This window comes from Pimephales promelas, chromosome 15 (assembly GCF_988280905.1).
Source record: "Pimephales promelas chromosome 15, fPimPro1.hap1.1, whole genome shotgun sequence".
NCBI lineage: Eukaryota > Metazoa > Chordata > Actinopteri > Cypriniformes > Leuciscidae > Pimephales > Pimephales promelas.
This window is the reverse complement of record NC_142783.1, coordinates 19,616,791-19,677,190: the sequence shown is the minus strand read 5'-3', so window position 1 is coordinate 19,677,190 and position 60,400 is coordinate 19,616,791. Positions and strand designations below refer to the sequence as shown.

At 38.3% G+C, this 60,400-nt stretch overlaps 1 protein-coding gene and 1 long non-coding RNA gene across 2 annotated transcripts; one reads left to right on the top strand and one right to left on the bottom strand.

Annotated features, from left to right (window-relative positions):
- The first annotated feature begins 4,413 nt into the window (after positions 1-4,413).
- On the top strand, positions 4,414-29,989 carry abhd12 (abhydrolase domain containing 12, lysophospholipase). Its single transcript, XM_039670078.2, has 14 exons — positions 4,414-4,542; positions 5,516-5,666; positions 17,655-17,776; positions 22,052-22,157; positions 23,156-23,275; positions 23,763-23,793; positions 24,202-24,247; positions 24,350-24,479; positions 24,662-24,699; positions 26,242-26,321; positions 26,437-26,519; positions 26,898-26,976; positions 27,638-27,765; positions 28,974-29,989. The coding sequence occupies exons 1-14, from the start codon at positions 4,419-4,421 to the stop codon at positions 29,005-29,007; spliced, it is 1,272 nt and encodes a 423-aa protein (XP_039526012.2). The 5' UTR covers positions 4,414-4,418; the 3' UTR covers positions 29,008-29,989.
- Positions 27,818-28,152, bottom strand: LOC148973557 (uncharacterized). The gene is made up of 2 exons (XR_016146676.1): positions 28,023-28,152; positions 27,818-27,925 (listed from the first exon to the last, which is right to left on the bottom strand). It is a non-coding gene; the product is annotated as an uncharacterized LOC148973557 (long non-coding RNA).
- Positions 29,990-60,400: the final 30,411 nt, after the last annotated feature.

Here is a 60,400-nt window from a genome sequence, read left to right as displayed (position 1 = left end):
ACGTGACACTGAAGACTAATAATGACTGCTATAATATTTCATAATATTACTGTTTACTATGGTGCTGTACTATATCTTTGATTAAATAAACCCAGTCTCAGTGAGCATAACACTTTCAAAAACATAAAGAAAAACATAACTCTAAAATTTTGAACGGTTGTGTATAGGCCTACTTTAAATATACTGTGGCCCCAATACATATTTGGACTTTTAAGTCACTTATTAATATAAACAATTTTAAGTCTATTTTAAGAATATTAAGTCACATTTGAAATGAGTTTCAATGCAGAAACAAAATATCAAAACAAGTGGCATATGTGAACAAATTATTTTCTCAAAACTTCAGTGACTTCTGTACAGTAACTTTAAATCCATTATCTTGAGGTCATTTCATATACTGTATCACATACATTTTCTTAGAGTCCAATTTTTTAACACTTTAGTTTTAAATCAATAATGCAATTGGCCTTAATAAATAATATTCAGACATTTAGAATGTTTGACTTGAATCTTTTTTCTGAATTGTTCTGCTTGAAAAGCCTGGTTAGCATCCTTAAAAAAATAAAAGCTCAATTTGATATTGCAGATATAAATACAGTGCACTCATTCTTCAAGTGTGGCTAAAGCGTAGCCTTCTGCCATACTCTTGACCACAGAACATTACGTTTTACTAAGAGTACTGAAACCGTTGCAAAGCCTGGACAAATCGTCCAGAAGCTTGTTTTCAAACTTCCCATCCTTCTATTCAAACATAGATGCTGTCATCCAGATATTCTTTCTGATAAGCCACTGTAATTACTGGAATCAGAGCTCAATGTTACCATTAGCTTTGTGCGCAATGAAGAATGAAAAAAAAAATGAAGAGAACGAGTGACAGTGTGAGAGAGAGACAGAGATGAGTGCAAGTTTGAGGGCATTGAACCCCTCCTCTTCACTTGCCACAGTTTAATTCAGATTCTAATACCATAATGCAGTTTTACTGGGAGCTGAAGCCTGCAGATTGTGCTGATGGGTATTGTGAGTTTTGATGGCTTAAATGAGTAAAAAGTCAGTGTGAATGCAAATGTACTTTGTTAGTGTCACCATGAAAATGGCAGCATGCCTTTTTAATGCCTTATTTTTACAGCTTTGATTATAGGTTGGGTATTCAAACAAGTGAATGAGAAAACAATGAACAGGCAATCAGGACTTCATAAAGCAGAGAGCAGCATGGGACAGATTAATGAGAGTGCGTCACACACATACCCACTCAAGCAGCCTTTAGAAATGACACTCATGCGTGTGACATTAAAAGAGGGCTTGCACTTTGAGCGGAGATGTGAAAAGGATCAGAGGACCGTTAACATGTAATTTAGAGCCCAATCTGACTGCTGTTTGCACAAAAGCAACAGAAATTCTGTCATCGTCAATATGGAGAGTCTTTTCGCGAGTCACGTCAACCCTATCACGCAGACAGAGGAACAGAGGCTTCAATGGACATGGATGGCTCATACACCCACATGTCACATACAGCAGCGTTCAGATGAACAACAGTTACTGCTTTTAATTTGGGTGTTAAAAACAGTCTAAATGAGAAGAATGGCTTCAGGAGAGAAAAGCATAAGAGCTAATAGATGGGAGACATTCTTTCCTTACGTCGACTGAGCATTATATCCCTATAACTCATAAATCAATCAGCATATATTCATTCACAACTGTGTGTTCCATCAGTCAGGGTTTGTGAAATCACAAATAAAATAGTATTTGTTTGTTTGGCTTGGAAGCAATAAGTAGAAGACGTTTAGGGTCTATGTTTGCCATATGATATTGTACATTTGGTAGATTCAGACAGTTTTCATTAGCATTTTTAAAATGTGGGATATTAAACCAAATCAAACCAGGCAGGTGGGACACTGGTAAGTAACAAGTCATAGCTTCTTACTGCAAACTAATCAACAATGACATGCCACTAACAGCTGACGAGATGCAAAGAGCCCTTAGTAATCGAATCGAGTGGAGAAAACTTGTGACCGACTGCAAACCCGTTTTGTTCGCAGCCGATTGATGATGATTACATCTGTAAGGAGCATGCATTGCAATTCTGCAGCTCCTGCAAATGAGCTGAAGAATGACCCCATTTTGTTTTGAAGTTTTGATATGTTTTATGTTTATAGAATACTTTTTTTAGAGAGAGAAAAAGTAACAATTCATGTTCATGGCATATTCAAGACTGTGATAATCCAAAGCCAAGGGTTTCACTTTGCATTTAGTTTACTGAAAATAATTATACAAATTGATGGTATCGCCACCAAAACTGGTAATTAAACGATTAAAATCCTGAAATTGAATACATTTTTGGTAGTTATCATGAGGACTGATGCTGGTGAAAAGATTTAACTTGGTAAAAGTGGAAAATAATAATAATAATATATAATATTTAGGCAATGTTTAATATGTGGCCATTTTTTTTTTGGTCTTTAATGTGCTAAGTGTGATTTTTTTTTTTAAAATCTGACATAACACAAAATCTTTAAATGCACCAGAAATAATGTTGCTGCTAATCTTTGACATATTCAAGACTGTGATAATCCAAATCTAAAGTTTTCTCTTTGCATTTAGTTTACTGAAAATAATTGAATTTTTGTGTTTTTTCCTCTTATACAAATCGATGGTTTCGCCACCAAAACTGGTAATTAAAGGGTTAAAATCCCGAAATTGAATACATTTTTGGTAATTATGATGAGGACTGATGCTGGTTAAAAGATTTAACTTGGTAAAGGTGGAAAATAATAATAATATATAATATTTTTAGGCCATGGGCGTCGGAAGCAAAAAAAACGTGTTTTTTTTACTGGAGTAGTTCCTCCAGCCAAATACCTTATCTAATCTCTATGCAAAAATTAGTGATGTGAATGAGTGAGAGTCCAAATAAAAACAAGCACAAATCCGTCTATGCGTCAAGCTCTGATTTCTTGCCAAGCTCTGATTTCTGCATCTCTCAGAAATCAGAGCTTGGCAAGTAATATCAACTACTCACGACCTTTCCTTAATACTTTTCTCAATGTTCCAGTTGTGTCCTCTAAATCTCGCTAAGGCCATCTAGCGGCAATAATCATTAAATGCCATGTGAAAAAAAATGTGAAAAATGCCATGCATGTGAAAAATGTTTATTTACTATTAAAATGATTGATTAAATTCAGCAATTTAAATAAACTGTATTAATATTGTAATTTGGGGGGGGGGGGGGATTAATAGGGGGGAGGAGACTAGTCTGAGAAGAGAGCAAGATATTTGCTTTAGTAATCTTATTTAAATTGACACAAACTGTATATAAAAAAAATAATTGTGTGTGTATGAAGGTGTAGAGAAGCCATTTGGCAGGTTTTATAAAGTTTTTATTTTACATGTTCACAAAATTATTTCTTTTTCTTTTTGTTGCCTTAGGAAAACGTTGTGCAATAAGGGGTACTTTTCAAGGATGTATTGGACAATAGCTCAAAATGGCAAATAATGTGTTATAAGAAGGGAAGATGCTGGGATGGGTGCACAGAAACACCCAAATTCACCAAAGGGGCTCCAATGTGCAGCATCTACCTGGATGATGCGATGGCAGCCATATTTTGTACCAGAACACCCACTACCAGTGGTGGAAAGAGTACTGAAAAAACATACTCAAGTAAAAGTACCATTACATTCCAAAAAATGTAGTTTGAGTAGAGTAAAAAGTACTTGTTCAAAAAAAACTACTTGACTAAGAGTAAAAAAGTAGCTTATTTAAAAGTACTCATGAGTAGTGAGTAGTGAGTACTGAGGCGCGGATTCTACCCCTTATAATAAACACTGTGCACTACAATTTATCAATTAAAAAATGCACATATGCTGTAATTCACATTATATTTTGTTCTTTGTAAGAAAGATTAAAGAATATCTATCATCCATCTTTTTAAAATGCATCAAATCAGTACACTCATCACCATTTAAATCATATTATTTGGGGTAAAAACAAAGCATTTAAAATTAGGTGAAAAGCCACTGGGCCTGAGCATGCTGTTGTTGCACATAAAATATCAATATTCATAACTGTGCAAAGAATTCAAAAACCTTTAGAAACTCATATGATAGTTTAGCATCACACACCAAGAGATGGGTTAAATGGAGAGATTAAAAAATACCCAATTTCTCTCCAAAACGGTACCAAATGTAAGTGTTTTGATAAATGAAAATCACTAATAATAACTAATGCACTGAAAAAGGCTAAGATAGCTAACACTAATTACACACTTTAATTCATGCTATTAAAAATGTTACAAATCGTAAATGCTTCCTGCACAACCGGGGTCCCCATAGCCCTCTCTCAAAATAAATATCCTTTAAATTTCTACGCACAGAACTTTGATTTTGCCATTGCTTTAATGGTGTGGATTGTGGAAAGTGATTGCATGTTTCTTCCGCTGAATTGTTTGTTGTGGTCACGTGAGAGGAAACTCGTTTTAAACTTATCAGTGGTGGTGCTGCGGCTCTGGTGCACGCGTCGTGTCAAAACACATCAGCTGGAATGGCCAGGTTAGGTTTTATGATTTATATAATAACAGAGATCCTGACTCTGCACATGTATGGACTTGGGTGTTTACTGTTTTTACATGCCTGTCGGTTTGTGCTTCGACATTGATACGTTACGGCTGTTTCGGAAATAATTATTCTCTAATATATGCATTACAGTGTGCATTTCTTTGTTTTAACATGGACCCGCCGCGTGTGACAGTTTTTTTCGACAGGTAAATTAATTAAAAGATGTAGCTCATGTAGTTACTAAATTACACGGAAATCTAAGACTTGTTTGTTAAGTGCCAAGATCTCTTATTGTTTAATTACACGTTGTAGACTGGCATGCTTAAAGTAACACAGTAAAGCAGGATGAACGGGTTTGGTCTGCACGGAAGTCTCTTTTGGACAGATGGGATGTTGCCAGATCTTTTAAAATAAAACACCTATTTGCTTTGTAAATATATAACACTTTTACATTAAGAAAGCGTGCAGCGACCTCTAGAGCTAGAATGCAAGCATTTAATTTTCGAGCATACGATGTGTCAGTGACAAAATATACACAACAGAACCGACATGGCAACCCTACAGTTCACGATTTAACTGAACAAGAGGGGGCGCTACAGCTCTTTGATTTGTGGTCAGCGGAACAGAGCGGTGTGTGATTGGCTGTTGACGCGACGGAGTGGGCCGAACGGCGGTGTGTGATTGGCCGCGTGGAGGGACGGAGGGGGAAAGGCTGAACTGATCAGCTGGTCTCTGCAGATATCTGACTCCTACAAAACAATGTAGGGAGAAAAAGTGCTGAATGACACAATTGCCGGGAGGAGAAACACCGGATCACACAAACCGTTGCGGAACGACCGGATCTAACACGGTTGCAAGATTTGCCCCGGCCTTGCCGCCTGATTCAGAGAGGATACGCGCAGGACTGCAGTATAATATTTCCAGTCTCATCTGTGTTATTGTTTACCTTTGCTGTTTCACATTTCAGTGATGCGAAAGCGAAAAGACAACGAAGATCATGACAACTCGTTCTCGGGTACACTACTGGATGGCTCCGATCTAAAGCAGTGCCACAAAAAGACAGACGCTGCTTCTGATCCAGGAGGATCTGGGACAGCGATGGGAAGACGCTGCAGGAGGTGAGACTGATGGTACACATGTTATGTGGCACTGATGATCTGTGGCTGACTCTAAACCAAGTTTCTGGAAACCTTGCTCAGGACTTATGTTTGCTGAACATCAACTTATACAGTACCAGGGAACCCTAGTATTTAAAAAATGTAGCTGTATAACTTTTGATAAGAACATTAACAATGATGCATTTAGCTAGAGATCAGTGCATAAATAATGGCATGGAACTTTTTAATGTACAAATTACCTGATACACATCATATCTTCTCCGATGACTCTTGTTTGGCTCGCAGTGGTTTTTAACTTGAGTGTTTTCAGCATTATCATGTGTATTTTTAGCATAGAGTCCCGTTTGATGTTTGTTAATATGATATTACATGCATTATTGGCATTCCTCTGATGTCCTTGTGGTTTTAAACTCTTATGAGGCACGGAGCCACATATTATTCTCTATGATTGAATCACAGTCCCATGTGACTCTCTTGGGACTCTAAAGCAGAGGTCTTCAATCCTGCTCCTGGATGACCACTGTCCTGCAGAGTTTACTTCCAGCCTGCTTCAGCACAATACGAACGGTGTGTTCAGCTGATTCGGGTGTGTTTGATTAGAGTTGGAAGTAAAACTCTCCAGGAAAGTGGTCTTGAAGACCTCTGCTCTAAAGGGTATCTAGGCTGCTCCATTGCAAAACTAGTTCAGCGACTTCTGGGTGGAGTTTGAAGTGATTGTAAGTTAGGGATGTTTATGCAAAGCTTAAAATCCATGTGTAGTCAATGCAGCTTTTTCTTTCAGCTTTGAGGCCATTTTAATGTTCTCCTAAATGTTGACTAAATACACGTGTTGCACAAAATATACAGATATGCGGATTTAACATTTATAAGAAAGCCAAAATTTTCGATGACTCGCCCTGCTCTTCACTGATTTTTGTCCAATCATATTGGGTTATTTATTTATTTAATAAGGCACAAGACCATCATTAATTGTCCAAACATCCCGTCTCAGTAAGAAATGTCACAAGAATGCAACTTTCATGAGGTCTGATCTGTTCGTATCATGTTGCAAATCCTAAAATGTTCTTTTACACTTCCATTGTTTAGAAATGTGTTGTTCAAAATTTTAAATATTGTGCTTTTGAGGAATTCATTTCTTTTTTGTGACACTGATCACAATCTTTACCTTTTTTTTTAACGCACTGACCTTGTACATGGTAGCAAAGAATTGTCAAAGAGATCCCCTGCATGCAAAAAGAGTGTCAGTTTTCTAATGCATGGTTAAGTGGTAGCAAGGTGATATCATCTGTAGACTGTAGTCATGTTTAGCTGTTGTCCTGCCACATCTCTGCTCAGATTATAAGGGATATTAATTATTTAAAAAAAAATTAAATCCTTAGCAGCATACTTGTCTGGTTTATACTACTCTGGGCAATGTTGAACATTGTATTTTGAGCACTTCTTGTGTTGTTATTGCCTCTTGACGATGACTTGTTTGGTTTAGTCCTCAGATGTAAGTCGCTTTGGATAAAAGCATGTGTTAAATGACTAAATGTAAATGTAAAATATTAGGCCTTAAATACAAAGGTTCTAGAAATTTCTAAGAAATAACTAAGGTGTGTTTAGTGATCTTATTCTCTCAGCCAGTACTTGCTTTGCAGATCAAAGTGGGAGGAAGGTTGGGCATTACTGGACTTTCCGGTCCAGCAATATGGTGTTAAAAAATTGTACACTCAGCAAAGAAACAATAAGTACTGCCAGAACATATTGCTGATTGGGAACCTTGGAGGAGTTCCTACAGATCAATGCTTCTCAGCTGGTGGGTCGCAACCCCAAAATGCTTTTAAAATTAGAGGATTGTATTAGTTTCATGGATACCACATCATGTGGAAAATGCACAATGCCTTTAAGTGAATTGCCTGGGACCTTTGACCCTGGAGGACAGTTAGAGGCCTATGCCTCATGTTTGCTTAATGTTGCACTACCATTCAAAAGTTTGAGGTCAGTAAGTTTTTTTTTTTTTTTCCTTAAAGAAATAAATACTTTCATTCAAGTGAAGACATTTATAATGTTAGAAAACATTTCATATCTTCTTTTTACTTTCACAGTTCAAAGTATATCAAAGTTTCAACAAATATATTAGGCAACATAACCGGTTTAGCATTGATATTAATAAATAAATATGACTTGAGTTCCTGCACAGCATATTAGAATGATTTCTGAAGGATCATGTCCCACTAAAGACTGGAGTAATGATGCTAAAAATCAGCTTTGACATCACAAGAGTTAATTCGATTTTAAAATATGTATGGAAAACATTTGTTTTATAGTTCTTTAATATTGCTGTTTTTATTTTTGTTCATATAAATGCAGATTTTGTGAGCATAAGAGATTTCTTTCAAAAACATTTAAAACATCTTACCGACCGCAAACTTTGTGGGATTTAGCTTTACAGGGAAACGCTTACAGCTCTTAACTACAATAATGTTACAAATGATTGCAGTTAGCTTCAACTGAAATATTGTAACTAACCTGTAAAATGTCCTGTTATAGAAAACGTTATTTGTCAAATTAGCACGAAACTCTAGCAGGAAATGGTATGGTATATAGTTCTACCATCACATCTCATTTGAACTGAAATGACACTCTACTATTGCACTGTATCCGATGCCGCAGTAATCGGACTCTCCTCCGGTGCTGTATGGGTCTGGGGTATTGGATGCTGGAGCCGGTCATGTGTCCGACACAGGAGCTGCCGCTGATTAGTCTGGTTGCAGTGACCTTTGTGTGGCTAGCCGGTTTCAAGGTTAACAGGGTCAGATCAGCTTTAATTCACAGGATCTGTGAAATTAAGTAAATTAGCTGGAATCCCATGTAACATTTTAGACATGGAAGTTAAAGACCTCATTACCGGTACATTGCTTGACAGTGTTGACTTGGCCCAAGATGACTTAAAGTCGCCATGACACGGAAATTTTCTTTTGACTCTTAATTTTCGATAATATAACTCGATAAAATAACAGACTTCTCTTTGTGATGCATGCCGGACTTTAATCATTTTGTCCACTTCCCCTTTCTTATAGTAGACTGCTCGGATTCAGATCTGCCTCCATCCAACAACGGATCAACAACGGATGCATAGAATCATTTAATTCAGATGTACATCACAAAATGGACGAAAAGATCTGTTGCTATTTTCGTTACAGCTAAAAGACATAAAGAAATCTCTTGATTTCACAGGGTCTTTGCATTCCCTTTTTCTTAAAGACATTCATCATAAAGACAGAAGGGGTGGCTAGCCTTCAGCCTAAATAATGCCTGTAAACCATGTCAGTTATTCACTCTGCACATTTCAACCTGAAATTCTGCTCTTTTCTTGCATCCTGGGATCAAGAGCTCTAGATCAAACGTAGACCCAAGAGGCGTCCTAATCGTGACAATTTGGTGTCTTATTTTAGATCTTCTTGTGAAAGTATGTCAGGTTTGATTGGAAAAAGAAGTCTTGACAAGGTTTGTTCTTTTGAAATCTTTCTTTAGATTTCAGGAAGACTAATAACAGATCTTGACAATGACTTATTGGAGAAACTAACTCTTCTCTCCAGGGTTTCTTAAGAAAGTTGTCAGCATTTTTTTTAAAGACTCCTCCATTTTGTTCCATCCGCTTTTTCTAGCTGTTGAGCGCAAAAAAAACATCAAGTGACTTGAAACCAGTCTTTACAGGCTTCCTTTAGGTTGACTAGTCATTCAGACAACCCACTGATTTGTTGATTATGAATATATGTAGTTTTGCACTTCCCCAAACTGGGTTAGTGAAATGGCGGTGGTGTTTCTTCATTAGGGTGGTTTGAAGAAGACTAATCTTGTTTTAGACAGAGTGGTAACTAACTCTGGCATCACTGTCAAAACTGTTCTTCCAACCTCTGCTGAGCGGTCAGAGACACTCATTAGGGCGAGTGAAAGGGAGGAAGGATGGAGGGAGGGAGGGGGAAGGGTGTGTGAAACTGTAGACTCTGCACTCTTAAAGGACAAGTTCGGTATTTTACACTTAAAGCCCTGTTTTAAGATCGCCCTGTTTGGGGTGTTCACTGATATGCTCACACAAAAATCACAGAAACCGTAAATTCTCGGGCCAGCAGCATGTGTCCAAATTTCAATCTTAACCGTTCTAACTGTATGATTTTAAAACAGGCCTTTTAGTGTAAAATACTGAAATTGTCCTTTAAGAGTGCAGTGTCTACAGTTTCACACACCCTTCACATGCCCGTCCAGACGAAACTCATCTCAGGCCGTTTGCCTTATTGTGGAATAGTAATTCTGTTTAACTTGTCTTGCAATTCCATATCAGCTGTTGTTTAAAAACCACAGGGAATCAAAACTTGTCCTTTTTTTACTTCCTTAATAAATGTCATTGGTCTTGTTTGTGACCTTGTTTGTTAGTTGTGAACAAGAAAGGCTCTATACACACTCAGCCATGATTGATTCATTCCAATAAACAAAGTGTTTAATAAGAGGGTAATTAAAACCCTACAGCTTTTTTCCACCTAAGTATGTATTATAAATACCATTTCATTCTGTCTAATGGGAGAAGCTAACAGTTAACTTTCTGTATAATGTTACTAGAGGATGCAGTTTTTGCTGTGTTAAAAGCAGGAAGGCATTAAGTGTCCTATTCTTAGGAGTGCTCACAGAGAGTCCTGTCCCTCAGACCTGTCATAATCTATTACACGTAGTTGTAGCTGCATGTTGGTGAAAGGGCTCCACTTTTCTCTACTTCTACTGCTTCTTCTGCATTCATTCTTCACAGTTTGCCCTTCAATTGCAAGCTTGTCTTTGTCTTATGTGTAGTCCTTTTTTATTATTATTTCTGTCAGAATTCAATCAGATTCAATCAGAAGTTTTAGAAATTGTGATAGTAAAGACTTGGAATGGCGTACATTTGCAAATATATTAAATTATAAAGCAGTAATTTAATTTATAGCACCATTTCTCAATTTTACTATTTTTACTGTATTTTTTAATAAAAAAAAATACAGTCTCTAATGTTGCGTTTAAACTGCAAAGCAAAATGCACAGATCAGATCTTTTCCCCCATTTGTTTATAATCACTTAAAACAACTTGCATCCAGTATCTGTGATTGCTTTCAACGACAAGGTTGGGTTTTGAATGTCCGTGCCGTTTAAAATTAATACGATTATTTATATAATTTACGTCAGGTGGTTAGTTTTAGTTTAATGCACAGCTAGTAGTGTTTTATCCTTTATATACCATGATCACTTGCCAGTATGGACAAGTTAAAGCTGTCAATTATGCTTGCAGATCAAAGTGTTATAAAAATAAAATAACAACAGATACAAATAATGGTAATGTTTATTAGTTATTGTATCTATGATTTTGAAGTGAAATATTGTAGTGCAGAAAGGTTGCATTTATTTGAACAATTTCAATGTATTAGTGAGAAAAAGGTTGTGTGTGATTGTCTACAACATTATCACCTTGTTGCTGCAATTTTTTTTGTAGTTTCAGTAGCAAAGCTTTTTTTTTTAATGTTTTTGTAGGGCAGTGGCTAAAATGTAGTTTGTATGTTTCTGTGTGTGCACACTCTCTTACCTACATAAGAAGCTGCGAGTTTGCTGGAGCATGTATGAGCATGTCCGCTTCATAATACGATATTAAAGGTAATTTCGGCAATTTGGGTTGTGGCTCAGACGTGTAAAGAAAATTAGATTTTGTGCGGCTTGTTGTGGTGGCAAGCAAGACGAGGCAGTGGGCCGTGAGAACGAGGATAGGCCAGTGGCGTGACCTGTAATGAGCACGCCACACCGGTCTCGTTTCTCAAAGAGGAGCTTCGGAAACACAAAAGGAGGAGTGATGACAGTGAAGGATGAGAGAGGACCAGACCTGGAATATTTGACGTAATGTTTTGTTTGTGTGTGTGAGTAGTCGTCCATGAGGGGCTGCCGCTTTTACTTTTGTTTTGTGTTTGTTCATTTTATATGATTAAAGTTGTGAAATTATTCAGTCCTTCCCTGAATAACAAACCATGTTACAGTGCAACAATGTACACTCTACAGTATGTCAGACATGAATAAGAACTTTTATTTGTTGTGCCAGTGCAAAAGCAGCCCAAGAGACAGTGTGCTGCACTGCTAAGGCAAATGGAATCAATCAGCTGTGCACTATAAAGATGATGTGATTGAGTTAGGGTAAGTAGGTTGAGTTAGGGACCTAGAGTTTCATGACAGAACTTTGTATATGTGTTCTTAAGTCTCTCCAGACATTGTGTCAGTCAGGACTCTGACTACTAAGCGATCATGGTCACTGATAGAGCAGGTATTTGGCATTTGGTGGTCTACAACCAGATCAGGATATTTAGGACATTGATTTGGGTAGCTGCAGCGGAGAGCTCTGAAAGCATATCCTCTGACACTTAATAGCTGTTGTCTGGTGCCCGAAGACACGAGACAAGCCTTTGGCGTCCGACAAAAAGAGAAGGAAGAAACAAAAAAGTTTTCCTGAGAAGTTTTGAATCTGGCTTCTTAGAATTGAGTGGAAGTGATCTAACTGTGGATATCATGAAGTAAGGGCTCACAGTTTGAGTTTGGCAGAGGGGATACACTGGTTTTGTTTGAATTTAGAAAGATGCCTTTGAATCTAAAGCCCTTGAGATCTTTTAAGAACACATCAAATCTGCAGAACTGAATTTTTTTTTCTGTGGAACACAAAAAAAGCTGTTTTGAACAAAAAGTTATTGCGATCCAGTGTTTGGATGGTAAAATTCTTCAAAATATCTTCTTTTATGTGCTTCTCTTATGTTTATGGTGTTGTGTTGTAGTATGGGTATGAAATGTTGCTCATAATTTTCTTGCATACTTCAGTGTTCTTGTGTAATTCAGTCCTGAAGTTAATCCTAAAGTAGGCTTATCGTTTAGTACAGCAGGATCGTATTGCCTGTCTGCTCGGGTAATGCACAGAATCGTGCATCTGTTCTGTCAAATGTCGACCTGAAAATGACCTAATCATTTATTCATGTAGAATCAGATGTGCATTGAGGGTTTCACTTTTCCTGCATGGTTAATGCCAAGTATATACATTTACACTAAAATGGCTAAATGGTAGTCAAACAAATGCATAGTTTTTGAGCATTACTCATGTCACTTTAGGAGTTTAGACTGATCAATGAAATGTGGATGTATTCTCTTATAAATATTAATAGCTAATGAGTTGTTAAGGGGTTATTGAATAACTGTGATATAGAGATTGATGTCTTCAAAAATAGGGTTTGAAGGCAGCCAACTGCTGCCACTCTGCAGACTTTGAATAAACTCATTTGTGTGTTTTTTTATATTTAAAATCTCCTTTCCATTTTAAGACATGCGCTTGACTTGGGGATTTCAGATTGTAAAGTGTTACTGTGTTTGAGAGTGTTTGGGTGTGTGGGAGTAGTGTGTTGGTGGTGATCATTTTTAGAGACTTGCATCCTGTCCAATGCAGAGACTGAATCACACATACACACAAATAGAACTAAATTACCAAGTTGGTGCTCTAAGCAGGTCAGAAATGAATCATTGTGTGATGCTCAAAGGTGTCATGTTAAACCAAGTAGACTTTCGCATCTCTTCAAGTACGCTACTGTTCAAAATTTTGCATTTGCTAAGATGTTTTTTGAAAGACGTCTCGTATATTCACCAAGCTTGCTACTATTTGATTACAAGTACAGTAAAACAACAATATTATAAAATATTGTTAGAATCTGAAATAACTGTTTCTATGTATTCCTGTGATGCAAAGCTGAATTGTCAGCATCATTACTTCAGTCTTTAGTGCCACATGATCCTTCAGAAGTCATTTTAAAATGCTGATTTGCTGCTCAATAAAATTGTATTATCATTATAAATGTTAAAAGCAGTTGTGCTGCTTTATATTTTTGTACCCTACAATATATTACATGAGATTGTGGTTTTACAGATACACTTTCTGTATAATGCACAAGGCAGACAAGTGTATTGTATGTGTGCAGACTGTTTGAGAATGTGAACCATTCTTTATTAATCTGTCAGTATCCAAAAGAATGATATGCATTACATATACATTTTTTGAGACTTAATTCAAATGAAGAAAATCTTTCTGTTATCCGTTATAGCATGTTTTCTCAGCTGAAATTTTGGTGCATCTCTCATTCCTTTCCATATTTTTGCTCAATGCACAAGTCAGAAACTCTTTGTCCCAGTGCAGACTGGACTCCCGATGCCCAGACAGCCGTAATAATGTCCATATGGCATTGGATCAGCATGGCTTAACATATTAGTGTTACCCTGAAGGTTTAAAGCTCTGGTTAGGATGCTCTGTGCGAACATGAACCTGCAAAAACGGCATGTACAAACCCTGAATTGCACGTCTTATCTTATAACCTAACCAGTAAACACATCTTGAACATCTATCAAGCCACTTAGACAAACAAATGACTATAGTTCTTCTAACTAGATAATAATGTGTATATAATGAGCAACACCCTGAAAGGTTACAAGCACACATAAACGGCACAATGGCAATATCTATGTAAGAACTGTACAGTAATGAGTCTCAGTGCGGCCTGTGTGTGCTGTATTTAGCTCTGCTGTTACACAATAGTCTTGCTCTCTCTCTTTATCACAATCACCTTGCACTCTCACACACAAGTGAAACTCTCAAACGGACCACATTGGCACAAACACACACGCTCAGATCAGACCTTCTGGTGACCAAACGTCTTATCTCTGCAGGGAATTTGAGATTAGCCTCTTGCTGCATTAATCACCTGGAAAAAGTATTCAAGTATATAATGCAGTCAGAGCTGTGGCTTATTGGTTGTTGGCATTCTGACACATTAAGATGAGAGAAGAGGATAGAGAACTCACTCGCATAATTTCCGGTCTTCTCTCTACTACCCCTTTCCATAAATGTTGCACTAAACAATTGATTCTATTATTCAGTTTGTTCCAGTTTAACATTGTAAGTAGAAATATAAACCTGTTTTTAGTTTCTTCATAATAGTCATCTACAGTACTATTTAATCAAAGTTAGCAGGTCTGAAGAAAGCAGAGGAAAGGTTGTAGGGATGTTGGGGTGAAACTGATCTAGGATCAGCCGGATCAAACCGGATGCTCGGCTCTGGCTTGCTTCCTGGATTATTGCTTTGACTCTTCTTTCCCCCTGTCTGGGATGCTCTCTCACCTATCTTTATGTCCTGTCATTAGATTCCACATGACTGCATCCTTATGGGTATCATTTACTGCAAAGAAATTAGTAGTATACACTACTTTTTAAAAAAAAAAATAGGGTTAGAATGATTTGTTATTGTTTTAAAAGAAACCTCTTATGCTCAGCAAGGCTGCATTTATTTGATTAACATGCAGTATTTTACAACATTATGTTTTTTTTATTTTATCATTACAGTTTTAATGTAGGCAAAGCTAATATTCAACCACTATTACCTTAGTGTTCAGTGTCACATGATGCTTCAGAAATCATTCTTACATGCTGATTTGCTGCTTAAGAAACATTTATTATTATCAATGTTATTAACGGTTGTGCTGCTTAATATTTTTTCGTGGAATTTGTGTGTGTGTGTGTACAAGTTTATATTATATTGTGGGGACCAGGTTAATAATAGGTTAATAAATGTACTAAATTATATATATATTTGCTTTGTGTGATTGATAGGTTTAGGGATAGGGTTAGTGTAAGGGGACAGAAGAATATACAGTTTGTACAGTATAAAAACCATTACATCTATGGAGAGTCCCCACAAAGATAGTAAACAGTGTGTGTGTGTTAGTATTTGAGAGTTTAAGTAATCTGATGGTCATTAGTTAGCTAGGAAAATGTTTTTCTCAGTTTAAGATGCAAAGGAGGAAATGAAACTAGTTGAAATGAAACAGCAGCTTTTCACCACAAACCTTAGTACTAGGTCACACTTTAATCTGTATATATCAGCCAGACACAAACACACATACACGCACATATCTTACAGTAGCGCTCAGAGCAGTATGTCAGACAGGGTGAGTTTGTCCCTTTAAGTGATCTATCTCATGCTTTCTCTAATTTGACACTTTATACTCCCCGGCACAATTTAGAGGTCACCACTGGCTGCAAAGATGCACACTGTTTGACCTCTGAGTGTGAGAGAGACCGTGAGAGGCAGGCCTTGTTATGAGGACCATTAATTCTTCATTTCCAAATCAGCACTTTTGATCACATCTTGTACTTACACATGGTAAACCTTCCATGTGATATTTATTACAAAAACATTACTCCTGGGACAACGCGTAGACTAAATCGATGTCGTTGACGCAAAAAATGTTGATGCAAAATATGCGCGTCGTTTAAAAAAAAATGTGTCTGCTTTGTCGGCCGCACGTATGCTGCTGCTGCTGCCGCCACCGCCGCCGGATAGGCCGCGTCTACAGATCCTTCAAGCTGATCTCCTCCGCCATGGACCTGAGAAGCATGATGGACCTTTCCCTTCGTGCTACTTAGTCCGCAGCTCAGGCCTTGGGAAGGTGCGCGGCTGCGCTAACCGTCACAGAGAGGCTCCTCTGGCTGACGCTTGCTGATATGAGGGAGTCTGAGATACTATAATACACCATCACAGGCTATTCTTGAGATCCGCCTTTGACGGTCAGGTATATCAATACACCATCCTTCTCTTGGGCCTGTCTTTAGCACCCCGTACATTCACGAAGTGCATGGACGCGGCTCTAGCCCTCTTGAGAAATCAGGGCTTGCGATTCATGAACTATTTGAATGATAGGCAATTCAATCCCCGGTTCCACCTGGCCAAGTGTCGAGGTGTCCATGAGCAAGACGCCTAACCCCAGTTGCTCCCGACGAGCTGGATGGCGCCTTGCATGGTGTTTCTCAAAACCAAGAATGCAAAGAACGGACTTGTGTTCTTGGGAAGAAAGCTCTTGCTAGTTGTTCTTGGAAGAATGAACTCATTGGAGGTGACGAGCACACTGAACGCTGCTGACAGTTTGAGACGATGTGTTCTTGCTGGTATTGCGCAATAGTACCCCCGCACAGACGCCGTCTGCAGTGCCCAAAAATAACGAGAATTATTGACGGTAACAGCCAAGCTTTATCGCCCAAGCCTACCTTCAGCTTAAAGGATTACTCTACATACACTACAATGTAATGTATATTCAAAACAGTAAAGCAACACCTGTCTCATTTTAATTCTGCTTCTGTTGTTTGTTTGTGTACATCACTAGCCAACGGCGGGAAAAAAACGCCGGTAATATTCAGGTAACTTAAAATTGACCTTCCCACTCCTTTCTCGAATGCCGAAATGAATGATGGGATATTTTTGCCGTCAAGTTCACACAAGTAAAATGGGCGTGTCAAGAACACATCTGGGATTTTTAACCGTTCTTGCCAAAATGCAAACTTGTGTATTGGGACAGTACTTGGGCTAATGATGTTTCACAAGTCCACAAGTACAGACAAGAAGGCATATAGATAAACGGCAACAGTGTATGAATGTGTGTATGAATGGGTGAATGTGAGGCATAATGCAAAGCGCTTTAGTGGCCATTGGGTCTGTGAAAGCGTTATATAAATGCAGTCCATTTACCATTTACATGTATAAATTGCTATTATTCAATTAATGGGGAGATAATCAAAATCAAATGGAAATTGAATCAGAACTGAAAAATGAATCGTTAGATTAATCGATGCATTGAAAAAATAATTGCTAGATTAATTGTTTAAAAAATAATTGTTTATTCCCAGCCTAAAAAACATATTAACATGCTTTAATATTTCCATAATATATTATAACTGGCCTGAAGTGTTGTAGCCCATCAGATGTGAGGGAATGTTGTTCTTAACCAATTATGGAGGACAAAATAGAACTTGCTGTGTGTATACTTTTATTTTGAGATCTCTTTTGTTAATCTGTAGTACATTAATGCATTATGTGTGTTAAAGGAATATGTTTTTTATATAATCAGTTCTCTCTCTGTCCGCAGGGGTGGTCTGATGTGGAGGCTGAGGAGGATACTGATCTGGGTGCTGGGAATTTACATCGCTATCCCTGTTATCATCAAACTCTGTCCAGCAATACAAGCAAAATTAGTATTTTTAAACTTTGGTGAGTTTTTTTTTTATCCAATCTTTTCAGCTTGGCCAAACTATATGTACATTTTGGTATGAAGGCCAGAAGTTTGCCAATACTTAGGACATTCTTTGTTTACTTTGGCATTTAGACAAGGTTTTCTTTTGTGTGTGTGTGTGTGTGTGTGTGGATATACAGTGGTCAGTCTTTGTAAACTTTGATATTCATGTCAGTATTTTTAAACTAAACTAATTCTTGTGAGTATTTTATATGTTTTGCAATGCCCAGACCAATCTTTTTGCATTTTGTTAATTAAGCAAAGCTGCCATGTAGGCTGTCATTATTTGGGTTGCTGCATCAGTTTCTGTTGATGTATAATTTAATACAGTAACTTGATGGGTCAGTTTCCATTATTATCTGCTGCTGCAAGGACAAGCTTAGGGCAATTCACCTCAAGGGAATTTAGTATCCAAGGAGATTGTTACACTGCATTTTCCCCTGTGAAATATTCAGCATGTTCAGAACAACTCTGAAAACACATTCAGTCACACACACTCAAAGTCATTCAATAAAAACAGTGTAGTGCATCTTCATAAAATTAAATAATTTTCCTGTTTCGGAGGTGAGAAATAATAACACACTGTGGCATTTTCAAATTTATGTAAACTTTTTGGATACAAATGTGAATTTTTTTTAGTCTTGTCTTAATTTTTACTTTATGTACCTTAATTTATGACTAGTAATGTGCACTAGCAAAGTAAATATTTTTCTGCAGACTTCTTTTTTTTAAGGTTTCTTTAACTCTTTCCCTGCCATTGATTGTCATTTATGACTCAACACTTCCCCACCATTGACCAAAAATTCCATCAATCCATGTTTTTACTGTTATATGTTAGGGGGTGCTGTAAGCCTGACTAATGAGCGTTACGGTCTTTCCATGTGGCAAAGTAATTTGATTAAATAATATACATTTTTTCATGTACTAACTCGTTATTTCACCTGACTCCATAAATGAAAAGGTTTTAATGATATCTGTGCATCATTAAATGTAAGCGAATGTTAGAATAAAATCAAATGTTTACAATTTATTATGTCAGGTAAATATGTCATGCCAATTTCATAATCAGTTCAAAGATAATCAATACAATAACATCATATGAGTAAAATATGTACCGATATGTTAAACCCAACATTTAGAAAAATACATAATACTGAAGCCTTGAGGTTCTTCAACATTTGGGCTAATCTGAGTTACAAATTGCACCAAGCCTTTTGCTGCATTTCAAACACAGGCGAAAAAGAAGCAGAAACTTGCCATTGGAGCATAGAGTGGTGCAGGTGCAGTGGATAAGAGTCAAGACACAAGCCTTTGGTGTGAGAGACCCGGGTTCGAATCCACTGTGAGACACCAATGTGTCCCTGAGCAAAACACTTAAACCCTAGTTGCTCCAGAGGTGTGCGACCTCTGACATGTATAGCAACTGTAAGTTGCTTTGGATAAAAGCGTCAGCTAAATGAATAAATGTAATGTTAATGCAGGTATGACATCACTTTTTAGGCCAACGGACAGTTTGCATCTCACTGGTTTCCTTGACAAAAACCTAATAGGATTTTTCCATAGGCTTTTGGTTTATCAGTAAAAACAAGATCTGTGATCTACAAAAGTTAATGATACTTGCACGTTTTGTCCATCAAGATAATTATCACAGATTAACACAACTTTTATTCATTTTGAAGCCTAAATGCAGTCGCCATAAGTAAAAAGCTAAAGCTAGGCTATAAACGTACTACACCATGGTCCCTCGACTTCAACATAACCACCACTAAGCTTCTGACAACTCTTTCAGTTTTTATCTAAAACATTCCCCAGAAAGTTTGAGTTAGAAGTTTATAAGAGCACAATTATTACCATAATAAAGTGGACTAGGTTGACCTATTTGGCGTAAAAACGTTTAATCTCCCCTGTAGTCCCATTTATCCACTTGTTAGCAACCGCCTTTTTCAAGACGCGTAACAGCTTAAAAAATCACGAGTGGGGTAATATTGATGTATTTTATGTCGCAGAATAAAACGTGAAAGTGTCTTGAGCTTTTGTTCACAACAGATCTTATTTCAGCCATTTAACCAAAATCCCATTAAAATAAAAACTGACTTCAGGACGATGGAACCTGAAGTGCTAAAATGCTAACTTGTTTCTGTGTTTTTGGCCTACAAAGTGACGTCATACCTACACCACTCTATAGACCATTTCACAAGATGTAAACAACACTGGTCCAGAAGCACTTCCTGTTTCAGTTTTTTAACACTACATAAAAGCTGGGATAAAATACAACCAACAGAACATTTAAAACTGAATCAAAAAGTTAAACAAACATCTTTAAGATGTTTTCTTTACCTGTGAAATAAAGAAAACAGTTACAAACTGAAACAGGAAGTGCTTCTGGACCAGTGTTGTTTACATCTTGTGAAATGGTCTATTCCTTATGCACATGTTGTAGTCTTTGGAAAAAATATATTTTCTCAGCTATTTGTTCAAAATGTTGCTTTTTTATGAAACTTACCCAAAATCAAGTATTCCAAAACAAAAAATTAAAGAAGCTAGAATAAGATGGGCTTTTTATCAAAAATTATTAAAAAATACTGGTGGCGGTTGGTAACTATTTTAAAAAATGTTGGCTGGGAAAGAGTTAATGAATACAAAGTTTAAAAGAACAGCATTCATTTGAAATAGAGACATTTTGTACTTTTTACTGTTACTTGATCAATATAATGCATCCTTGCTGAATAAAACTTAATTTCTTTCAAAAAGCCTACTGACCCCAAACTATTGACTGGTAGTGTACCTGTGTTCAGTAACGCTGATCCACAGACTGGACTTTGTCCTCTTGGACTGAAGCCTCAGCACTCGTTTTGCAACAATGTCTTTTGGCATATAAAAGTGTTGTCCATTACAGAACAGACTCTGCTGGACGTCATGACATTAAGACATTTCAAACATTAAAGTTGGATGCACAGTTGCAGTTTGGGTTTATAGTCAGCCTTTTGTTGTTATGACCAAACAAAGCCATCATTCATCCATCAGTCCAGTTTAAATGCCCATTCTGTTCACCGCTGAGATCCTGTCTCACTTCAACAGCCTCTCACATGTCTCTCGGTCTTATCAGATTATTCCTATGTTGTCACGTCATAGTTTCATTTCCCTGAGATTAGTCATGATTCTGTGGTGTTTCGAGCTGATGTTAGCATTAGCATTGTCAGCTGTCACACCACTTCTGTCAGCTGATGTGTTTCCCCACACTATGTTCTGCTTCTGTTTGCAGTCTGAACTAATTATGGACAGACTCTGTGTAAAAGTGAAACTGTAAGCATCCCTGTGTCTGCTTTACTCAGAGAGAAATCTGTGACTAAAGTTGGTAAATTTAGTCTAGTCATCAGTCTCCTGAGAAGGCTTGTGGCACACTTTCAGTTCTTAAATGTTATTTGCTGGTACACGGACAGTCATTATATAGATTCACATGACTCTTTTCCTGTCTTTTCCTGTGACCAGACTTGCAGAATTGCAAAAATCTTCGTATGAAATGATTTACCAGCATAATTACTAAACTTTTTTTTTGCTTCTGTACCTTTACGTTTTTTATTTGATCAAATGTACAGGAAAAACAGTTAATATTTTTATGGAAATCTTTTTTTTTTTTTTTTTTTTTTTTTTTTGCGGGATTCTTTGATAAAAAATAAAGACAAAAAAATAATATTTGAAATCTTTTGTTACATTTTTAATGCGTTACTGTCACTTTTGATCAATTTAATGCATCCTTGCTAAATATGAGTATTCATTTATTTGAAAAAAAAAAATTATACTAATCCCAAACATTTAAATGGTAGTGTACATTATGTTTGTTATGACTGGATAATATACATGTACTGGTATAGATAAAGCTGATGTCTAGATAAGTTGATAAATCTATCAAACAAAATTTGCTTCTATGTAACACAATACAAAATTAAAATGCATTAATATTAACTGAGTCATGCAGAAGTTTCTTGGTATCATTGATGTATAAATCCCAGTGGTCATATGTTAAAGGTAACATGTAATAAAAATGTACACTATTTTAACTTATTTCGATTTCAACTGATGACTCCATTCTGGTATCTGATGCCGACTCTCCAAGATCCCAATTCCCGTTGGATAAAATCAAAATAAAAAATTCTGACCTACTTTCTTTTTCCATGGAATATCCTGCTAAACTGAGAAATGCATCAGAATCAGCTTCACATTGACTGATTTCTCTCTGTTTCACTCTCTTTCAGTGCGAGTACCGTATTTTATAGATCTGAAGAGACCACAGGATCAGGGCTTGAATCACACTCACAACTTCTACCTGCAGCCGGAGGAAGGAATCAACATTGGAGTGTGGTGAGAGAACAGACACAGCTAAAATACAGACACAGCCTGGCTTACCTCCACTCACTATCTCTCTGTCTCTCTGTCCTCACATTCTCTACCCTACAGTTTCTGTCCCTCTCTCTCTCTGCCTATGGCTATGGCTGTCTTTCTGAAGGGCGCACTTATTGAAAAAGTGCCTGTGGCCCAAAGTATGCAAATCCGTAGTGACAGAGGACTGCACGGGCCCGTGGCTGCTGGCCATTGGGTGTGACTGTGAATGTGTGTGTTTGACTTTCACTGAGTAACAGTGGAAAGGGCCATATAGTTTTCTCTCCATAAATAAGCTCATTTGTGTACTGGTCACATTCAATATTGAGTAGGAGAGTCTTTTATAATAAATTCTTGGTGAAGTCCTGAAAGAGTACACTACTATGTTTGAAGTCAGTAAGATTTTATTTTTATTTTTGAAAGAAACTAATATGTGAAATTAATAATCCAACAAGGATGCATTAAATTGATCATAAAAGTGACAGTAAAGACAATGTTTTATATGTATATTTTAAGAAGAATATATATATATATATATATATATATATATATTTCAAATAAATGCTGTTCTTTTGAATTTTCTATTCATTAAAGAATCCTGAAAAAAACTGTTTTCAACATTGACAACTATAATATTAGTTTATTGAGCAAATCAGCATATTAGAATGATTTCTGAAGGATCATGTGACACTGAAGACTGGAGTAATGATGCTGAAAATTAATAATAAATGGAATAAATTACATAGTAATATTATGAAATAATATTTCAGTATAAATTAAATATACTAAAGTTTTTACTGTATTTTTATCAAATAAATGCAGCCTTTGTGAGCATAAGAAACTTCTTTCAAATACAGTAAAAATTTGTCCGACCCCAAACTTTTGAATAGTAGCACATGCCTACTTAGTGAATCAAACCTTTTCACTATATCAAGTGCAGGAAGCAGCGTTGTAACAGATGTATGCTCTCTCTCTGTCAGGCACACAGTACCTACAGTGATGTGGAGGGAGGCTCAGGCAAAAGATCCTGAATGGTACGACAAAAGCTTCCAGTCCAGTCACCCTGTCATCCTGTATCTCCATGGTAATGCTGGAACAAGGTACACAAACACTCAGGGACACGGGATCAATTCCACTTTCTAAAGCCCTCTCAATCTCAAAAATGATTCATTGTCCGACGTTCATTAAAAGCAAATTCACACTGAACCAACAGTTTGTCAGGTTTTGTCAGCATCTGTTGCCGTTGTTTTCTCACATTGAACATGTTTGTTGGGTCTCCCTTTCTTAGAGAGTTTGTTGTGTTCAGAACATGATGTGATATGATTGTAAATGGTAACAGAGAAAATGGGCATCATACTAAGTCGGCAAATGTCTGATGGCTGATGGTTTAAAATCTGTTAAAATTTGAAAAGTCATGTAGGGTATTCCAGGCTTTATAAGTATTCTGTCAAATGCAGTTCAATAGATTCAGTTGTTTGGTCAATTTACTTAAGTGTGTGTGTGTGTGTGTGTGTGTGTGTGTGTGTGTGTGTGTGTGTGTGTGTGTGTGTGTGTGTGTGTGTGTGTGTGTGTGTGTGTGTGTTTCAGAGGAGGAGATCACAGAGTTCAGCTCTACAAGGTAAAAAAAAAAGCAATTTCCTTAATGTATTATTTAATAAAATAAAATTTAAATTAAATGAATTATTTTGTTCAGCAAAGATGCATTAAATGAAAGACTACTACTTCAAGTAAATGCTGTTCTTTTGAACTTTCTAGTCATCCATGAATCCTGAAAAAAAGTTATTTTCAACATCAACAAAATGTTTCTTGAGTATCAAATCAACATTTCACAATATTGCTGCTTTACTGTATTTTCGATCAAATAAATGCAGTATTGGAGAGACACTTTGACAAAAAAGTCTGGAAATTTGTGTCTGGAAAAGTATGATTTTTTTTTTTTTTTTTAATGGATAATGAGCCCTTTTTTGGTCTATTTCAATAATGATTTCAATAATAATTCAGACATTTTGTTTTCCTGTCTCTGTAGGTCCTTAGTTCATTAGGCTACCATGTAGTCACATTCGATTATAGAGGTATGTTTGGTGTTATTTTTAAAGCATTATCCTATTATTGGAGTCAGAATCCCTTACCCAGTGCCGAGTTGAAGCACTATGTGGTTTTGTTTGTTTGTGCAGGTTGGGGTGACTCTGAGGGCAGCCCTTCAGAGAAAGGGATGACGTCAGATGCCCTCTTCCTCTACCAGTGGATAAAGCAGCGGATTGGCCAGAAGCCCCTGCACATCTGGGGTCATTCACTCGGCACAGGGTGAGATGAACTCGCCAGAGCCATCTCAAAGAGCTCTGAGGATAGCGTTCCTTTGTCTAGAAGTGGAACATCTTGTTCTTGGAATAATATTTTGGCATTCATTTGACATAAAGGAATTGATTGTGTTGCTCCCTGTGGCATTTTTGAACTGCTGCTGATGCTGTACTTTCCTGTTTTTCCAGAGTGGCCACTAACCTAGTGAGACGGCTGTGTGACAGGGGTACGTGATCATTAGTTTGTGTATACTTTTGGGCTGGGATGTTGAAACTGAGAACAAACCATAGCCGGCAGTGTAAAACTACAATTATTTGAGACCAAGTAGAAACTTCCGACAGCTGGCTGCAGCCGTTTGAAACTTTATCCTTCAATGGCTAGCACCCATTTACTTCTAAGAAATCACATTGAATAAAGGGATGGATGCTATGTTCACCTCATTACTTTTCATGATTCAAGACATTCTTGTAAACTTTTGAAAATCCAAAAGTGTTATTTCCAGAGCCGTAAAATTTGTGGAAATTAATACAATCTTACAAGATCATGGACATTTCTATAGTCAATATACACTGCTATTCAAAAGTTTTGGGCCAATCAATAATTCTATTCAGCAAGAAGGTATTAAATTAGGGCTGGCAAACGATTAATCACGATTAATCGCATCCAAAATAAAAGTTTGTGTTTACATAATATATGTGGGTGCACTGTGTATAATTATTTTATATATATAAATACATACACATGCTTGTATGTATTTAAGAAATATTTTCATGTCTGTACTGTATATAGATTTATATATAATTTATATGATATGTAAATAAATATTTTATATATAAATAATATTTTTTTCTGAAATATACATGCGTGTGTGTGTGGGTATTTATATATATATACAAAATAATTATACACAGTGCACCCACTTATATTATGTAAACACAAACTTTTATTTTGGATGCAATCAATCGTTTGACAGCCCTACATTAAATTGATCAAAAGTGACAGTAAAGACATTTATGATGATACAAAGAAAATCTATTTCAGTAAATACTGTTCTTTTGAACTTTCTGTTCATCAAAGAATCCTGAAATAAATTATCACAGCTTCCACAAACAAAGTGGTACAACTGTTTTGAACATTGATAATAACCAGAAATGTTTCTTGAGCAGCAAATCACCATAGTATACTGGTTTCTAAAGGGTCATGAGACACTGAAAGACTGGAGTAATGATGCTGAAAACTCAGCTTTGCATCACAGGAATATATATATATATATATATATATTAAAATAAAAAACAGTTATTTTAAATTGGAATAATACTAGGTTTATAATCTATTTATTTATTATTATATCAAGCCTTTTTTCAAAATCCTTCTAATCCTCACAAATGAGTGGGAAAGTGATGGCTAAATTCTGGAAAAGCATTGGCCAGAAAGTGCGGAAACCCTAAATGTAAAAAAAAAAAAAACATTTGTTAATATTATTTAATAATAATTATAATTGGCTCACATAAAGAATGATGAATGTAAATTAAAGTGCCCTGCTCGCCAACAAGAGTTTAGGAATATAATTTCTTTATTTCTTGTCAGTAAAGAAGCTGCGACTCTGATTTGACGTTTCAGAAATAGACAAGCTTTAATAGGCACGGACTAGATTAAGAGTGAATTTATGTAATCGGCAAGCACTTCAAGTCTTTGTTACATAAGCCTGTATTTAAGCTGCTGTTACAAAACTTGAAAAAATGATGACTTTCTTCCTCTGTGTTTACAGGAACGCCCCCTGACTCGCTGATTTTAGAGTCACCCTTTACCAATATCAGAGAGGAAGCCAAGAGCCATCCCTTCTCTATGGTGAGAAATCAAGTCCATGTTCACTCTCAAAGTATCATGTATTGCCATGAATAAAAGCAGAACTGACCTTGGACATTGATATATTGTATGTTCATTTATTATATATGTGTAACAGGTTTACAGGTATCTACCAGGCTTTGACTGGTTCTTCCTGGATTCAATTACTGCAAATGACATCCGATTTGCCAGTGATGAGAAGTAGGTTTAGTTTGTTTCTCTGGATTGTTTGTTTACCCTGTGTCCAACTTGGGAAGCTGTTGAGTGTTTACACAGCATTTACTGTAGCATTTCACATGCTGGAGGCTTCATCTTCCACTGAGAATTTGTTTTAGAAACACGTTTAATGTGAATGCTTGTATACTGTAAAGCGAGCACTTTAGTATTCAGCCCCATGTGACCGTTGATTCTTCAGACATGGGTGCAGTGATTATGCAATTCATTATACAGACCTCCTGTGCAAGTTCTCAGACTGGACCTATGATCTAAGTTCTAAGACGAGACCTATGAAATCCCTATAAGGTTGGACCTCTGAGTAAATCAAACACCTGAAAATGTGTCTGTCTGTCTGTCTCTTAGTGTCAAGCACATATCCTGTCCGGTTCTGATCCTGCATGCCGAAGATGACACAGTCGTACCCTTCCAGCTGGGAAAGAAGGTAAAGCATCAACGTCAAACAATGGCAGGGTTTATTTAAAACTGTAGAATGGATAGTTAAAACTCTAAATTCTGATTGGATGAGATATGCTCATTATACTTGAATTACAATAATTTGTTCACTTGTTATAATTAAACCTAATTTCTGCTTTTTAAAGCACATATGGCATGTCTGATGGTATTTTTTACTTTATCTGCCATGTTTCACAGGGTCAAGTTTTGCTATATACATGTGAGGATGTGTATTAAACAACATGTTACATGTCAAACAAAATCAAATACCAAATAAAGTTGCAGTAAAAATATTTTTTTGTTCATAAATAACCTAAACCTAAATATATCTTCATTGCAAACCATTGGCATCACTTTTTGTTTTTATTTTAAATATTAACTAACATTATTATACGATATAGAACACAACCACTATGTTACTTTATATCTGTTTGATGTAGGGTTATTATGGTTTAATAAAACCATAAAAAAAAAATCTGTTACTTGAAGTAAAAATTAACTGAAATAAATAAAATATAAAAACCTTAAATGTATTTTATTTCAACTAGTTGCTTAAGCAATATTTCTCAATTTTATTTTGTTTAATCATATAAAATGGTACCTCCTAATTCATTTGTTTGAAAGATGCTGTTGTCTCTGTTTATCCACAGCTGTATGATTTGGCGGCTCAGAGTAAGAGTCTGAATGGACATAAGGTTCAGTTCATCCCGTTCTCCAGCTCTCTGGGATACAGACACAAGTTCATCTACAAGAGCCCACAGCTACCAAATATACTCAGGTATGTACTGTATACTGTACAAACTGCTGCCATCTGTACTTTTTCCCAGTGCTCAGTGCTGACAGAACAGTTCAGCAACAGTTATTCTTATTTTTTTTATTTTTTGGGTGTGAATACAAGCTATTTTTAGGATTGTGCCAGGTGGTGTAATTCTGACATTCTGCTCCAGGTCCCTGACCAACAACGAGGCAATAGTAATTCTGACATCCATAAATCTCTGTCATTCTGCTCTGTTCCAGTTTGTGCTGGTCCTGAACCAACAAACAGATCTGGTTTTATTTGAGATGGGGGTTGTTGGTAATGATTTCTTTAGGGAGACAGACCTTACATTTCTTTAGTAGACACTAGAGGTTGCGTTCTCAAACATTTTGTCAACTGAACCGCTGTGATCAAAATTATTTATTTGAAATAGCCTAATATTTTAAGTAATAACCTTTAGCCTTTAGAAATAAAGGCTTTTTACCTTTTCTAAAAAGAGTGCCTTGGATATTCCTGTTGATTTCTACATGTTCCTATCCAAAGAGCAGCTCAAGCTTATTTACTTCCAGTCCAGGAAGCGCTTCTCTACAGACATTTGTTTATAGTAACCTTTAGTTGTCTAAATGTATTAAATTGATTTAATAATTCTTTTGAATCAGTTGATTTAAGTGTTATCTTAATTTGTTAACTTTTTATTATATATTAAATACACCTCAATATATTTGGACACTGAGACAACTCTTAAACTTTATGTATTAAAGTCTGCAAGAATTTTTCCTAGAACTAACTACCTTTCATGGACATGTTTTCTTTTTCAATTACTGTTGAACAACTAGTCCGACTCCTAAGGTTATGTTTCCTAGACAAATTAGAAAAATATATCTTAATTTTTAACTGTATATCTATGGTTTTATAATTGAAAACATTACAATTCTTGTCTGAAATATTTTGCCATCTTTCTTTACATATGACAGTGAAGTGTGGCTAAAGCATCAAAATCCTTCAATACTTTAATTGATATTTGTATATACTATTAAACATATTTCTGTGTATATATATGCACACATCACATTTTTTATAGATTCATTTAATGTAGTTTATTTTGATTTAAATGTAATTTTTTCTTTAATTCAACAATAGCATTTCTACAACTGTAGCAAATCCCGGTCAAGTTTTATTTCTATTTTGAGAAATCTAATGCTTTTTTGTTCTTTGTCTCTCTGTCGCAGTGATTTTCTCAGTGCAACGCTTCCTCACATGTAGTCAAGATCATTTTACCTGACTGCCCTCTCTCACACACTGTCAGTTAAACACACACACAATGTACATTATCCGCACCGTGTACATCATGTGTACTTGTGCACACACACGAGCATGGACTGAAGATGCAATGATTCCTTTTGCATTACTTTGTTAACACAACCCACGGAGGGAGAAAGTTATCATCTTTGAGAGTGTGACAGGACTGGGTGATTTGTTTCACTGCCTCCTGTTGTCATGGTGACAGATCTGAAGGGGCAGCTGGAGTACAAATTATGCAAAATAATATGCAAATACACACTGAAATTAATGCTTAAGTCAACGAGCCTCTTTAAAGAAAAAAAAAAGAAGTACAGATGAAGTTTTAACGATGGCACTGAGAAGACCACACGAGGATTAAAGTCAAAGGGACGAATCAGAACAACATGCTATAATGATGTCACCGTCAGTGCTTGCTGACTGCGATTCACTGTTTTGTTTTGTTTACGAACACACAATAACCGACTTATTAACAGTATCATGGACCTGAAATCCACTCAATGTGAACAGTGAGTTGTTTTAGGTTGAACTTGAATCATGTACAATAAAATGTCTTCTTTCTTTTTGTTTCTTCCCATTTAAATGATGTGTCTCCTGAATGATTTTTAAGTGCAGATTTTTGTGCTGCCTTGGCATTAAAACTCTGTGACTTTTTTTATGGGGTTTATTGTGTATTGTGTTTATGCTGTAATGTTTGCTTGATACATATGCAACACAACTGCAATCAGAACTGAATGAGCATTTGACATGACATTTCCCTCCCCAAATTCCCAATGTTTCATTATTTTAATGCATTTGGTTGAGCTATGCTAGTTTGCATGCGTTACTGGAAAAAAAAGATTGTTGCACTGTCAAAAGAAAAAACTGTATGCAAAATCATTTTCTTTTCTTTGTTATGTGGGTTATATATTTTCTTTGATGTTTATACTCACTTTGCACATTCCAATATATATATATATATATATATATTTATATATATATTAAAAACAATAATTCCTTGTTACCATAATATGTTGGATGCCTAAATCAAAAACCCTAGTGACAAATCTTGATAACTTATTTTTTATTAATATTACATTAAATTTGTGCAATCCCCTTTAATATAGAACCAAGAAAAAAAAAACTTATATAAATCAAATCACTGATGTACACTACTGTTCAAAAGTTTTGGGTCAGTAAGTTTTTCTCTTATGTTCACCAAGGCTATTTTTATTTGACCAAAAATACAGTAAAAACAGTCATATTGTAAAAGGGTTCTTAGGCAGTTTGGAAAAGGATGGAATTTGATTTGAGTATTTTCCAAGTTTGGAAAAGTATGGAAAAATATAAAATTTAGATGCAAAATGTATCAGTTTGTGATTGTCTTAACAGAGACGGAATGAATTTAAGGTGCACATTTTCATGACACAAAACTGTTCGCCTTTACCATAAGCTCATTAAAAGAGTGTGTCACTCAAACCAGATAAAGGATATTTAAATCAGAATGTACTTTGCTGTTTGGTGGTCATGCCACATTTACAGTATAAAACTGTCAGAGGTTTCTTGTCATCATCTTGTCAAAAATTTTAATTATATATGACTACTGTGTAACAAATATAGTTCTGAAAATAGTGTTGTATGCACCCTTTATGTTAAATATGGTCTGAATTTTTTCATAATTTTTTAATAGAAAATGTGTAGCAACCCTGTATTACAATATATTATATTGCATAATATTACAACATTTTAAAATATAATTTATTCCTGTGATGCAAAAGCTGAATTTTCAGCCTTATTACTGCAGTCTTAAGTGTCTCATGATCTTTCAGAAATCATTCTAATATGCTGATTTTCTGCATTTCTTATTCTGTGTTGAAAACAGTTGTGCTGTTTAATATTTTGTATACCACGTTTTTTTTTTTTTATGAATAGCACGTTATTTGAAATCTTTTTAACATTTGTCACTTTTGATCAATTTAATGCATCTTATTTGCTAACTTATTTCAAAAGAAAAAAGATCATGCTGAACCAAAACTTTTGAACAGGTAGTATACTTTGTTTACAGTTATTGAAAATATATATTTTTTTTTTCTAACAAGTTCATTCTGACCCAAACTTCACTTTTAATGTATCTTCCAATGTTTTATAGTGTTCTCTCAAATTTTGAGCAATAACAACACATATTTTTGATTTGCTCTGACATCTTGTCATGTATATTTGATTAACATATTTTCTTCCCAATGTGCACTGACCATCTGATAACTCTTATCTGCGAACAAGTTAATCTTACAGGCCTTTTGAAAATCAAGATCTGCTGTATTGTTGCTATATTTGTCAGACGTTTTTTGGGGCTGGTAATGATAGGGAGGTCATGTGTGCAAGCATGCAAGCTTGGATCGTCTCAAGGGTCTGTTTGTACACTGTCAATGTTACTCTCAGATAGAAATTGCATCCCAATATTTTTTGCATTCTTCTGTCAGTGTGAGCTCAAGATGGACTGATACACTGAAAGCAAAACAACCAAAATCTCTTAGTTTGCAAAGGACTATGTAGAAAGTTTTAGTGAGACCCCCAGGTCCTAGAGAAGTGCAATAATCTTATCTAAAGCCGAAGGACAACCATACTGTATGTAAGACCAAAACAAACTATATATAGAGGTATAAATGAAGCCACTCTATTATGTATCTTGTTGTGTTAGAATGTAAAAATGGACCACAGTATATTTGGATGTCACTGCTCTGACCTTCGTTGATGTTGACCAAACTTTGCATATTTGAATTCAACACTTATATATATATATATTTTTTTTTTTTTTGTAATGAAATGAAATACTGCCCAGTTATTTCAACAGCAACTGTTACTTTTTGCAGACTATATCATGAGTGGTTTACAGTGTTCGTTTTATTCTAAGCTGCTAAACCTTACTGGACACATGCACAGATGTAAGTACATTATGTTTGTTTGTAAACAATAAAGGACTGGAAAAGAAATATGTATGGCTCTCTGATATCCCAATTTTTAAAAACTTTTATACTGAATCCCAGGACAGAAAAATTATTTTTAAGTAACTCACTGACTTTTTTTTTTTTTGTGCGAAAAAATACATTTCTCCAATCTTCTTAAAACTCTGGATTCTGATAGAGGGCCATGGGACTTGGACCCTAGTGCTAAAAATGGAGGCTCTAGACCCTTCCAGAGCTGAGATATTGAGATATTTATAATGGCATAAATGCTGTATCTCAATATTTCATCTCTGGAAGGGTCTAGAGCCTCCATTTTGCACTCAGGTCTAAGTCTCATGGCCCTCTATCAGAATCCATAGTTTTGGGAAGATTGGAGAAACTTAATTTTTCGCTCCAAAAAAAAAACAAAAAACGTAAGGGGTACCACTGTCGTTTTTTTTTTCGGGCCGAATTTTTGAGTTTCGATATCTCAGCTCTGGAAGGGTTAGAGCCTCCATTTTGCACTCAGGTCTAAGTCTCATGGCCCTCTATCAGAATCCAGAGTTTTGGGAAGATTGGAGAAACTTAATTTTTCGCCCGAAAAAAAAACCGTAAGGGGTACCACTGTCGTTTTTTTTTTCTGGTCGAATCTTTGAGTTTCGATATCTCAGCTCTGGAAGGGGCTAGAGCCTCCATTTTTGCACTCAGGTCTAAGTCTCATGGCCCTCTATCAAAATCCAGAGTTTTGGGAAGATTGGAGAAACTTAATTTTTCGCCCGAAAAAAAAAACTGTAAGGGGTACCACTGTCGTTTTTTTTTTCGGGCCGAATTTTTGAGTTTCGATATCTCAGCTCTGGAAGGGGCTAGAGCCTCCATTTTTGCACTCAGGTCTAAGTCTCATGGCCCTCTATCAAAATCCAGAGTTTTGGGAAGATTGGAGAAACTTAATTTTTCGCCCGAAAAAAAAAACACGTAAGGGGTACCACTGTCGTTTTTTTTTTCGGGCCGAATTTTTGAGTTTCGATATCTCAGCTCTGGAAGGGGCTAGAGCCTCCATTTTTGCACTCGGGTCTAAGTCTCATGGCCCTCTATCAGAATCCAGAGTTTTGGGAAGATTGGAGAAACTTAATTTTTCGCCCAAAAAAAAAAAAACGTAAGGGGTACCACTGTCGTTTTTTTTTTTTGGGCCGAATTTTTGAGTTTCGATATCTCAGCTCTGGAAGGGGCTAGAGCCTCCATTTTTGCACTCAGGTCTAAGTCTCATGGCCCTCTATCAGAATCCAGAGTTTTGGGAAGATTGGAGAAACTTAATTTTTCGCCCGAAAAAAAAAAAAAACGTAAGGGGTACCACTGTCGTTTTTTTTTTTTCGGGCCGAATTTTTGAGTTTCGATATCTCAGCTCTGGAAGGGGCTAGAGCCTCCATTTTTGCACTCAGGTCTAAGTCTCATGGCCCTCTATCAGAATCCAGAGTTTTGGGAAGATTGGAGAAACGTAATTTTTCGCCCGAAAAAAAAAAACGTAAGTGGGTACCACTGTCGTTTTTTTTTTTTCGGGCCGAATTTTTGAGTTTCGATATCTCAGCTCTGGAAGGGGCTAGAGCCTCCATTTTTGCACTCGGGTCTAAGTCTCATGGCCCTCTATCAGAATCCAGATTTTGGGAAGATTGGAGAAACGTAATTTTTCGCCCGAAAAAAAAAAACGTAAGGGGTACCACTGTCGGGTTTTTTTTTCGGGCTGAATTTTTGAGTTTCGATATCCCAGCTCTGGAAGGGGCTAGAGCCTCCATTTTTGCACTCGGGTCTAAGTCTCGTGGCCCTCTATCAGAATCCAGATTTTGGGAAGATTGGAGAAACTTAATTTTTCGCCCGAAAAAAAAAAACGTAAGGGGTACCACTGTCGTTTTTTTTTTTCGGCCGAATTTTTGAGTTTCGATATCTCAGCTCTGGAAGGGGCTAGAGCAGTGGAGATTTCTTTAAGACTGCAAGGGAAGCTCAGCTTCCCCTATAATGTCAAACAAATAATGATCAAATGTGTACTATTGTGTTAACATTTTAATGAGTAAAAATGCGTTAGAACACGGTAATCTCGAAGACGAGTTCGTTCAGAATAAGCAACAAATAGCAGGTCGGCTGACTTGATCTCCTTCTCATGCAGCGCCTCCTGTAGCGCGTCACAGTGCCTGCGTTTTCCTATGGCATTTCCCCGTTGAAGCTCGGCGTCCATTGACTTCAATGGGGCTGCTTTGAACAGTTTTTTTCAGTGCTGTTAAAGTAGACGGTCATTGGATAAATGCTGCGATTATGTCCCGCCCACGGACGCCGGGCGTCTCTGGGGTTAATAAGGAAGTGGGCTGGCCTGGCGTCCGGGCGTCCGCGTGATGATTGGAGGATTGCATCTCCTTTTGATTGACAGTGATTTCACCCAATAAAAAAAAACGCTGACGCGGAAGCTAGTTTAAAGACTTCGTGCTCAGTCTCGTCGCGAATTTTGTGTGTATTTTACTCGAAAGACGAACTACTGTAACATATTTCTTAGTTTTTGCAATTTTCTTCAGATATTTCACAGTTCAACCTAATTCCCACATTTCTTCCGTCGATGTCAGGTGTCTTATTACATGTGCGGGCGTGGTGTTTGAATCACGGCACATCTGTCTAGTTTGGTTTCACTTTTGTGTTGGGATTCGGACATGCATTCTCCGTGTGTTTGTTTTCGGTTGTGAGTGCACAGGATGACCTTATGGTCGTACTCATGCGTAACGTTAGCGTTCTGTCTTGTCGTGTTCGCTCTGTTCAGTGTGTTGTGTATTGTGTGGCACATGGTTTGTGTTTACATCGGCCGCGTGCTTTCATGTCATGTTTTGTCTTGTGCTGTGTAGCACACAGCTTGTGTTTTAAACTAGCTGTGTGCTTTCATGTTGTCATGTTCTGTGTGAACACGTGTCTTATGAGTGTTCTCATCGTTCTTCAGGTCTCATTTTGTGTGAGCACAATTGCTTTTTAATTTGTTTTATTGGTCATGTGTTTTTGTCATGTTTGGTATGAGCACATGGCTTGTTCTTGTCATGTGTTTGTTGTGCCATATGTGCTTTCCTGTCATTGTGACTCCCATCTTGTTTCCTGATTATTAGTTATTTTGCCCCACCTGTCCTCCCTCATTACCTGCCTTTTTTGCTCCCAATTTATTCCCCTTGTTTTTTTGTTGTTGTTTTTATCAATAAAATAAAGCCCATCGAGTCCTCGCTCTTTTCACCATCCCCACACCTGACAGTCGAGTTTAAAAAAAAAGAAGAAGAAAAAAGAAGAGCTTCCCCTCTTTGAAAGACCAGCAGCCGCCACTGGGCTAGAGCCTCCATTTTTGCACTCGGGTCTAAGTCTCATGGCCCTCTATCAGAATCCAGAGTTTTGGGAAGATTGGAGAAACTTAATTTTTCGCCCGAAAAAAAAAACCGTAAGGGGTACCACTGTCGTTTTTTTTTTTCGGGCCGAATTTTTGAGTTTCGATATCTCAGCTCTGGAAGGGGCTAGAGCCTCCATTTTTGCACTCGGGTCTAAGTCTCATGGCCCTCTATCAGAATCCAGAGTTTTGGGAAGATTGGAGAAACTTGATTTTTCGCCCGAAAAAAAAAAAAGTAAGTGGTACCACTGTCGTTTTTTTTTTCTGGTCGAATTTTTGAGTTTCGATATCTCAGCTCTGGAAGGGGCTAGAGCCTCCATTTTTGCACACAGGTCTAAGTCTCATGGCCCTCTATCAGAATCCATAGTTTTGGGAAGATTGGAGAAACTTAATTTTTCGCCCGAAAAAAAAACGTAAGGGGTACCACTGTCGTTTTTTTTTTTGGGCCTAATTTTTGAGATTCGATATCTCAGCTCTGGAAGGGGCTAGAGCCTCCATTTTTGCACTCAGGTCTAAGTCTCATGGCCCTCTATCAGAATCCATAGTTTTGGGAAGATTGGAGAAACTTAATTTTTCACCCCAAAAAAAAAACGTAAGGGGTACCACTGTCGTTTTTTTTTGGGGCCTAATTTTTGAGATTCGATATCTCAGCTCTGGAAGGGGCTAGAGCCTCCATTTTTGCACTCAGGTCTAAGTCTCACAGCCCTCTATCAGAATCCAGAGTTTTGGGGAGATTGGAGAAACTTAATTTTTCGCCCGAAAACAAAAACAAAAACGTAAGCGGTAACATAAACCGGAGATACTATCAATATGCGGGAGACTCCTGGAATTTCCGGGAGACTTGGGATGTCTGATATTTTGTTCACTGACATGCTGGTTTCTTAGCACACTGGACGAGAAGCGCAGCGCCTCATTTAAAATTCAAACACTTTATTCCCTATGACTCCTATAGGTGTGTACACCGGTGACCGGTGGCACATTCAGTGTCTGTCCGCGGTGCCCAGCAACGGCTTAGCGGGACCTTGTTCAAAATCCTGCCTTGCCACAGAGCGCCATTTACATAGTTTTATATAAAATTCACTTTTATTTGTCTCAAACCGTCGTTAATGTAGGCTACATACTACATTCATTTTCAGAAATCAGCTGTTTAAATGAGAATTGCTGAGGTAGTGTTCTGCAGACTTAGCAACGATTGTATTGAATTGTACAGTACAATTATAACATAGTACAGACATTATCTTAATTCCATAATGAATTTAGTTTAAACATAACAATATTGCCGGCCATAAACTGAGAAAGTGCGCGTCCGGTGTGCGATACCTCTTTCCTAGACGCGGCGCGCGCTTCTCGTTTGGTGTGCAATACTTCTGTCCTAGACGCGGCGCGCGCTTCTCGTCCGGTGTGCAATACTTCTGTCCTAGACGCGGCGCGCGCTTCTCGTCCAGTGTTATGACACCACACAAATTGAGAAATGGGCATCATAAACAAGTGATTAACAAGTGCTGCATGGTGCATCTCAAATTGTCTATTAATATTTTACTTTTTGATAGACTTTTTCAGTCAGCATTTGAAAATTGGGAGAGCCATATAAAATCCTGAAAAGAGCCATATATGGCTCGCGAGCCATAGGTTCCTGACCCCTGGGCTAGAGCCTCCATTTTGCACTCAGGTCTAAGTCTCATGGCCCTCTATCAGAAAAAAAAACAAAAAAACGTAAGGGGTACCACTGTCGTTTTTTTTTTTTCTGGCCGAATTTTTGAGTTTCGATATCTCAGCTCTGGAAGGGGATAGAGCCTCCATTTTTGCACTCAGGTCTAAGTCTCATGGCCCTCTATCATAATCCAGAGTTTTGGGAAGATTGGAGAAACGTAATTTTTCGCCCGAAAAAAAAAAACGTAAGGGGTACCACTGTCGTTTTTTTTTTTCGAGCCGAATTTTTGAGTTTCAATATCTCAGCTCTGGAAGGGGCTAGAGCCTCAATTTTTGCACTCAGGTCTGTCTCATGGCCCTCTATCAGAATCCAGAGTTTTGGGAAGATTGCAGAAACTAAATTTTTCGCCCGAAAAAAAAAAACGTAAGGTGTACCACTGTCGTTTTTTTTTTTCGAGCCGAATTTTTGAGTTTCAATATCTCAGCTCTGGAAGGGGCTAGAGCCTCAATTTTTGCACTCAGGTCTAAGTCTCATGGCCCTCTATCAGAATCCAGAGTTTTGGGAAGATTGCAGAAACTAAATTTTTCGCCCGAAAAAAAAAAACGTAAGGGGTACCACTGTCATTTTTTTTTTCGGGCCGAATTTTTGAGTTTTGATATCTCAGCTCTGGAAGGGGCTAGAGCCTCCATTTTTGCACTCAGGTCTAAGTCTCATGGCCCTCTGTCAGAATCCAGAGTTTTGGGAAGATTGGAGAAACTTAATTTTTCACCCGAAAAAAAAAAACGTAAGGGGTACCACTGTCGTTTTTTCGGGCCGAATTTTTGAGTTTCGATATCTCAGCTCTGGAAGGGGCTAGAGCCTCCATTTTTGCACTCGGGTCTAAGTCTCATGGCCCTCTATCAGAATCCAGAGTTTTGGGAAGATTGGAGAAACGTAATTTTTCGCCCGAAAAAAAAAAACGTAAGTGGTACCACTGTCGTTTTTTTTTCTGGTCGAATTTTTAAGTTTCGATATCTCAGCTCTGGAAGGGGCTAGAGCCTCCATTTTTGCACTCAGGGCTAAGTCTCATGGCCCTCTATCAGAATCCAGAGTTTTGGGAAGATTGGAGAAAATTAATTTTTCGCCCGGAAAAAAAAACACGTAAGGGGTACCACTGTCGTTTTTTTTTTCGGGCCGAATTTTTGAGTTTCGATATCTCAGCTCTGGAAGGTAGTGATGTGACATATGAACCGAGGCCTCGGAGCTTGTGTCGAGAAAAAATGGGCGTGCCAGATGAAGCCGCGATTCGAGGCTTGTGTTGTTACCGTGAAAATCACGTGACTGATGACAAACGAGGCCTCGGTTTGTGTAAAAACGTCATCGGTTCGGTCTGCGGTTCGGCTCGCGCCACCCTGTGGCTGTTTTATGAGCAGAAGAAGCAGTTGTAGTAGCGTCAAGAGTCAGAGAAATCTCATTATCGTTATTGTGCCATATATGTGCTAGGGCTGTATATTACTACACTAGTCTATATCAGGTTAGAATAGTTATTAATAATAATTATTATTTGTCATTATCAATTATAGTAACTATATTATAGTCTTGTTATATTAATTAAACAAGATTATTTCGATTGCTTTGGATTTTTGGTTCTGGACTGGACTGAACTGCTTTTTGATTTGGATTGCCCTTTTGGATTTGTTTTTTTTTTTTTTATGACATCTTCCTTTTTCATGGTAATGGAGCCAGCAAGAAAGAGGAATTCCAACCCTGTCTGGGCTAAACAGAAGCATCAGCATCTTCATTTTTACCCGCTGACACACTGACGTCCTCTGTTCCTTGTGAAATTATGTTTTTCCAAGAGTGGAGAGGTTTTGTCCAAGAAGAGGAATTGTCTAAACCCCAACACAGTTAAAAGAATTCATTTTCTCAAAAAAAATAAAAATAAATAATAATCTGTAACCCTTTCCTTCATCCACTCCAAACTGCAGTGTTTACTGCAGTTTGCTTACTTTATTACACTCCCTCGAGTCACTCCACCATAAGCACTGCACTCAACACCTGTCACTTTTTTGTTCATACTGTCACTCCATTTTAAAAAAAATAATAATTGTGTGTGTGACACTTACAGTCTATGGTGTGAGAGTTGTCTCTGTACAAAATGCAGACTGAGAAAGATACACGTTTTATTTAATATCCAGGCAATGGACAAAAGTTTGCACAGATCTCTTTATTATTGCAAATGAAAGGTTACAGAGATATTAACAGTGAGAAGAAGATAAATAAATAAAACAGAGCGGGAGGGGGGTGGGTCATGGGTTCAGAATGATTTAATTTGTCTGCTATTTCTTTGCACGATAGCTAGATGTCACTAGTGAGTGAGCAATGATGAATGAAGCTTCGAGTAATGAACCTTTGGGTGAAGCAATGGGCTGCGAGGTCTCAGTGGTTCAGGAAGCCTCATTTTGCCATCACTACTGGAAGGGGCTAGAGCCTCCATTTTTGCACTCAGGTCCAAGTCTCATGGCCCTCTATCAGAATCCAGAGTTTTGGGAAGATTGGAGAAACGCAATTTTTCGCCCGAAAAAAAAAAACGTAAGGGGTACCACTGTCGTTTTTTTTTTCTGGCCGAATTTTTGAGTTTCGATATCTCAGCTCTGGAAGGGGCTAGAGCCTCCATTTTTTCACTCGGGTCTAAGTTTCATGGCCCTCTATCAGAATCCAGAGTTTTGGGAAGATTGGAGAAACTTAATTTTTCGCCCGAAAAAAAAACCGTAAGGGGTACCACTGTCGTTTTTTTTTTCGGGCCGAATTTTTGAGTTTCGATAGCTCTGGAAGGGGCTAGAGCCTCCATTTTTGCACTCAGGTCTAAGTCTCATGGCCCTCTATCAGAATCCAGAGTTTTAGGAAGATTGGAAAAACTTAATTTTTCGCCCGAAAAAAAAACAAAAAACGTAAGGGGTACCACTGTCGTTTTTTTTCGGGCCGGATTTTTGAGTTTCGATATCTCAGCTCTGGAAGGGGCTAGAGCCTCCATTTTTGCACTCAGGTCCAAGTCTCATGGCCCTCTATCAGAATCCAGAGTTTTGGGAAGATTGGAGAAACTTAATTTTTCGCCCGAAAAAAAAACGTAAGGGGTAGCACTGTCGTTTTTTTTTTCGGGCCGAATTTTTGAGTTTCGATATCTCAGCTCTGGCAGGGGCTAGAGCCTCCATTTTTGCACTCAGGTCTAAGTCTCATGGCCTTCTATCAGAATCCAGAGTTTTGGGAAGATTGGAGAAACTTAATTTTTCGCCCGAAAAAAAAAAAACGTAAGGGGTACCACTGTCGTTTTTTTTTTCGGGCCGAATTTTTGAGTTTCGATACCTCAGCTCTGGAAGGGGCTAGAGCCTCCATTTTTGCACTCGGGTCTATGTCTCATGGCCCTCTATCAGAATCCAGAGTTTTGGGAAGATTGGAGAAACTTAATTTTTCACCCGAAAAAAAAACACTTAAGGGGTACCACTGTCGTTTTTTTTTTTCGGGCCGAATTTTTGAGTTTCGATATCTCTGCTCTGGAAGGGGCTAGAGCCTCCATTTTTGCACTCAGGTCCAAGTCTCATTGGCCCTCTATCAGAATCCAGAGTTTTGGGAAGATTGGAGAAACTTAATTTTTTGCCCGAAAAAAAAAACGTAAGGGGTACCACTGTCGTTTTTTTTTTCGGGCCGAATTTTTGAGTTTCGATATCTCAGCTCTGGAAGGGGCTAGAGCCTCCATTTTTGCACTCGGGTCTAAGTCTCATGGCCCTCTATCAGAATCCAGAGTTTTGGGAAGATTGGAGAAACTTAATTTTTCGCCCGAAAAAAAAACAAAAACGTAAGGGGTACCACTGTCGTTTTTTTTTTCGGGGCGAATTTTTGATTTTCGATATCTCAGCTCTGGAAGGGGCTAGAGCCTCCATTTTTGCACTCAGGTCTAAGTCTCATGGCCCTCTATCAGAATCCAGAGTTTTGGGAAGATTGGAGAAACTTAATTTTTCGCCCGAAAAAAAACCGTAAGGGGTACCACTGTCGTTTTTTTTTCGGGCCGAATTTTTGAGTTTCGATATCTCAGCTCTGGCAGGGGCTAGAGCCTCCATTTTTGCACTCAGGTCTAAGTCTCATGGCCCTCTATCAGAATCCAGATTTTGGGAAGATTGGAGAAACTTAATTTTTCGCCCGAAAAAAAACCGTAAGGGGTACCACTGTCGTTTTTTTATTCGGGGCGAATTTTTGAGTTTCGATATCTCAGCACTGGAAGGGGCTAGAGCCTCCATTTTTGCACTCAGGTCTAAGTCTCATGGCCCTCTATCAGAATCCAGAGTTTTGGGAAGATTGGAGAAACTTAATTTTTCACCCGAAAAAAAAAAAACGTAAGGGGTACCACTGTCGTTTTTCTTTTCGGGGCGAATTTTTGAGTTTCGATATCTCAGCTCTGGAAGGGGCTAGAGCCTCCATTTTTGCACTCAGGTCTAAGTCTCATGGCCCTCTATCAGAATCCAGAGTTTTGGGAAGATTGGAGAAACTTAATTTTTCGCCCGAAAAAAAAAAAAACACGTAAGGGGTACCACTGTCGTTTTTTTTTTTCGGGCCGAATTTTTGAGTTTCAATATCTCAGCTCTGGAAGGGGCTAGAGCCTCCATTTTTGCACTCAGGTCCAAGTCTCATGGCCCTCTATCAGAATCCAGAGTTTTGGGAAGATTGGAGAAACTTAATTTTTCGCCCGAAAAAAAACCGTAAGGGGTACCACTGTCGTTTTTTTTTTTCGGGCCGAATTTTTGAGTTTCGATATCTCAGCTCTGGCAGGGGCTAGAGCCTCCATTTTTGCACTCAGGTCTAAGTCTCATGGCCTTCTATCAGAATCCAGAGTTTTGGGAAGATTGGAGAAACTTAATTTTTCGCCCGAAAAAAAAAAACGTAAGGGGTACCACTATCGTTTTTTTTTTTTCGGGCCGAATTTTTGAGTTTCGATATCTCAGCTCTGGAAGGGGCTAGAGCCTCCATTTTTGCACTTGGGTCAAAGTCTCATGGCCCTCTATCAGAATCCAGAGTTTTGGGAAGATTGGAGAAACTTAATTTTTCGCCCCAAAAAAAAAAAAGTAAGGGGTACCACTGTCGTTTTTTTTTCGGGCCGAATTTTTGAGTTTCGATATCTCAGCTCTGGAAGGGGCTAGAGCCTCCATTTTTGCACTCGGGTCTAAGTCTCATGGCCCTCTATCAGAATCCAGAGTTTTGGGAAGATTGGAGAAACTTAATTTTTCACCCGAAAAAAAAAACACGTAAGGGGTACCACTGTTGTTGTTTTTTTCGGGCCGAATTTTTGAGTTTCGATATCTCTGCTCTGGAAGGGGCTAGAGCCTCCATTTTTGCACTCAGGTCCAAGTCTCATTGGCCCTCTATCAGAATCCAGAGTTTTGGGAAGATTGGAGAAACTTAATTTTTTGCCCGAAAAAAAAAACGTAAGGGGTACCACTGTCGTTTTTTTTTTTCGGGCCGAATTTTTGAGTTTCGATATCTCAGCTCTGGAAGGGGCTAGAGCCTCCATTTTGCACTCAGGTCTAAGTCTCATGGCCCTCTATCAGAATCCAGAGTTTTGGGAAGATTGAAGAAACTTAATTTTTCGCCCGAAAAAAAAACAAAAAACGTAAGGGGTACCACTGTCGTTTTTTTTTCGGTCCGAATTTTTGAGTTTCGATATCTCAGCTCGGGAAGGGGCTAGAGCCTCCACTTTGCACTCGGGTCTAAGTCTCATGGCCCTCTATCAGAATGCAGAGTTTTGGGAAGATTGGAGAAACTTAATTTTTCACCCGAAAAAAAAAAAACGTAAGGGGTACCACTGTCTTTTTTTTTCGGGCTGAATTTTTGAGTTTCGATATCTCAGCTCTGGAAGGGGCTAGAGCCTCCATTTTGCATTCAGGTCTAAGTCTCATGGCCCTCTATCAGAATCCAGATTTTGGGAAGATTGGAGAAACTTAATTTTTCACCCGAAAAAAAAAAAAAAAACGTAAGGGGTACCACTGTCGTTTTTTTTTTCGGGGCGAATTTTTGAGTTTCGATATCTCAGCTCTGGAAGGGGATAGAGCCTCCATTTTTGCACTCAGGTCTAAGTCTCATGGCCCTCTACAAGAATCCAGATTTTGGGAAGATTGGAGAAATTTAATTTTTCGCCCGAAAAAAAAAAAACGTAAGGGGTACCACTGTCGTTTTTTTTTTCGGGCCGAATTTTTGAGTTTCGATATCTCAGCTCGGGAAGGGCCTAGAGCCTCCATTTTGCACTCAGGTCTAAGTCTCATGGCCCTCTATCAGAATCCAGAGTTTTGGGAAGATTGGAGAAACTTAATTTTTCGCCCCAAAAAAAAAAAACGTAAGGGGTTCCACTGTCGTTTTTTTTTGGGGCCGAATTTTTGAGTTTCGATATCTCAGCTCTGGAAGGGGCTAGAGCCTCCATTTTGCACTCAGGTCTAAGTCTCATGGCCCTCTATCAGAATCCAGAGTTTTGGGAAGATTGGAGAAACTTAATTTTTCGCCCAAAAAAAAAAAACGTAAGGGGTACCACTGTCGTTTTTTTTTTCGGGCCGAATTTTTGAGTTTCGATATCTCAGCTCTGGAAGGGGCTAGAGCCTCCATTTTTGCACTCAGGTCCAAGTCTCATGGCCCTCTATCAGAATCCAGAGTTTTGGGAAGATTGGAGAAACTTAATTTTTCGCCCGAAAAAAAAAACGTAAGGGGTACCACTGTCGTTTTTTTTTTCGGGCCGAATTTTTGAGTTTCGATATCTCAGCTCTGGCAGGAGCTAGAGCCTCCATTTTGCACTCAGGTCTAAGTCTCATGGCCCTCTATCAGAATCCAGAGTTTTGGGAAGATTGGAGAAACTTAATTTTTCGCCCCAAAAAAAAAAAAACGTAAGGGGTTCCACTGTCGTTTTTTTTTCGGGCCGAATTTTTGAGTTTCGATATCTCAGCTCTGGAAGGGGCTAGAGCCTCCATTTTTGCACTCAGGTCTAAGTCTCATGGCCCTCTATCAGAATCCAGAGTTTTGGGAAGATTGGAGAAACTTAATTTTTCGCCCAAAAAAAAAAAAACGTAAGGGGTACCACTGTCATTTTTTTTCAGGCCGAATTTTTGAGTTTCGATATCTCAGCTCTGGAAGGGGCTAGAGCCTCCATTTTTGCACTCAGGTCCAAGTCTCATGGCCCTCTATCAGAATCCAGAGTTTTGGGCAGATTGGAGAAACGTAATTTTTCGCCCGAAAAAAAAAACGTAAGGGGTACCACTGTCGTTTTTTTTTTCGGGCCGAATTTTTGAGTTTCGATATCTCAGCTCTGGCAGGGGCTAGAGCCTCCATTTTTGCACTCAGGTCTAAGTCTCATGGCCCTCTATCAGAATCCAGAGTTTTGGGAAGATTGGAGAAACTTAATTTTTCGCCCAAAAAAAAAACGTAAGGGGTACCACTGTCGTTTTTTTTTTCGGGCCGAATTTTTGAGTTTCGATATCTCAGCTCGGGAAGGGCCTAGAGCCTCCATTTTGCACTCAGGTCTAAGTCTCATGGCCCTCTATCAGAATCCAGAGTTTTGGGAAGATTGGAGAAACTTAATTTTTCGCCCCAAAAAAAAAAAAAACGTAAGGGGTTCCACTGTCGTTTTTTTTTTCGGGCCGAATTTTTGAGTTTCGATATCTCAGCTCTGGAAGGGGCTAGAGCCTCCATTTTGCACTCAGGTCTAAGTCTCATGGCCCTCTATCAGAATCCAGAGTTTTGGGAAGATTGGAGAAACTTAATTTTTCGCCCAAAAAAAAAAAACGTAAGGGGTACCACTGTCGTTTTTTTTTTCGGGCCGAATTTTTGAGTTTCGATATCTCAGCTCTGGAAGGGGCAAGAGCCTCCATTTTTGCACTCAGGTCCAAGTCTCATGGCCCTCTATCAGAATCCAGAGTTTTGGGAAGATTGGAGAAACTTAATTTTTCGCCCAAAAAAAAAAACGTAAGGGGTACCACTGTCGTTTTTTTTTTCGGGCCGAATTTTTGAGTTTCGATTTCTCAGCTCTGGCAGGGGCTAGAGCCTCCATTTTTGCACTCAGGTCCAAGTCTCATGGCCCTCTATCAGAATCCAGAGTTTTGGGAAGATTGGAGAAACTTAATTTTTCGCCCGAAAAAGAAAAAAACACGTAAGGGGTACCACTGTCGGTTTTTTTTTTCGGGCAGAATTTTTGAGTTTCGATATCTCAGCTCTGGAAGGGGCTAGAGCCTCCATTTCTGCACTCAGGTCCAAGTCTCATGGCCCTCTATCAGAATCCAGAGTTTTGGGAAGATTGGAGAAACGTAATTTTTCGCCCGAAAAAAAAAACGTAAGGGGTACCACTGTCGTTTTTTTTTTTCGGGCCGAATTTTTGAGTTTCGACATCTCAGCTCTGGAAGGGGCTAGAGCCTCCATTTTGCACTCAGGTCTAAGTCTCATGGCCCTCTATCAGAATCCAGAGTTTTGGGAAGATTGGAGAAACTTAATTTTTCGCCCAAAAAAAAAAACGTAAGGGGTACCACTGTCGTTTTTTTTTTCGGGCCGAATTTTTGAGTTTCGATATCTCAGCTCGGGAAGGGCCTAGAGCCTCCATTTTGCACTCAGGTCTAAGTCTCATGGCCCTCTATCAGAATCCAGAGTTTTGGGAAGATTGGAGAAACTTAATTTTTCGCCCCAAAAAAAAAAAACGTAAGGGGTTCCACTGTCGTTTTTTTTTCGGGCCGAATTTTTGAGTTTCGATATCTCAGCTCTGGAAGGGGCTAGAGCCTCCATTTTGCACTCAGGTCTAAGTCTCATGGCCCTCTATCAGAATCCAGAGTTTTGGGAAGATTGGAGAAACTTAATTTTTCGCCCAAAAAAAAAAAACGTAAGGGGTACCACTGTCGTTTTTTTTTTCGGGCCGAATTTTTGAGTTTCGATATCTCAGCTCTGGAAGGGGCTAGAGCCTCCATTTTGCACTCAGGTCTAAGTCTCATGGCCCTCTATCAGAATCCAGAGTTTTGGGAAGATTGGAGAAACTTAATTTTTCGCCCAAAAAAAAAAAACGTAAGGGGTACCACTGTCGTTTTTTTTTTCGGGCCGAATTTTTGAGTTTCGATATCTCAGCTCTGGAAGGGGCAAGAGCCTCCATTTTTGCACTCAGGTCAAAGTCTCATGGCCCTCTATCAGAATCCAGAGTTTTGAGAAGATTGGAGAAACTTAATTTTTCGGCCGAAAATTAAAAAAAAAACGAAAGGGGTAACACTGTCGTTTTTTTTTTCGAGTCGAAACTTTGAATTTCGATATCTCAGCTCTGGAAGGGTCTAGAGCCTCCATTTTTGCACTCGGGTCTAAGTCTCATGGCCCTCTATCAGAATCCAGAGTTTTGGGAAGATTGGAGAAACTTAATTTTTCGCCCAAAAATGAAAAAAAAAAAAAAACGAAAGGGGTAACACTGTCGTTTTTTTGTCGGGTCGAAATTTTGAATTTCGATATCTCAGCTCTGGATGGGTCTAGAGCCTCAATTTTTGCACTCAGGTCAAAGTTTCGTGGCCCTCTATCAGAATACAGAGTTTTGAGAAGATTGAAGAAACTTAATTTTTCGCCCAAAAATGAAAAAAAAAACGAAAGGGGTAACACTGTCGTTTTTTTTTTCGGGTCGAAATTTTGAAATTTGATATCTCAGCTCTGGAAGGGTCTAGAGCCTCCATTTTTGCACTCAGGTCAAAGTCTCACAGCCCTCTATCATAATCCAGAGTTTTGAGAAGATTGGAGAAACTTAAATTTTCGCACGAAAACGAAAAAAAAACGAAAGGGGTAAGCAACACTGTCGTTTTTTTTTGGGGTCGAAATTTTGAATTTTGATATCTCAGCTCAGGAAGGGTCTAGAGCCTCCATTTTTGCACTCAGGTCAAAGTCTTCTGGCCCTCTATCAGAATCCAGAGTTTTGAGAAGATTGGAGAAACTTAATTTTTCGCCCGAAAACGAAAAAAAACGAAAGGGGTAACACTGTCGTTTTTTTTTCGGGTCGAAATTTTGAAATTCGATATCTCAGCTCTGGAAAGGTCTAGAGCCTCCATTTTTGCACTCAGGTCAAAGTCTCACAGCCCTCTATCATAATCCAGAGTTTTGAGAAGATTGGAGAAACTTAATTTTTCGCCCAAAAACGGAAAAAAACGAAAGGGGTAACACTGTCGTTTTTTTTTCGGGTCGAAATTTTGAATTTTAATATCTCAGCTCTGGAAGGGTCTAGAGCCTCCATTTTTGCACTCAGGTCAAAGTCTCACAGCCCTCTATCATAATCCAGAGTTTTGAGAGGATTGGAGAAACTTTATTTTTTGCCCAAAAATGAAAAAAAACGAAAGGGGTAACAGTGTCGTTTTTTTTCCGGGTCGAAATTTTGAATTTCGATATCTCAGCTCTGGAAGGGTCTAGAGCCTCCATTTTTGCACTCAGGTCAAAGTCTCACAGCCCTCTATCAGAATCCAGAGTTTTGAGAAGATTGGAGAAACTTAATTTTTCGCCCGAAAATGAAAAAAAACTAAAGGGGTAACACTGTCGTTTTTTCGGGTCGAAATTTTGAAATTAGATATCTCAGCTCTGGAAGGGTCTAGAGCCTCCATTTTTGCACTCAGGTCAAAGTCTCACAGCCCTCTATCATAATCCAGAGTTTTGAGAAGATTGGAGAAACTTAATTTTTCGCCCGAAAACGGAAAAAAAAACGAAAGGGGTAACACTGTCGTTTTTTTTTCGGGTCGAAATTTTGAAATTTGATATCTCAGCTCTGGAAGGGTCTAGAGCCTCCATTTTTGCACTCAGGTCAAAGTCTCACAGCCCTCTATCATAATCCAGAGTTTTGAGAAGATTGGAGAAACTTAAATTTTCGCACGAAAACGAAAAAAAACGAAAGGGGTAACACTGTCGTTTTTTTTTTGGGTCGCAATTTTGAATTTTGATATCTCAGCTCAGGAAGGGTCTAGAGCCTCCATTTTTGCACTCAGGTCAAAGTCTCGTGGCCCTCTATCAGAATCCAGAGTTTTGAGAAGATTGAAGAAACTTAATTTTTCGCCCGAAAACGAAAAAAACGAAAGGGGTAACACTGTCGTTTTTTTTTTCGGTTCGAAATTTTGAAATTCGATATCTCAGCTCTGGAAAGGTCTAGAGCCTCCATTTTTGCACTCAGGTCAAAGTCTCACAGCCCTCTATCATAATCCAGATGTTTGAGAAGATTGGAGAAACTTATTTTTTCGCCCAAAAACGGAAAAAAACGAAAGGGGTAACACTGTCGTTTTTTTTTCAGGTCGAAATTTTGAATTTTAATATCTCAGCTCTGGAAGGGTCTAGAGCCTCCATTTTTGCACTCAGGTCAAAGTCTCACAGCCCTCTATCATAATCCAGAGTTTTGAGAGGATTGGAGAAACTTTATTTTTTTTTCCGGGTCGAAATTTTGAATTTTGATATCTCAGCTCTGGAAGGGTCTAGATCCTCCAATTTGGCACTCAGGTCAAAGTCTCGTGGCCCTCTATCAGAATCCAGAGTTTTGAGAAGATTGGAGAAACTTAATTTTTTGCCCGAAAACGAAAAAAAACGAAAGGGGTAACACTGTCGTTTTTTTTTTCGGGTCGAAATTTTGAAATTCGATATCTCAGCTCTGGAAGGGTCTAGAGCCTCCATTTTTGCACTCAGGTCAAAGTCTCACAGCCCTCTATCATAATCCAGAGTTTTGAGAAGATTGGAGAAACTTAATTTTTCGCCCGAAAACGGAAAAAAAACGAAAGGGGTAACACTGTCGTTTTTTTTTTCGGGTCGAAATTTTGAAATTTGATATCTCAGCTCTGGAAGGGTCTAGAGCCTCCATTTTTGCACTCAGGTCAAAGTCTCACAGCCCTCTATCATAATCCAGAGTTTTGAGAAGATTGGAGAAACTTAATTTTTCGCCCGAAAACGAAAAAAAAAACGAAAGGGGTAACACTGTCGTTTTTTTTTTCGGGTCGAAATTTTGAAATTCGATATCTCAGCTCTGGAAGGGTCTAGAGCCTCCATTTTTGCACTCAGGTCAAAGTCTCACAGCCCTCTATCATAATCCAGAGTTTTGAGAAGATTGGAGAAACTTAATTTTTCGCCCGAAAACGGAAAAAAACGAAAGGGGTAACACTGTCGTTTTTTTTTCGGGTCGAAATTTTGAAATTCGATATCTCAGCTCTGGAAGTGTCTAGAGCCTCCATTTTTGCACTCAGGTCAAAGTCTCACAGCCCTCGATCATAATCCAAAGTTTTGAGAAGATTGGAGAAACTTAATTTTTCGCCCGAAAACGGAAAAAAACGAAAGGGGTAACACTGTCGTTTTTTTTTGGGGTCGAAATTTTGAAATTTGATATCTCAGCTCTGGAAGGGTCTAGAGCCTCCATTTTTGCACTCAGGTCAAAGTCTCGTGGCCCTCTATCAGAATCCAGAGTTTTGAGAAGATTGAAGAAACTTAATTTTTCGCCCGAAAACGAAAAAAAACGAAAGGGGTAACACTGTCGTTTTTTTTTTCGGTTCGAAATTTTGAAATTCGATATCTCAGCTCTGGAAAGGTCTAGAGCCTCCATTTTTGCACTCAGGTCAAAGTCTCACAGCCCTCTATCATAATCCAGATGTTTGAGAAGATTGGAGAAACTTATTTTTTCGCCCAAAAACGGAAAAAAACGAAAGGGGTAACACTGTCGTTTTTTTTTCAGGTCGAAATTTTGAATTTTAATATCTCAGCTCTGGAAGGGTCTAGAGCCTCCATTTTTGCACTCAGGTCAAAGTCTCACAGCCCTCTATCATAATCCAGAGTTTTGAGAGGATTGGAGAAACTTTATTTTTTTTCCGGGTCGAAATTTTGAATTTTGATATCTCAGCTCTGGAAGGGTCTAGATCCTCCAATTTGGCACTCAGGTCAAAGTCTCGTGGCCCTCTATCAGAATCCAGAGTTTTGAGAAGATTGGAGAAACTTAATTTTTTGCCCGAAAACGAAAAAAAACGAAAGGGGTAACACTGTCGTTTTTTTTTTCGGGTCGAAATTTTGAAATTCGATATCTCAGCTCTGGAAGGGTCTAGAGCCTCCATTTTTGCACTCAGGTCAAAGTCTCACAGCCCTCTATCATAATCCAGAGTTTTGAGAAGATTGGAGAAACTTAATTTTTCGCCCGAAAACGGAAAAAAAACGAAAGGGGTAACACTGTCGTTTTTTTTTTCGGGTCGAAATTTTGAAATTTGATATCTCAGCTCTGGAAGGGTCTAGAGCCTCCATTTTTGCACTCAGGTCAAAGTCTCACAGCCCTCTATCATAATCCAGAGTTTTGAGAAGATTGGAGAAACTTAATTTTTCGCCCGAAAACGAAAAAAAAAACGAAAGGGGTAACACTGTCGTTTTTTTTTTCGGGTCGAAATTTTGAAATTCGATATCTCAGCTCTGGAAGGGTCTAGAGCCTCCATTTTTGCACTCAGGTCAAAGTCTCACAGCCCTCTATCATAATCCAGAGTTTTGAGAAGATTGGAGAAACTTAATTTTTCGCCCGAAAACGGAAAAAAACGAAAGGGGTAACACTGTCGTTTTTTTTTCGGGTCGAAATTTTGAAATTCGATATCTCAGCTCTGGAAGTGTCTAGAGCCTCCATTTTTGCACTCAGGTCAAAGTCTCACAGCCCTCGATCATAATCCAAAGTTTTGAGAAGATTGGAGAAACTTAATTTTTCGCCCGAAAACGGAAAAAAACGAAAGGGGTAACACTGTCGTTTTTTTTTGGGGTCGAAATTTTGAAATTTGATATCTCAGCTCTGGAAGGGTCTAGAGCCTCCATTTTTGCACTCAGGTCAAAGTCTCGTGGCCCTCTATCAGAATCCAGAGTTTTGAGAAGATTGAAGAAATTTAATTTTTCGCCCAAAAACGAAAAAAAAACGAAAGGGGTAACACTGTCGTTTTTTTTCCGGGTCGAAATTTTGAATATTAATATCTCAGCTCTGGAAGGGTCTAGAGCCTCCATTTTTGCACTCAGGTCAAAGTCTCACAGCCCTCTATCATAATCCAGAGTTTTGAGAGGATTGGAGAAACTTTATTTTTTGCCCAAAAATGAAAAAAAACGAAAGGGGTAACACTGACGTTTTTTTTCCGGGTCGAAATTTTGAATTTTGATATCTCAGCCGCGGAAGGGTCTAGATCCTCCAATTTGGCACTCAGGTCAAAGTCTCGTGGCCCTCTATCAGAATCCAGAGTTTTGAGAAGATTGGAGAAACTTAATTTTTTGCCCGAAAACGAAAAAAAAAGAAAGGGGTAACACTGTGGTTTTTTTTTTCGGGTCGAAATTTTGAAATTCGATATCTCAGCTCTGGAAGGGTCTAGAGCCTCCATTTTTGCACTCAGGTCAAAGTCTCACAGCCCTCTATCATAATCCAGAGTTTTGAGAAGATTGGAGAAACTTAATTTTTCGCCCGAAAACGGAAAAAAAACGAAAGGGGTAACACTGTCGTTTTTTTTTCGGGTCGAAATTTTGAAATTTGATATCTCAGCTCTGGAAGGGTCTAGAGCCTCCATTTTTGCACTCAGGTCAAAGTCTCACAGCCCTCTATCATAATCCAGAGTTTTGAGAGGATTGGAGAAACTTAATTTTTTGCCCAAAAATGAAAAAAACGAAAGGGGTAACACTGTCGTTTTTTTTCCGGGTCGAAATTTTGAATTTCGATATCTCAGCTCTGGAAGGGTCTAGAGCCTCCATTTTTGCACTCAGGTCAAAGTCTCACAGCCCTCTATCAGAATCCAGAGTTTTGAGAAGATTGGAGAAACTTAATTTTTCGCCCGAAAATGAAAAAAAACGAAAGGGGTAACACTGTCGTTTTTTTTCGGGTCGAAATTTTGAAATTAGATATCTCAGCTCTGGAAGGGTCTAGAGCCTCCATTTTTGCACTCAGGTCAAAGTCTCAAAGCCCTCTATCATAATCCAGAGTTTTGAGAAGATTGGAGAAACTTAATTTTTCGCCCGAAAACGGAAAAAAACGAAAGGGGTAACACTGTCGTTTTTTTTTGGGGTCGCAATTTTTAATTTTGATATCTCAGCTCAGGAAGGGTCTAGAGCCTCCATTTTTGCACTCAGGTCAAAGTCTCGTGGCCCTCTATCAGAATCCAGAGTTTTGAGAAGATTGAAGAAACTTAATTTTTCGCCCGAAAACGAAAAAAAACGAAAGGGGTAACACTGTCGTTTTTTTTTCGGTTCGAAATTTTGAAATTCGATATCTCAGCTCTGGAAAGGTCTAGAGCCTCCATTTTTGCACTCAGGTCAAAGTCTCACAGCCCTCTATCATAATCCAGAGTTTTGAAAAGATTGGAGAAACTTAATTTTTCGCCCGAAAAGGGAAAAAAAACGAAAGGGGTACCACTGTCGTTTTTTTTCGGGTTGAAATTTTGAAATTAGATATCTCAGCTCTGGAAGGGTCTAGAGCCTCCATTTTTGCACTCAGGTCAAAGTCTCACAGCCCTCTATCATAATCCAGAGTTTTGAGAAGATTGGAGAAACTTAATTTTTCGCCCGAAAACGGAAAAAAACGAAAGGGGTAACACTGTCGTTTTTTTTTGGGGTCGCAATTTTGAATTTTGATATCTCAGCTCAGGAAGGGTCTAGAGCCTCCATTTTTGCACTCAGGTCAAAGTCTCGTGGCCCTCTATCAGAATCCAGAGTTTTGAGAAGATTGGAGAAACTTAATTTTTCGCCCGAAAACGAAAAAAAACGAAAGGGGTAACACTGTGGTTTTTTTTCGGGTCGAAATTTTGAAATTCGATATCTCAGCTCTGGAAAGGTCTAGAGCCTCCATTTTTGCACTCAGGTCAAAGTCTCACAGCCCTCTATCATAATCCAGAGTTTTGAGAAGATTGGAGAAACTTAATTTTTCGCCCAAAAACTGAAAAAAACGAAAGGGGTAACACTGTCGTTTTTTTTTCGGGTCGAAATTTTGAATTTTAATATCTCAGCTCTGGAAGGGTCTAGAGCCTCCATTTTTGCACTCAGGTCAAAGTCTCACAGCCCTCTATCATAATCCAGAGTTTTGAGAGGATTGGAGAAACTTTATTTTTTGCCCAAAAATGAAAAAAACGAAAGGGGTAACACTGTCGTTTTTTTTCCGGGTCGAAATTTTGAATTTCGATATCTCAGCTCTGGAAGGGTCTAGAGCCTCCATTTTTGCACTCAGGTCAAAGTCTCACAGCCCTCTATCAGAATCCAGAGTTTTGAGAAGATTGGAGAAACTTAATTTTTCGCCCGAAAATGAAAAAAAACGAAAGGGGTAACACTGTCGTTTTTTTTCGGGTCGAAATTTTGAAATTAGATATCTCAGCTCTGGAAGGGTCTAGAGCCTCCATTTTTGCACTCAGGTCAAAGTCTCAAAGCCCTCTATCATAATCCAGAGTTTTGAGAAGATTGGAGAAACTTAATTTTTCGCCCGAAAACGGAAAAAAACGAAAGGGGTAACACTGTCGTTTTTTTTTGGGGTCGCAATTTTGAATTTTGATATCTCAGCTCAGGAAGGGTCTAGAGCCTCCATTTTTGCACTCAGGTCAAAGTCTCGTGGCCCTCTATCAGAATCCAGAGTTTTGAGAAGATTGAAGAAACTTAATTTTTCGCCCGAAAACGAAAAAAAACGAAAGGGGTAACACTGTCGTTTTTTTTTCGGTTCGAAATTTTGAAATTCGATATCTCAGCTCTGGAAAGGTCTAGAGCCTCCATTTTTGCACTCAGGTCAAAGTCTCACAGCCCTCTATCATAATCCAGAGGTTTGAGAAGATTGGAGAAACTTAATTTTTCGCCCAAAAACGGAAAAAAACGAAAGGGGTAACACTGTCGTTTTTTTTTCGGGTCGAAATTTTGAATTTTAATATCTCAGCTCTGGAAGGGTCTAGAGCCTCCATTTTTGCACTCAGGTCAAAGTCTCACAGCCCTCTATCATATTCCAGAGTTTTGAGAGGATTGGAGAAACTTTATTTTTTTTCCGGGTCGAAATTTTGAATTTTGATATCTCAGCTCTGGAAGGGTCTAGATCCTCCAATTTGGCACTCAGGTCAAAGTCTCGTGGCCCTCTATCAGAATCCAGAGTTTTGAGAAGATTGGAGAAACTTAATTTTTTGCCCGAAAACGAAAAAAAACGAAAGGGGTAACACTGTCGTTTTTTTTTTCGGGTCGAAATTTTGAAATTCGATATCTCAGCTCTGGAAGGGTCTAGAGCCTCCATTTTTGCACTCAGGTCAAAGTCTCACAGCCCTCTATCATAATCCAGAGTTTTGAGAAGATTGGAGAAACTTAATTTTTCGCCCGAAAACGGAAAAAAAACGAAAGGGGTAACACTGTCGTTTTTTTTTCGGGTCGAAATTTTGAAATTTGATATCTCAGCTCTGGAAGGGTCTAGAGCCTCCATTTTTGCACTCAGGTCAAAGTCTCACAGCCCTCTATCATAATCCAGAGTTTTGAGAAGATTGGAGAAACTTAATTTTTCGCCCAAAACGAAAAAAAACGAAAGGGGTAACACTGTCGTTTTTTTTTTTCCGGTCGAAATTTTGAAATTCGATATCTCAGCTCTGGAAGTGTCTAGAGCCTCCATTTTTGCACTCAGGTCAAAGTCTCACAGCCCTCTATCATAATCCAGAGTTTTGAGAAGATTGGAGAAACTTAATTTTTCGCCCGAAAACGGAAAAAAAACGAAAGGGGTACCACTGTCGTTTTTTTTTCGGGTCGAAATTTTGAATTTTAATATCTCAGCTCTGGAAGGGTCTAGAGCCTCCATTTTTGCACTCAGGTCAAAGTCTCACAGCCCTCTATCATAATCCAGAGTTTTGAGAGGATTGGAGAAACTTTATTTTTTGCCCCAAAATGAAAAAAAAAGAAAGGGGTAACACTGTCGTTTTTTTTCCGGGTCGAAATTTTGAATTTCGATATCTCAGCTCTGGAAGGGTCTAGAGCCACCATTTTTGCACTCAGGTCAAAGTCTCACAGCCCTCTATCAGAATCCAGAGTTTTGAGAAGATTGGAGAAACTTAATTTTTCGCCCGAAAACGAAAATAAACGAAAGGGGTAACACTGTCGTTTTTTTTTTTCGGGTCAAAATTTTGAAATTAGATATCTCAGCTCTGGAAGGGTCTAGAGCCTCCATTTTTGCACTCAGGTCAAAGTCTCACAGCCCTCTATCATAATCCAGAGTTTTGAGAAGATTGAAGAAACTTAATTTTTCGCCCAAAAACGGAAAAAAACGAAAGGGGTAACACTGTCGTTTTTTTTCGGGTCCAAATTTTGAAATTTGATATCTCAGCTCTGGAAGGGTCTAGAGCCTCCATTTTTGCACTCAGGTCAAAGTCTCACAGCCCTCTATCATAATCCAGAGTTTTGAGAAGATTGGAGAAACTTAAATTTTCGCACGAAAACGAAAAAAAAACCGAAAGGGGTAAGTAACAATGTCGTTTTTTTTTGGGGTCGAAATTTTGAATTTTGATATCTCAGCTCAGGAAGGGTCTAGAGCCTCCATTTTTGCACTCAGGTCAAAGTCTCGTGGCCCTCTATCAGAATCCAGAGTTTTGAGAAGATTGGAGAAACTTAATTTTTCGCCCGAAAACGAAAAAAAACGAAAGGGGTAAGTAACACTGTCGTTTTTTTTTCGGGTCGAAATTTTGAAATTCGATATCTCAGCTCTGGAAAGGTCTAGAGCCTCCATTTTTGCACTCAGGTCAAAGTCTCACAGCCCTCTATCATAATCCAGAGTTTTGAGAAGATTGGAGAAACTTAATTTTTCGCCCAAAAACGGAAAAAAACGAAAGGGGTAACACTGTCGTTTTTTTTTTCGGGTCGAAATTTTGAATTTTAATATCTCAGCTCTGGAAGGGTCTAGAGCCTCCATTTTTGCACTCAGGTCAAAGTCTCACAGCCCTCTATCATAATCCAGAGTTCTGAGAAGATTGGAGAAACTTAATTTTTCGCCCGAAAACGAAAAAAAACGAAAGGGGTAACACTGTCGTTTTTTTTTTCGGGTCGAAATTTTGAAATTCGATATCTCAGCTCTGGAAGTGTCTAGAGCCTCCATTTTTGCACTCAGGTCAAAGTCTCACAGCCCTCTATCATAATCCAGAGTTTTGAGAAGATTGGAGAAACTTAATTTTTCGCCCGAAAACGGAAAAAAAACGAAAGGGGTACCACTGTCGTTTTTTTTTCGGGTCGAAATTTTGAATTTTAATATCTCAGCTCTGGAAGGGTCTAGAGCCTTCATTTTTGCACTCAGGTCAAAGTCTCACAGCCCTCTATCATAATCCAGAGTTTTGAGAGGATTGGAGAAACTTTATTTTTTGCCCCAAAATGAAAAAAAAAGAAAGGGGTAACACTGTCGTTTTTTTTCCGGGTCGAAATTTTGAATTTCGATATCTCAGCTCTGGAAGGGTCTAGAGCCTCCATTTTTGCACTCAGGTCAAAGTCTCACAGCCCTCTATCAGAATCCAGAGTTTTGAGAAGATTGGAGAAACTTAATTTTTCGCCCGAAAACGAAAAAAAACGAAAGGGGTAACACTGTCGTTTTTTTTTCGGGTCGAAATTTTGAAATTCGATATCTCAGCTCTGGAAGGGTCTAGAGCCTCCATTTTTGCACTCAGGTCAAAGTCTCACAGCCCTCTATCATAATCCAGAGTTTTGAGAACATTGGAGAAACTTTATTTTTTGCCCGAAAATGAAAAAAAAAGAAAGGGGTAACACTGTCGTTTTTTTTCCGGGTCGAAATTTTGAATTTCGATATCTCAGCTCTGGAAGGGTCTAGAGCCTCCATTTTTGCACTCAGGTCAAAGTCTCACAGCCCTCTATCATAATCCAGAGTTTTGAGAAGATTGAAGAAACTTAATTTTTCGCCCAAAAACGGAAAAAAACGAAAGGGGTAACACTGTCGTTTTTTTTCGGGTCCAAATTTTTAAATTTGATATCTCAGCTCTGGAAGGGTCTAGAGCCTCCATTTTTGCACTCAGGTCAAAGTCTCACAGCCCTCTATCATAATCCAGAGTTTTGAGAAGATTGGAGAAACTTAAATTTTCGCACGAAAACGAAAAAAAAACGAAAGGGGTAAGTAACACTGTCGTTTTTTTTGGGGGTCGAAATTTTGAATTTTGATATCTCAGCTCAGGAAGGGTCTAGAGCCTCCATTTTTGCACTCAGGTCAAAGTCTCGTGGCCCTCTATCAGAATCCAGAGTTTTGAGAAGATTGGAGAAACTTAATTTTTCGCCCGAAAACGAAAAAAAACGAAAGGGGTAACACTGTCGTTTTTTTTTCGGGTCGAAATTTTGAAATTCGATATCTCAGCTCTGGAAAGGTCTAGAGCCTCCATTTTTGCACTCAGGTCAAAGTCTCACAGCCCTCTATCATAATCCAGAGTTTTGAGAAGATTGGAGAAACTTAATTTTTCGCCCAAAAACGGAAAAAAACGAAAGGGGTAACACTGTCGTTTTTTTTTCGGGTCGAAATTTTGAATTTTAATATCTCAGCTCTGGAAGGGTCTAGAGCCTCCATTTTTGCACTCAGGTCAAAGTCTCACAGCCCTCTATCATAATCCAGAGTTTTGAGAGGATTGGAGAAACTTTATTTTTTGCCCAAAAATGAAAAAAAACGAAAGGGGTAACACTGTCGTTTTTTTTCCGGGTCGAAATTTTGAATTTCGATATCTCAGCTCTGGAAGGGTCTAGAGCCTCCATTTTTGCACTCAGGTCAAAGTCTCACAGCCCTCTATCAGAATCCAGAGTTTTGAGAAGATTGGAGAAACTTAATTTTTCGCCCGAAAATGAAAAAAAACGAAAGGGGTAACACTGTCGTTTTTTTTCGGGTCGAAATTTTGAAATTAGATATCTCAGCTCTGGAAGGGTCTAGAGCCTCCTTTTTTGCACTCAGGTCAAAGTCTCACAGCCCTCTATCATAATCCAGAGTTTTGAGAAGATTGGAGAAACTTAATTTTTCGCCCGAAAACGGAAAAAAACGAAAGGGGTAACACTGTCGTTTTTTTTTGGGGTCGCAATTTTGAATTTTGATATCTCAGCTCAGGAAGGGTCTAGAGCCTCCATTTTTGCACTCAGGTCAAAGTCTCGTGGCCCTCTATCAGAATCCAGAGTTTTGAGAAGATTGAAGAAACTTAATTTTTCGCCCGAAAACGAAAAAAAACGAAAGGGGTAACACTGTCGTTTTTTTTTCGGTTCGAAATTTTGAAATTCGATATCTCAGCTCTGGAAAGGTCTAGAGCCTCCATTTTTGCACTCAGGTCAAAGTCTCACAGCCCTCTATCATAATCCAGAGGTTTGAGAAGATTGGAGAAACTTAATTTTTCGCCCAAAAACGGAAAAAAACGAAAGGGGTAACACTGTCGTTTTTTTTTTCGGGTCGAAATTTTGAATTTTAATATCTCAGCTCTGGAAGGGTCTAGAGCCTCCATTTTTGCACTCAGGTCAAAGTCTCACAGCCCTCTATCATATTCCAGAGTTTTGAGAGGATTGGAGAAACTTTATTTTTTTTCCGGGTCGAAATTTTGAATTTTGATATCTCAGCTCTGGAAGGGTCTAGATCCTCCAATTTGGCACTCAGGTCAAAGTCTCGTGGCCCTCTATCAGAATCCAGAGTTTTGAGAAGATTGGAGAAACTTAATTTTTTGCCCGAAAACGAAAAAAAACGAAAGGGGTAACACTGTCGTTTTTTTTTTCGGGTCGAAATTTTGAAATTCGATATCTCAGCTCTGGAAGGGTCTAGAGCCTCCATTTTTGCACTCAGGTCAAAGTCTCACAGCCCTCTATCATAATCCAGAGTTTTGAGCAGATTGGAGAAACTTAATTTTTCGCCCGAAAACGAAAAAAACCGAAAGGGGTAACACTGTCGTTTTTTTTTCGGTTCGAAATTTTGAAATTCGATATCTCAGCTCTGGAAAGGTCTAGAGCCTCCATTTTTGCACTCAGGTCAAAGTCTCACAGCCCTCTATCATAATCCAGAGGTTTGAGAAGATTGGAGAAACTTAATTTTTCGCCCAAAAACGGAAAAAAACGAAAGGGGTAACACTGTCGTTTTTTTTTTCGGGTCGAAATTTTGAAATTCGATATCTCAGCTCTGGAAGGGTCTAGAGCCTCCATTTTTGCACTCAGGTCAAAGTCTCACAGCCCTCTATCATAATCCAGAGTTTTGAGAAGATTGGAGAAACTTAATTTTTCGCCCGAAAACGGAAAAAAAACGAAAGGGGTACCACTGTCGTTTTTTTTTCGGGTCGAAATTTTGAATTTTAATATCTCAGCTCTGGAAGGGTCTAGAGCCTCCATTTTTGCACTCAGGTCAAAGTCTCACAGCCCTCTATCATAATCCAGAGTTTTGAGAGGATTGGAGAAACTTTATTTTTTGCCCCAAAATGAAAAAAAAAGAAAGGGGTAACACTGTCGTTTTTTTTCCGGGTCGAAATTTTGAATTTCGATATCTCAGCTCTGGAAGGGTCTAGAGCCACCATTTTTGCACTCAGGTCAAAGTCTCACAGCCCTCTATCAGAATCCAGAGTTTTGAGAAGATTGGAGAAACTTAATTTTTCGCCCGAAAACGAAAATAAACGAAAGGGGTAACACTGTCGTTTTTTTTTTTCGGGTCAAAATTTTGAAATTAGATATCTCAGCTCTGGAAGGGTCTAGAGCCTCCATTTTTGCACTCAGGTCAAAGTCTCACAGCCCTCTATCATAATCCAGAGTTTTGAGAAGATTGAAGAAACTTAATTTTTCGCCCAAAAACGGAAAAAAACGAAAGGGGTAACACTGTCGTTTTTTTTCGGGTCCAAATTTTGAAATTTGATATCTCAGCTCTGGAAGGGTCTAGAGCCTCCATTTTTGCACTCAGGTCAAAGTCTCACAGCCCTCTATCATAATCCAGAGTTTTGAGAAGATTGGAGAAACTTAAATTTTCGCACGAAAACGAAAAAAAAAAACCGAAAGGGGTAAGTAACACTGTCGTTTTTTTTTGGGGTCGAAATTTTGAATTTTGATATCTCAGCTCAGGAAGGGTCTAGAGCCTCCATTTTTGCACTCAGGTCAAAGTCTCGTGGCCCTCTATCAGAATCCAGAGTTTTGAGAAGATTGGAGAAACTTAATTTTTCGCCCGAAAACGAAAAAAAACGAAAGGGGTAACACTGTCGTTTTTTTTTCGGGTCGAAATTTTGAAATTCGATATCTCAGCTCTGGAAAGGTCTAGAGCCTCCATTTTTGCACTCAGGTCAAAGTCTCACAGCCCTCTATCATAATCCAGAGTTTTGAGAAGATTGGAGAAACTTAATTTTTCGCCCAAAAACGGAAAAAAACGAAAGGGGTAACACTGTCGTTTTTTTTTCGGGTCGAAATTTTGAATTTTAATATCTCAGCTCTGGAAGGGTCTAGAGC

What these genes read in the sequence shown, in the direction of transcription:
- abhd12 (XM_039670078.2), top strand. Translation starts at nt 4,419, where the DNA reads ATGTTTCTTCCGCTGAATTGTTTGTTGTGGTCACGTGAGAGGAAACTC. An exon ending in ATGGGAAGACGCTGCAGGAG is followed by an intron (nt 5,667 to 17,654) that starts GTGAGACTGATG and finishes CTCTGTCCGCAG; the next exon opens with GGGTGGTCTGATGTGGAGGC. An exon ending in CCTTCCAGCTGGGAAAGAAG is followed by an intron (nt 26,977 to 27,637) that starts GTAAAGCATCAA and finishes GTTTATCCACAG; the next exon opens with CTGTATGATTTGGCGGCTCA.